Below are 72,089 nucleotides of genomic sequence, written 5' to 3' on the forward strand. Positions count from 1 at the left end.
AAAATGACTAGAAGCCAAAAGCCACCTAACCTCTGAAAAATCAAGCCAGATGGTAGGTATCAAAATCTGAAATTGGCTTCACCTAATCAGATATTTGGCATCACTGGAATATGGCAGAAATTGATCTCATTGTTTCAAGAGTAATTTTCTAGGACAGACATGTTCCTAATTCTCACTTTCAACAGCACAGATAATAACTGTTGGTAGTGGCAGAACTCATAAATTTGCTCCACTGTCTATTTCACTCTTTATTAATATTGACATTTTCTGGCAAAACTCCTTTCCAAGGATTTAAGAAATCAAATCTGGTGAGTTTATAAGTGAAGAGATCAATAAATCCATGGATAAAAACAAATCCCCTAAAGTCTTGCCAAATGTATTATGGGATTCCCTAAATGCTTACTTGAGAAAAAGAGATTCATTTATTTTTCATCACCAAGAGTCAAAACAACAGAAATAATAACACTGGAATATATATGTGTATATATATATGTAAAACCCAGATAAAAAAGAAATAGAACTATCTGTTTGGGGTTAGCATTACCAATGACAATTCCAGCATGTTAATAAAATTGATATTTAAATTGCATGAGGTCAATCATCTCAGAGCAAGATTCTTGAGAAAATATTTTGTAGACTGATAGGGAAATAGGAAATTAAAGTAACTGCATGTCCACATTCTTGGAAAAAGTTTGGATTAGTGATAAAAATGAAATAACAAATGAGTTCAATTCCTGAAGAAAAAGGAAGTCTTCAAATAGAGCATCATAATCCATTTTTGGTACATGTTTATTATGATCAAGAATATTAATTTTTTAAGAATTCAAACAAGTGGCTCTAATTTTTTGTCTCTGTAATTTATGATTAAAGAACGCATTCAGATATCTTCACTGGAAGAGTAACTTTAAACTAAAATTTACTGTCTTTTTAAAAATTTCATCTGACTACTGGCACCTTTTTTATCTATAATGTTTAAAATTTTAACTATAATTCATTAATAAGAAACAAACTGATAACACAGATCCCATCTATCAGACCCTATAAGACTTCAAATTAACCTCAGTTGAATTTGCCTAAGATTTTAATAAGATTTGAAGTCCTGTAATAGGAAACGTTGATAGTCCCATTTTGAATCCTTTTTACTTCAAAGAAGAAACAGTTTTACTGATTTACTATTAGTACACTCTTAATCATATTTGGATGAAAGGCCAGTTACATGTATTACACGTCTGCCTCAATTCAAAGACCCTTTTTATACCAAGAGTTACAAGCAGAACTCAAATTAAGAATTCTAACCTAAACATTTGTGCAAACATGGAGAAGTTAAAATTAACTCTAGGCAAGAATATACATATTAAAAGGAAAGGAAAAAGATGACTGAGTAACTTCAGAGATTTTTAATTCCTTCTTAACAGCAGTCCCCACATATTCTCACTTGAACATTGTCCTTTTACTGACACGCTTCAGAATGAGAAATTCCATGAGAAGCTCCAGCATCAGATCACACACACAGCAGACACTGATATCTGCTCACATTTGACTCTGACAGAGGTAGACTCCTTACTTCTGGTACTGAAGCTTGGCTTTTGCAGATCACTTCAGGGTATATTGAGAAGGACAGGACTTGGAGGAGCAGAACTCCTGGTTTCAGCCTACAGCAAGTCAAATTCTGCTGGGTCCCATTTTCTCTCCAAATCATAACTAATTTTTCACTGCCTGTCAATGCTCCAGTGTGAATATCAGGTCTTTTAAATCTTAATAGCATGTGTTTTACGTCTGCTGATCTGAAAGAAACACAAGACTCATCAACCTTCTATTCTTCTCCCTCCTTCTCCCATCATCCCAACTGTAATCAGTCCTGTAATTGATTCTAACAGTAATTGACCCTGACAGATTTTTTTGAGCTTTCTACCCTTTAATAAAACCTGCTCTAAATCAGGTCAATGTGATATGGCCACAACCTTTTCTGTCTCCACTGTCATCGTACATGAACACTGCAGTCAACTGACAATGCTTGAACAGGCAACAGCATCGCAGCACTAGGAGCCATACATATTTACAGCTTTATCCCACTCCCCAAATCAGTCTGATCCCAAAGGTCATCCACCTTTCACTTGCTAGATTGTTTCCATGAATAAGTATGAAATTAACATTACAGTTTTACCTGGCCAAAACCCAGCAGTTGTCAGAAAAGAAAAAGGGGGGGGTGGGAAATCACTTTTCTTTAGGTAGTCAGTGCATGAGAGCCAAGTGTGACAAACAGCAACACCAGTAAAAATTCAGCTGTAAGTTCACAAGGCACATTCAGCTTTCCTGCCACAGCATCAAAGTTAAAGTCAGCAATGAGTAGCTCAGATTCCCTGTCAAACACATGTTAATGCTTGACTTTCTCGACAGTCATAAAGATATTGGGGTTTCACTTCACAGAATTGTAGAATTATTAAGGTTGGATTAGACCTCTGAGATCAGTGAGTCCAACCATTAAACCAGCACTGTCAAGTCCACCACTAAAGTGTGTCCCCAGGTGCCACATCCACGTGTCTTTTATATACCTCCAGGGATGGTGACTCCATCAGACTGCCCAGGGCAGCCTATTTCAATGCTTGACAACCCTTTCAGTGAAGGAATTTTTCCTAATATCCAATCTAAACCTCCTCTTGTGTGACTTGAGGCCACTTCCTGTTGTTCTACCACTTGCTACTTGGGAGAAGAGATAAACTCCCACCTCGATACAACCTCCTTTCAGGTAGGTCTAGAGAAGGATAAGTGCCGCGGTCCGAAAAAGGGGGGAGGACCATGGCATTACACGAGTCCAGGACACGAGGGTGGGATGCAGGTAGAATAGTTTATTCAGGTGTGTGCAGGATTCTTATCGGTTCAGGTAGGGAAAGGACCAGAACATAGGGTGGGGTATCAGACAGACAAACGGGGGAGCAAATCAGGATAGGGGCACAGGCGAAAGAGGGAGGAACGTGGGAGGAACTGGGGAGAGGAGGGGCGAATGGAGGTTGTTTCCTCCCTGCAGCTCCTCCAGCCAATAGGCAGAGAAACAGGGGAGCAGGGAGGTGGACAGGCCGGGATATGCCCGGAAGATACAAACTGGGGGGAACATACAATGTGTGTATACGTAATAACTATAAAGTCTGCATCATAAAGTCCGTTCAATCACTGTACATCCTTTTCCACTTCTGAGATTTTCCCCATTCTGATTCCTTGTCCTTCACAGATAAGGTCCCCCCTGGGCCTCCTTTTCTCCAGATTAAACAATGCCAGTTCCCTCAGAGGCTTCTTTTAAGACCTGTGCTCCAGATCCTTCACCAATTCCATTGCCTTTCTCTGGATACGCTCCAGCTCTTCTTTCTTGTCTTTCTTGTGGGGAGGGGCCCAGAACTGGACACAGCACTTGAGCTGTGGCCTCACCAGTGCTGAGTACAGGGGTACAATCACTTCCCTGGCCCTTATGACCACTCTGTTCCTGATACAGGCCAGGATGACTTTGGTCTTCTTGGCCACCTGGGCATACTGTTTTATCAGAAGGTCTAATTTGTACCTATTACATGTTATCTGGCTATGATCAGAGACAGAAAAACAAGAAAACACTACATAAACACAGAGATATTCTTTCAAGTTTTCCCTGCAGCTTCCTGGTGGGGAGGGGCCCCGGGGAGGGAGGGGAGAGGGAAAGTTGCTATGCAAATGAACAAAAGAAAAGTGAAGTAAAGGAGGAAAAGCACTCCAGTGAGCAGCAGACACAGCTCATGGCAAGAGGTGCTGCTACAGTACAACCCACTGACCCACAAGGGAGGCTGTGAACAGCAAGAGCTTGACAAGGTCAGCTTGCTCATTGAAAATGCTTTCTTCTAAGTCAGAGTTCCTTGCATTTTTACAAGGGATAAAATAGGAAGGTCATAACACTTACTATTTAAAGTAATAACAAAAAAGAGGCTAGTTCATATATTTGCAGAAGCATATATAATGCTTAATGCTATTCAGCCCATGTATGAGATTTACAAGTCCAAATTTTCCTCCTATTTTTTTTTCTGTGGTGCAACTTTCCAGTTATCTTATGTTTAACAAAAAGTTTGGGTTATTTTCGCAAAGGTACTTAATTTAACCATGAAGGATGGAGGAAGGCAGCAGATGGTAAATACAGGAACTCTATGTGAACCTTTCATCTTGTGAAAGACACGGACAGACAACGGATTGACCTCTGTGATAGCTATATCATAGAGTCATGGAATATACAGAGTTGGAAGGGATCCCCAAGGATCAATGAAGTCCAACTCCTGGCTCTGCACAGGACAATCCCGAGAATCACACCACATGCCCAGATGCTGGACAGGGGAAAGGTGTAGAAAATAATCAAGGTAGATAAATTATAAATTTTGTCCTCTATTCCAGCACTGAGTCCTCTTTCTGTGGCTTGAACATAGTCTTTCCCCTCATTTTTCACCAAACTCTTTCAGTGACACTATTCAAATGAAACTTCTCATGTGATATGCATAAATTTAAGGCAGGAAATAAAAAGGCATCCTGGGAATCAGTGGATTATTATTCAGTGTGATTAAGACAACATGGTTATGTTAACTAACTATTTTAAGATGATGTGATTCAATTTTATTTTAATTGCTTCTTGTTGAACTTGTAACCTTTCACTCCACCCTCTCCCTCTTGGTAGTGCTCTTACTGAAGTCACTTGGATCTCTGCCATAACATATACGGGCTGCAAGCAGTGGTGTAGAAAAAGCATTACAGAAAGTTTGTGTGATGGAAGAATTTGGCATCCTTTTCAAGGAGAAATAGAATAGCCACCAACTCGGCATTTGAGTTTCTAGAAGCTGTTCCCCCCCTTTCTTCTCCAATTTTTGATCAAATACAAAAAAAGAAAAAAAAAATTTGATTTAAATAGCACTGCTTATAGAATCACAGCTTTTGCTAAAAAGAGTGTCTCACATCTGGAACAATAGACATGTCAAACTTAGGAATGAAGTTCACTGGCACACGTGAAAAATTAATGTAGTCTCTATCCATACTTGCTCTGCTGCCTCTTAGCCAGCGCTGCATTAGTAATCACTCATTTTCAAGTACTGCCAGCATTTTTACTTAAACATTACAGAAAGCAAGGGCATGAGCACTAGAAGACCTCAGAATTGTGTTATGTGTGTTCAGCTTCTATATCTAATAATAAATGTTTTTAAGGCACACCTCCCCTTTCTTACCTTCCAATAGCTTCCTTAGGATTCAATATGGAATCCAGGGAAAGGAAATTGCATCAAGTTGAATCCTTACTCACATCTCTAGATATTTGGTTTTTTTCCTCTTCCTTTGATTTCCAATAGCATCAGCTCAAGAAATATCAAAGAACTAAAATGGACAGAGATATGAGAAAAGATCTTCCCAGAGGAGGAAAAATATGTAAAATAGTGTCTCCATACAGAAAGAAAATGAGAATTTCCCAGTCTTCTCACCAGTTCACAAATACCAATCTGGTGAGAGATGGGAACATACTCCACACACAGAACTTTCTAACCACGATAGATTTAACAGGGGATAGAAAAGCAATATTGTTTCAGTGAGGTTAGATGTAAAATGGAAGTAAAAATTTCTTTCAACACCTACAGTCTCTGAGCACAGAGACAGAGGTCCACTTTACAAAACAATTTCAAATGTTGCTTTTAAGACTGACTCAGCCTTCTCTGTTTCACTAAGCCCTCACAACACCTCACTTGCTTGGCAAATATAAATGAATAATGTGATTTTTGAAAGACTGAAGAAAGCCAGAGAAAGGAACTGTGCTGCTTGATAACTTTAAACCACAGCACATTAGGTCATACTCAGAGGGAAAAGTAGTGAAGATCTTTGACTTTGGTGCAACCAGCAGCATAATTAATTTAGAGAAATCCAGTCAGCAGAAAGACATCCATATGAGAGAAAATTACAGATTGAAAACATAACTGGGGGAGAAGGGCTGTCATAGAGAATATTATAGAACAGTGTTCACTATTGAGTATTAATAATCTCACTTGACCTAGAATAATCCCAGCTCCACATGATGCCAGGTACAGGAAAGGCTTGAAGTGATAGCCAGTTGGACCACCACACAACTTCCAGGTATCTTAAACTTACTTCTGCCTCAAAATAGGCACAAAGCTGCAATTTAACAGTCGATCATTATTTTAGACTCAGATGTCCCAACAGGCTCATTTCCTTTCAACTCGTCAGCCATCCCATTTAACGACATCTTGACATATCCCTCAGCCAAGAGAGAGTATTATAATCATATGTTTTGATCTCATGGGTAAGACATGCCCATATACCAGCTCGCACAGAAACTGAACTGCATGCCCTGAATTCTTCACTGGGACAAACCTTCCAAAAGCCTAATATTCCCTCATTAATGAAAGCATCTCTGGACTATACACTGCTGTTCTGCAACATGCACTTCACAGAATTCATCTGGTACTGTTACTAACTCTCTTGGGAAACTATACAGGCAGTTTAAAAACTTGCTGATCTTTATCTCTCAGCACCCCTGAATTATCAAAATGTCTTGAAGCAGATGGAAATCGTGTGTCCCAAAGCAGCAGTCTGGTTCAACAGAAGGAGGACTACATAAAAGAAGAAGGGAAAAAAAAGAAAAAGGCAACAACCAAAGTCATTGATCTAATACATGGAGACTTGGGCTGGACTTGGTAAGTGCACTTCACCCCAACAGCCTGTGAAGTTAAAACGACAAAGCTTTCATTTAGACATCTTTCTGTTGGCACCTACAATAAAGCCACTCCTGACTTTTACTGTCATGCTATGAAATGCAGATCCATAAGACTTGAGAAGTCATTTTTCAGTTCAGTATCTAAGAATCCAAATGGCAAAAGTTAGTACTGAGAATTTGGAAAAATTTTGAGCTCTGAGACTGGAAACTGGGAAAAATAATACATCCTTACCACAGATGTTATTATTACTTAGCAATTAATGGATAGAACACAAAAATTTTGGGCACAGTTTACTTAATGCAATCCATTTTTTCTTCTGAATACCTCAGTCCAGGTCTTTCATCTACTTAGGCACAAAACATCCTTGCAAATCACATAAACAGCAAGAAAAGTATTTTCCAGACATAAAACTAATGGCACTGGTTGGGTTTTGGTGTAACAGGTAGAGCCAAGACAGAGAAAGTGCCAGTGCCTCTCAGAGAAGCTTCTGTTCCAAATTAATCCCCAAGAGTTCCCAAGTTGCTTGATATATCAAGAGAGATACAAAGGTAATTCATCCTTTCCAAGTGCTACTGACTCCAAGGCTGTAGCTGCGCTCAGCAGGATGGCATTTATTTTTCAACAAACAGGAATTGCATTTTCAGTTATAGTTTTACCTACCACTAGACTACTTAGAGCCTGATCCTGTGAGGCAGTTATTGATTTCTGCAAGGTAAGAGACTAATCCCAAGGGAAACAAGAAATATCTCTACTTGGTATATTAGGACTTGAAGTTTTAGTTGTGATATTTTACCAGGCAGATAGTCCACCTTGATGACTGAACTGCATAAACCTTCTTTGCATCACTGAGCAGGGATTCTCATTCAGCCCTAGTTCCTGCTGCCAAAGTCTCATCAGGCATTTTTTTCTAGCAACCAAAAGCTATCTATATTATTTCATAGACAGTCTGGATCAGCAAATACATATACTGCTCATTAGGAAATTTAAGAACACTGACTGGAAAATAAGACAGATTTTTTTCCTCATTCCTTAGCTTCTTGCCCACCAGAGGTGTTCTTTTCACCATATTTGTAGTTTTCCAGTCACTGATCTGTTCAGTACATTTGGAAAAGGTTCTTTTTTCTTTTTGAAACAGTCACTTTGACAGAATTTCACTATTAGAATTTCAATTGCTTGCAACATTATTTTCTTCATGCAATTATTTCTTAGCTTTCACTGCCTTCCTCAAATTTTTCGACTGCAATAACAGATTATATATTTACAAAGCCTGCAAGAGCACACATCACAAAATCTTATAGACTCTGTTTGCCTTCTGCATTTACCTTGAACAGTTGTCCCCCACCCATCTGAAGGAAAATTCTACTTTCCCTCTATGCTTACACAAACCTTTACTAATATCTCCACTCCAAATAACTCACATCTTCCCATTTCAGAGATTGTTTATACTTCTTTGCCTACAGGTGAATGACATGGTCCGTTTACAGAACTCAGTGGTTAATTCACCTTACCTCATGACAGGCTGAGGAAAGGCTTTTAATACCCATACCTTTGCACCTGTAGCTCTATAGACTGTATATATATATACATATTAAGCTCCCTAGATGGACAAAACATTACTGACCAAGGCACATATTATAAGATGCAGAAAGACTTACGAGAACAGGCTTCAACCCCAGAGATTCTGGAAGCAGATGGAGAGGACATAAGAGCAAGGAGGGCAGCCAGTTGTAAGAGGTGATGGGAGTAAACTGCAATTAGCTGCTTTGAGTGTGCCTCCAGGAGTTACCACTAAATTTAAAGGACTAGGACTAAAAACATCCTGTTGAAGGAATGCTTCTAAAAGAGAGTAATTTTATATTAATTAAATGTATGAACCAAAAAAAGGAATAAAAAGCTGTCAGAGGAGAGAAGAGTGCAGAACAATGTCTCAATGTCCTTACACATCCTAAAAAATGGTGATACCGATTCTCAGGGTTTACAGAAATGAACAGGAGACACAGCATTATATTTTGTACGTTGCTTTGGTTATGCTTGCCTTCACTATTATCTTATTTTTTTTCTATTACTTTTATTATAGTTATAGTTGCATTTAGACAATTGAATACGATTTACACTTTTGGGAAGGACACCTCTCAATAGCACTACTTCTTCCTCCTGTTTTTTATGAGAAGACTTTTTCTGTAAGTGTGTTCTGAGAATATTAGGAGTGGGAACGGGTCATGTGTAGTTGGGCAGGGACTTTCAAGTCTATTAGTATAACTCTTTAGACTTCATATCCTCAACAAATTCTGGTGTAGAGAACGTGGTGAAAACACAGACCTTTTAAATGTTTGTTTCCCTACACTGAGGTCACCACCAAGCACTATTTTTTGAATACCTTCAATTTAGACTCATGATGACATCCCTGTTGAGGATCTGGCTCAAAAATTACTCTGGGTTGTTGGAGGCGATAAGGAGGAAAGAGAGAAATATGAAGTGTGGAGACGCATTTACAACCCTTAAATGGACTTTATAATACCGGACTTGACCCATAATACCAATAATGACTCTCACTGAATATGTCTGTTGTGCCCCAGTTATTCCCCAGTTTGCTGTTATGATGTTATACAGTTCTATGTACCCCTGTTGTTGTTTTGAAATTTGTCCACCATATTGTCCCCTTCTTCTTCCCTCAGTTTTCCCGCCTTTTCCCCTGTTTTCCCGCTCCTCTGCCTGCCATTGGCTAGGTTTTGGTGCAGTGCAGAGGTAGCTCCCATTGGCCCTTTCCCATGGTCACGCCCAAACTCCTCCCTCCTTACCCAATCATCCAATCACCCTCTCTCCTGAAGTTGTCAATCCCAAGCTCCTCCCATGCTCCTCCCAGTTCTGGAATCTTCCCTAGACCAACCCTATTTAAGTCCCTGAGTTGCTTAATAAATTGGCATTGCTTCACCAGACCTTCGACCGTGTCTGAACCCTTATTCGCAGTGCTGTGACCCTATCCCTTACCCCAGCGGGTTGCGGCAAGTGGCGCCCAACGTGGGGCAGGGTTGAAGGTTCCTTGTATCAAGGGAACTCCCTTGACTCCGCTTGGGATCAGGCAGCGTCAAGAGGGACGCCTGCTCCGCCGACCCTCCCTCGTGCAGCCGACGGCTACAGACCTCCACAGTCGTGTGGGCCGCGCACCGGACAGGTGAGCCGCGAGGGACATCCCTGACACCTTCCCCTTTCTCCACACCCCGTAACTTATTTTACCGAGAGGAATAACATCGGAGAGTGTTCCCAAGTACCACCATGGGCTTAACACTCTCCACCTCTCAGAAATTCGTTTATAGACGCCTCAAGGACTTTGTCATTGAGCATGGCCACCCGCTTGATAAAAGATCGGCCAAAGCGTTAGCGAGGTGGCTGGACCGCCAAGGCTGTGCCATAAACGATAATATCTCAATGGACAAATGGCAAGCCCTAGGATACCAACTGTGGCGGGACTCTGAACGAGGCAACAAATTGGCTAAACAGGCGTTAATCGCTTGGAGGCTCGTTCTGATGGTGCTACAGCACCAAATGATGAACGCGAACACCAGCCTCACAAAGGACACACTTAAAGACACTAAAACCGATATGGACAATGAGGGCACACAAAATGGCGGGGAGACGGACACTGACACCACTCAACAAGATGGCGGGAGGGAGCGCGGAAGAAGGCTGCGTCGATCGCGAAATGGCGTCGAGGAGGGACCCCAGCGTCGCCCAGAGAGAAGAGGGGAGGGTGAAGAGCGCGAAAAGCCAGCGCGGGAAAAGAAAAGGCGGGCCCCTGTAGCTCCACCCCGTGGGCCGCCCCTCTCTCCTCCCACTCGTGGCGCGAGAAGTCCCTCCCCTGACGTGCCTTCGGACACGCCCACTTCCGTCACCCCAGTCTCCTCCCCGGACGTGTCGCCCTTACGGCACCGACAGGAAGTAGTGGGCGGGGCAAGGGCAAAGGCCAAGCCTTCCTTCCGGGAAGATGGCCGCGCCCGTAGGGCCCGTAACACCAAGGCCTACCCCGCTCACCGGGACGTAGACAATGACTATGGGTGGGCACCGCGTTCCCCGGAAAGGCAACCATCCGTGCCTGACATCTGGGAGGCCTTCCGGGAGGAAGCTGCGCGGACCCAAGATGTGGAATTTTTAAGGGCATTTCCGGTCTACTACGAGGAGGGGAAACCCCCCGAGTGGAGACCGGTGTCCTATCCTATGCTTAAGGATATTAAAAAGGCAATCGTGGAGTACGGGTTGGGGGCCCCATTTACCATTGGCCTCTTGGAATCCTTCTTTCTTGCCTATACCCTAATCCCCTATGACATTCGGGCCGTCATAGGAGGGCTTTTTACTACCGTTCAGGCCTCGGTTTTCGAGACTGAATGGAAAAAACTTATCGTTGCCTTTGTCAACGAAAAAATGGAAAGAAGGGGGATTCCAACAAGGCAGGCTGTTGATATGCTTTATGGGGAGGGGAACTACTCCAGCAGAGGGGATCAGACCAGATTAGACCCCAAATTATTAAATACAACTAAGGAATTGGCTTTGGAAGCAGTGAAAAGAGTGGCGGACGCGTATGTGCAAGCGCCCTCTTTTACACTGATTAATCAGGGAGTCAAAGAGCCTTTCGTAGATTTTATTACGAGGCTTAAAGAAGCGATAGCTCGGCAAGTCCACCAAAAAGAATCTCAAGAAATTCTATTTAACAAATTAGTGGTTGAAAAAGCAAACGAGGACTGCCAGAGAATTTTAAAAATGCTCAAAGATCCAACTCTGCTGGAGATGATAGAGGCTTGCAAGAACGTGGGTTCCAATGCCCAGAAAGCAAGAATCATGGCCGCAGCATTTTCGGGGCCCCAACACTGTTTTGAGTGTGGGGAAAAAGGTCACTATCGTAAACATTGCCCAAAATTTAGGTCGGAGCCTAACTTAAACCTGCCAAACACCCTGTGTCGCAGGTGTGGGAAGGGTCGCCATTGGACCTCCAGCTGTAGGTCCAAAACCAACATCAATGGCGAACCCCTTTCCCCAAAGCAATCCCCACGGCTCCAAAAGCGAGTTACATTTTCATCAATGCCAGACCTTAGGCAGTGCCCTTGTGAGCACTCGGGAAACGGGGAGCTGAGCGCCAGGGGGGGCGCGATGACACAAGTTGCCCCCCACTCCATCTTGCGCCAGCCACGCCCAGCGACCCCGTAGTCCGACTGCCACCAGCGGACCCTGTTCCCCTACGGGAACAGTGTAAACCCCTACCCTGGATTGTCCTACAAGCTATTCACCCATCCACATATTTGAGTTCACACGAACAACTCGCAAGGGTCGTTCCATCCAACCCTGTAGACCCTGACTTGACATATCTGATTACATCTCACCTTTCAGCAGTCGGTAGAGGGATTGTAGTTGTACCCACCCTCCTGACGGGTTTGACACCTAACAACATTGCCATCTGTCTAACTGTGCATCTTCCCCCCGTACAGCTGGAGGACCGCTTCCCCGTGGCGAAGATGGTCTCCACCGAAGACCTGCTGTGCGTTCTCTCGGCAGATGAGGAAGAGAGTCAGGCAGCGGAAAGGGAGGTCCTGTGGACCACCACCGTAAAAACATCACGCCCACTCCTAACCTGTTTTATTTATTATTCGCAGCCGAGGAAACCGCAGCGGGTCAAGGTGGAGGGCCTACTCGACACGGGGGCGGACATAACCATAATTGCCTCCAGAGACTGGCCGCACGCGTGGCCAGCCCAGACGGCCTACATTCAAGTGAGCGGTGTGGGAGGAACACAGTACCCCGTCAGGAGTCGGGAGGTTCTAACTATCTACGGGCCGGAGGGTAGACCAGCGTCCCTTCAACCGTATGTATTGAACATTCCAATTACTTTGTGGGGACGGGACGCCATGGAGCAGTGGGAGCTCAAATTGGGCACCCTGACTCCAGAACAAAATTTTTAGGGGGGGTCACTGAAGTAAAGCAGCTCCCCAGACTGAGCTGGAAAACCGACACGCCAGTCTGGGTTGATCAGTGGCCCCTACCAACAAAAAAGCTGCTAATTCTTAATGATTTGGTCAATCAGGAACTCGAAAAAGGACACTTGGAGTCTTCCACCAGTCCCTGGAACACTCCAGTGTTCGTAATCCAAAAATCCTCAGGTTCCTGGAGATTTCTCCAGGACCTGCGCAAAGTTAATGAAGTCCTTGAACCAATGGGAGCCCTCCAGCAGGGAATGCCATCACCATCCATGCTCCCTGCTGAATGGCCCCTAGTGGTGATTGATATAAAGGACTGCTTCTTTCATATATTCCTCAATCCGGCTGATTCGGCTCGATTCGCCTTCTCTGTCCCTGCAATCAACTCTTGTGAACCTCACCGCAGGTTCCAGTGGCGTGTGCTTCCCCAGGGGATGAAAAATTCCCCAACACTCTGCCAAATGTTTGTGGCAGAGGCGTTGAGGCCAATTCGGCTAAAATACCCGCAGTCAATCATCTTCCATTATATGGATGATGTATTGATCTGCGCAAAAACTCAATTGGCAGTTGATGAGACACTAAATTCTACGATCTTGGCCCTAAAAAATCAAGGATTGGAGATCTCCCCTGAGAAAGTGCAGAGGGAAGCACCGTGGAGGTATCTCGGACTCCAAATTAATGCAAAAAATATCAGACCCCAGTCTATAGAAATTGACAAGAATGTCCGAACTTTAAATGACCTCCAGAAGCTACTGGGTGCGATCAATTGGATCCGGCCTGTGTTGGGGATCACAACAGGAGATTTGCACCCCTTATTTGAGCTGCTACGAGGAGACGCTGATTTATCCTCCCCCCGGCATTTAACATCAGATGCCATCAGATCCCTTACCGCTGTTGAAAAGAAAATTTCCGAGAGACAAGCATGTAGGAGGATGGAGGGACTGCCATCCTCCTTAGTAATACTCAAAGAACAGAGACAACCACTGGCCCTTCTGGGTCAGTTTGCCGGCGACTACCGAGACTTTTGCTTGTGGGAGTGGATGTTCCTCCCTCATCAATTCGGTAAGACCATCACCACTATAACCGAAATGATTGGAAAAATAATATTTAAAGGTCGCACTAGGTGTTTAGAACTTAGTGGGGAAGAACCAAATTTCATCTACCTCCCACTAACTTCCGAACACCTAGATCAACTGCTGCAGACATCCATTGACTTTCAAATAGCCATCGGGGGTTACCCGGGAGAAATTCGACTGCATCTCCCGGCGTGCCCATTTATACAAAGATTAGTGAACATACCAATCAGGCTCAAAATTATGCAATCCGACATTCCAATTCCAAATGCAAAAACAATTTTTACCGATGGCTCGGGGAGAACCGGGAACGCTGTAATAGTGTGGAAGGAAAACAATGATTGGCACCAAGATATCCACAAAGTTCAAGGTTCTCCTCAGATCGTGGAACTCTCGGCAGTTGTACGCGCCTTCCAAATTTTTAGTGGTGAGCCAATCAATATTGTTTCTGATTCGGCGTATGTAGTGGGTGTGGTAAAGAGAATTGAAAATTCCTATTTAAAAGATGTCACCAATCAGGATTTATTTCAATTGCTAACTAAATTATTGTTTTTAATAGAAAAACGCGAATTCGGCTACTACATCGTCCACACCCGCTCGCACGCCACTCTACCCGGTCCTGTGGCGGAGGGGAACCAACTTGCTGACCATCTAGCAGGTATGGTTGTAACCCCCAATTTATATCAACAAGCGAAACTCTCGCATGAGTTTTTCCACCAGAATGCGCGATCGCTACAAAAACAATTCGGACTCAAATTATCCCAAGCAAAAGAAATCTTAAAGGCTTGCGCTGACTGCCAAACACTTACACCTGTTGTCTCAGAGGGGACAAACCCAAGAGGCTTGTCACCCCTAGAGATATGGCAGTCAGACGTGACCCATGTGGCCGAATTTGGAAGACTAAAGTATGTACATGTGTCTATTGACACATTTTCAAAAATGATTGTGGCCACCGCGCATGCTGGAGAGAGGAGTAGCCATGTCAAAAAACACTTCCTGTCTGCATTCGCAAGGATGGGTGTCCCGAAGCAGATTAAGACAGATAATGGACCCTCCTATGTGTCTGCAGACACGAAGAAGTTTTTTGAACAGTGGGGGATACAACATACCACAGGGATCCCCCACAACCCCACAGGGCAAGGTATTGTGGAACGTGCACACCAAAACATAAAGAACATGCTTAAAAAACAGAAAGGGGGGAGTATTGGCCTCTCCCCCCAAGAAAAATTAGAGAAAGTTATGTACGTTCTTAACTTTCTCAACATGATGGAGGACACAGAAACTCACACAAGCAAAAGTCCTGTGGATCGCCATTTTAGGACCACAACATCGGTCCTATCCGATCAAAAAGCGAAAGTACTGTACCGGGACCCACTAATGGAGAAATGGACGGGCCCTTTCCCCTTAATCACCTGGGGGAAGGGCTACGCTTGTATTGCAGGTCCTGACGGACCAAAGTGGGTCCCTGCCCGGCGTGTGAAGATCTTCCAGGAGCCGGCAGCGACTAACACCTAGAAGAAGACACCCACAACGCAGCAAAAAACAACGATGCCGCAGATACCGCATCTCCTATGGATCCTCCTCCTGGCTACAACCATCCATCGAGCGACTAACATCCCGCTTCAAGGATGGATGAACCAACCCGACCAAAATCTATGGGTAACGCTGGCCAAGGCTACGGGCACTGACACTCTATGCCTAGCCTTGACCAGCGCAGGCAGTCCCTTCAAGACTTGCCTAGTAGGGATCCCCATCTCACCATCTGAATGGCCCGCGTTTGTATCACAAACGCGGGTCCGGGGACCCCTACCACTAAACTCCCCCAACATGGCACAAGCCATATCAGCACTCTCCTTCGTAGACATCCCTTTCCAAGAAATAGATCTTTTAGGTTCGCTTCCCGCTACCGCCTGCATTATCTTTCATCGCTACACCCAACCCATTTTGTTTACCCCTCTTAATGTAACTGCAACTAAGTCCATTTATAAAGGGACACACTCTCCGTGGTGTAATGGCTCAGTAGCCACCACCGTACCCACTGAGCACGTCCCACGGAACATGAGGCTCCCTAAAGGATTTTTCCTACTGTGTGGGGATCGGGCATGGCCTGGGATTAGAGCCTACCCGGAGGGAGGTCCCTGCACAATAGGAAAACTCGCCTTATTCAATCCGGCTAAATTCTATTTTGAAAATCAATTAGTGCACCAAAAGGAAAGAGCCAAAAGGTCCCTTTCATTTTCCATGGGCGCTCCCCTTCGTTTCCCCAATGCTAAACCCGCGATTCCCAAGCCTGCTGTCCCCAAAACACTACCCAAGCTCGATGTGACACCCCAACCAATTCAGACTCTAGATTTTCTCCCTGCACCACATCTGAACCTTGGAAAGACCCAATATTGGCCCACTCCTCTGCCCTTCCCAGAGGATTGCGATTCCAATATTCATATCTGGTCCAGGGTAAAGAACTTCTGGGCGTCTTTCCCTATCCCTGGGATAGGGACAGCGCATGCCCTCTCTCTCCTAACGCACCTTGGATGCTGGTTGACCAAGGAGGCGAATGCTACCACCCAGGCGATAGAGGGCTTGCTCGAAGACACCCAGAAGTTAAAAGAGGTGTCTTTGCAAAATCGGGCCGCCATAGATTTCCTTCTCCTGGCACACGGTCACGGGTGCCAGGAATTTGAGGGCATGTGTTGCATGAATTTTTCGGACCACTCTGAATCTATACATCAAAGTATCAACCAGCTTAAGGGATTGGTCCGAGAAATTCATCAAGACAGAGGAGGCGGCCTCGATAGCCTCTTCGATTGGATCCAGTTGCCAAATTTTCCCCCTTGGACAAAAAAGATTATTATGCTTGGTGCTTTATTTCTTTTCGGTTCAGTCTCTGTTTGTGTCGTTTTACCATGTCTGATTGTTTGTCTACGAAGGATGCTGCTAAAGACCATCGAGGCTAACATCGCAGCCGCTGCTGAAAGAAATAAAGAAGGGGGAGATGTTGGAGGCGATAAGGAGGAAAGAGAGAAATATGAAGTGTGGAGACGCATTTACAACCCTTAAATGGACTTTATAATACCGGACTTGACCCATAATACCAATAATGACTCTCACTGAATATGTCTGTTGTGCCCCAGTTATTCCCCAGTTTGCTGTTATGATGTTATACAGTTCTATGTACCCCTGTTGTTGTTTTGAAATTTGTCCACCATATTGTCCCCTTCTTCTTCCCTCAGTTTTCCCGCCTTTTCCCCTGTTTTCCCGCTCCTCTGCCTGCCATTGGCTAGGTTTTGGTGCAGTGCAGAGGTAGCTCCCATTGGCCCTTTCCCATGGTCACGCCCAAACTCCTCCCTCCTTACCCAATCATCCAATCACCCTCTCTCCTGAAGTTGTCAATCCCAAGCTCCTCCCATGCTCCTCCCAGTTCTGGAATCTTCCCTAGACCAACCCTATTTAAGTCCCTGAGTTGCTTAATAAATTGGCATTGCTTCACCAGACCTTCGACCGTGTCTGAACCCTTATTCGCAGTGCTGTGACCCTATCCCTTACCCCAGCGGGTTGCGGCACTGGGTCCTGAGAAATTCAAAGACAAAGGAAGGGGAGTTGCTGGTGTTCAGGGAGTTTGCCGTCAATCCAGCTTAATCAAATCTACCTCTATGAATCATGTACTTTATCAAGTGTAGGTCTTCTCCAGGTCATTCATAAAAGTGTTAAACAGGACAGCACCCACGTGTAGAAAAAGCACCTGATATTCCTTCCAGTTGTTGCCATTAATGAAAAAGAAGAAGGAAGATATGGTTTGGCACACCTGACAAAATTGCTGGCGATCAGAAAAGACTGGAGATACCATAGGGTGTGCATTTACAAAGAGATTTACAGTCTGCTTGACTGACTTCAACCTACAGCAGTCCCCTGAACATCTCGCACTCCCTGGTGCTCACTGACCTCTGTTCTGCTCCCACCTACATGCCACAGGTGGTCTCCCTTGCAGACAGCTTCATTGGCAGAGCCAGCATAGAAGTCTAAGAGTGAGTGGAGATGAAGCCTGTAGAGGTGGTACAGTCAGGATGTACTTCATACTGCTTCCTGTTCCTACTGCAATAACTTCCCAGCCTGTCCATGCAGATTGACTATATCATGCATACTTTTCTGGAAGACAGAGGTTTTTCAAAGCAGACATGGGCCTCTCATTCTTGCAATTCTTTCACTTATGAGTCAAAGGACAGTGATTTGCAACCACAAGAGCACAGAAAAAAACCACTTCTGACCCATTCCCACTCAAGCATTGTTACTGACGATCCTCTGGGTACCTGGCTGAAGAATTCTAATTCAATATAAAAGGTTATTTGCTTTATGTTTTAATTTAGCTTTCTCATATATCTTCTATACAGCCACAAAAGCGTCTTTTTCTATTATAAATCAGGAAGAAAATCACCATCTTGACTCCAGTGTAGAGGGTGCAATATCAAAAATATCAGTATCCACCTAAGTAATTTTTAATGAATTGAGTCCTTTGTCCAACAACAGATGAACTTGTCGCTTTGGTGGAGTAATACAATCTAATCTGTTCTTATTTTTGGATTAATTTCAAATACTGTCTCTCTGCATTTGAAAGCTTTCACTTATCCTTCTTTGTGCTATTTTTCTTTCTTAAAATAAACCTTAAGCCCTATTTTTACCTTCAAATCTAATTTCCAGTTGGAGGGAAGATGTCTTATTCTGAAGGACTAGAGTTAAATTGAGAAATACTTGCCAATGTGTAGTTTTGTTTACATTTACCTTGCGGAAATATAAACAGTATATTTCTTATCCTGGCTTGAAGGACATAGGCCCTGAGATATTCAGTCCGTGGGTTCTACTCTGACACACATATTTTTTATTAGACCATGCCATCCTTTTACCCTCTAGACCTTCAGGGAAGTGGAAGACAGACATTAGTGTTGTTACATTCTCAAAAAAACCATCTAGTGTCCATGGTTGATTTATGCAGTTTTTTAATCTGAAAACCTTGGGCTCTCTCTTTTCATTGTATATAACAGCTCAAATAATAAAAACAAATAAATACATATTTTATGTGTTAAATTATATAAGTCATAAAAGTCTTTTTAAAAAAAGACTACATATATTTTGAGTCCATCTACTCTCATGAACCTTTCTAGTTTTCCTGTCACCTCACAGTTCATGACAAATTCTTTTGTCGCCTTTTCATGATATGCAGCTATTTCTGTTTCTGTTCACCCACTGCCAGACTCTGACCTCAGTAACATTGGTGTTGTTCCAGTGTAAATCCAGAATGGCCCCCTCCATCTGGATGAAAGTCTGATACTTGTGGATTGATCCAGATAAAACAGTAGTAATGCTTGCTGGCAGAAGGCAGCATTTTTGGGGATTTGACAAGGACTGTGACCAGACTTCAGACTGAGGGCAAACATGTATATCCATCTGTTTTCAAGACAATCTGCAGTCCCGGGGTCTGTTGGGTTTGGCTGAGAAGGGTCTGCTGTTGGTCCCCTGGGCAGGATTCACAGGCTATGTTCTCAGGATCCTGCACTCCAGCTTTCTTTCCCACTACTCTCTGCTGTCATGGGACCGGCCTCAGCCCCAGTGCACTGTGCAAGAGCTCTCTGGACCAGCTTCTTCCTCTTTGGCATCCATCCTGTCCTACCCTTAGGCAATCAACTCTTCCAGACAGTGCTCTGCAGTGGACTGAATAGGAAGGCTGTGCCCTCCTGAAAAAGAAGGAGACTTTTTCAGGATGTTGCAAGACATTGTAGCACAGATGTACAAACTCCAAGTTACTTAATTATCTTATTCACACCCATGAATACTAATGAAAGTGTAAGAACCCTTTTTTGAAAAGTGGAACCAATTATAGTATCATATACATTAAACAACACCGACATTAACTCCAAACTATATCTTTGAGCTTTCTGACTCACTGATGGCACTATCCCATCAGTATCTAGAGGCCAACAGAAACAAAAACAGTTGTGCTCTGACTAAACGTCTCGCTCTTCAAGGAAGGAGCTACTGCTGGAGAAGTACATCTTGTTGGGATTTTTTATGAGAAACTGGAACCTTTACAAAAGCCAGTTGACCATACCTGAAGCTGAGTCAACATTAACAGGCTGGGATAATGAAAATCTGCCCCGTCTTCTCAATTTCATACAACCCTTCCACTATAGAAAAATGCTACTTATTATACCTAAAAGAGCAATGATGTTTTTCCTACTTGACACATCCAAAGACATACAAATTTTTCTCATCTACTGTGGCCTTTCCTCTTCTGGTATGCTCTACTACTGTTTGTATTCCATAGGTCTTTTAAAACATCTCCCTTACTGACTTACTCACTGAGCCTCACTTCTACTCTGTTTCCATTTCAGTTTGGGTGTATACACAAGTCCTGCTTCCAGGGTCCTCACACAATTTACATTTCCACATAGATCCTGAGTTTTAACTGCAGTCTGTATCAAACTGTAATTTTTTCATCATGTTTGGAATGGACTCCTAACTAGGGAAGAAATTTGAGCTGTTTATGTTGCTAGTATGTCTATGCCAAATAAAATCAATATTAGAATAATTATATTACCATAACCCGAGAAATTCCTGAATCTGTGGGCTGGTGGAGGAAATCCAAGGCCACTACATCAAAGTAAGACACGACTGTCCTTTCTATGTTTGTGCATGCCACCCTAGTGAACAGTAATAGCTGATGGGCACTGGCTGTTCTGGCACGCTCAGATGGTGGTATTTCTTACCATGCTCAGTGAACCCATTATTCATCTGGGAATTGCACCCTTTGCATGTTGCAGCTCTTTTCCACAACACTGTTCCATGAATCAAAGGCCTGACACAAACCTATTCTGACAAGTCTGAAAGGGAAGGGCAACTTCACAGGAATATCCCAAACTCCTGCCCAGGGTCCGCATTCAATATCTCAGTCAGGGATTTGTCCACAACCCTCATCACACTGTGAACCATCTGCTCCCATGCTAAACAAAACGTGCAGGACTATAACAGCAACATATTTAAAATGTTATTAAGCTTGAAGAGAGTTGAACTATATGTGTCTTCCTGTTTGCATTGATTATTGCTTGAATATCTATCAAATTACCATAAGCAATCAAAAGATATCCAGGATCAACTGCTCATTGCATCCATTACGCACTCCTCTTTTTCACTGTCCCAGTTCAGGAATTCATCCCTATTTAGCAGAACATTAGTATGCAAACTCAAATGTCCTTAGAACTGTCAAAGTAAGGCTAGAGGTGGATATGCAGGTGCAAGGAGGTGTCATTATGAGACACAAGAGCTGGGTACAGAACTTCAATATGAAGTGAGGCACCAAAGTACTGAAAATGGTCTTTGGAGACAGCAAATAAAAAGTCCAGCTTTACTCAAAAAAAAATCCCAAAATACTTTATGACAGGTTAGCAAAAGAAGAACCAGTTGTGAAGCAGAAATTAGGATACTGATTAGAACAAATCAGGTGCCCATGTAGGCAAATAAAAGTTATTTCCTGTTCATGCAGTCCCAAAATAAACCGATGAAAAATGTCAGAGGATTAAACTCATCTCACTTCATTTTAGCTACCCAGAAGTGGAATTTCTAGTATCAACTGCACAAAGAGGCTCTCTGTAGCCAAAGAGGAGACAGACAGAAACCTCCAGCTCTGTGTCCTCCCCTGTTCTCACCTGTCCTACTGGAAAGGATTGCGTTGCCTCTTTGCTCTCTTCTTACACTATTTTCAGGGGAGAAAGGGACTGGAAAACTGCTGTATCTGGCTTTCTAAAGCTTTTATGTAAGTGTCTGCAAAGAAGTTATGCCACTGGCACATCAGATCTTACACACTATTACTTGGTGGCTCTACTTAGTGTACTCTTTTGGAGTCACACCAGTCAGGAAGCCCAGGAGCAGAACTACATTTTAATTTTCATGGTAGTTATGCTGCAGCTAATTGGAAGATACTTTGCAAACTTCAAAGAGATAACTGAAAATGCCAGGAGGCAGCACACTGCAATGACTGTTAATGTCTGAAGGGCTTGTTTTTTTCCTCCAAGACCCATTTCACTGCAGTGGCAGTAAGCAGTACTACTGCAAAGCTTTGACAGTGTGTCATTCAGTGCTTTCACCATGATTCTTGGTCTCAACATGAGGTCATGGCCTCACTGGTCCATGTGCTTCCTGCCGAAGCTGGCCAGGGAATCCCCATTGCAGGCTCACAGCTGTAAAGAGGAGTCTTTCAGCAAAACAAGTAACATGTCATCTGCATCCTTGCTCACACTCCTCTTCCCTGGGGACATAGAGGACTACAAATGAAGCAGGAAGGTACACAGGCACTCAGTGGAAAGGGAGCATAATCGGAAGGGAGTCTGAATTTCTACATCTTTGTTCTTGCTTCCAAACAAGCAGTAAACTCACTCTGGGATCCCTTGCAAAGACTGCATGGAGAAGAGAAAAACAGGAAAGTCTAAAAAAACATCTTGGCTCTGCTAATATCCATGAGTTGAAAAGCAAGACTGGGAAGAGGTTACCAGAAAGTTGTTTACCCATCAACAAAGATGTTGTCGAAGAGATTTGTCTAGTAGACTAACATCTCCCAAGATAGATGGTGGCAAGTGTTCACCTTGTCTGTGCAAAAATTAAACTCAACAGGCTTATGCTTTGTGCTGGAACTTTACATAACCTGTAAATACATACATAACTATCTTCATCGAGAGACTTTATTTGTATTCTCCCACCCATGTCTTTTGCATCAACAAGAAATCTCTTCTGTACTGAAGGAGAGGACTGTGGACTTTAGTCCCAGGTATCCTAGACATACCCTTCAGTCTGCACAGATCACTACAGTTTACACAAGGCCCTGCATGTCTCAAATCTATGGCATATACACTGATGGTGTACAAAGGACCAATAAGTCAACCCTGTCTCACTGCAGTCCTCTGTACTACTCCCACAGCCCACGAGGTATGTCAGACACACATCACCTGTAAAAATGAGACCTACCTAGGAAACCTCTCTTCTCACCACAAATCCTTATACCTGAGTCCCAATCCATCTTGTACAAAGCTGCTGTTTCTAGCCATTTTTAATAGTCTAGTTATTAAGGTCAAGAAAAGTTTGTCCCTGTTTTTCTAGTCTCTCTTTAGGTACTGGAAGGCTGCTCTAAGTTTTCTCCAGAACCTTCTCTTCTCCCGGCTGAACAACCTCAACTCTCTCAGCCTGTCTTCATAGGAGAGATATTCCAGCTCTCTGATCACCTTCATGGCCCTCCTCTGGACCCACTCCAACCAATTCATGTGTTTATTGTGCTGAGGACCCCAGAAGTGGACACAGTACTCCAGTTGGGGTATAATATGAGAGCAGAGTAGAGGGACAGAATCACCTCCCTCAACCTGCTGGACACACTTCTTTAGATGAAGCCCTGGAAATGGATGGCTCTCTACTATGTCTGGTATAGCAGCACTCAGCAGTGGTGTGACTTTGTTCAGGCTTCAATAGTCCACTGTTAGGATCCACTCTTCGTTAGATTTTTGCACTTGACCATCTGGAACTATTAAAGGACAAATGAGTTTTACTGATCAATTCTTCAGTCTCCAGTGGTCAAATCAGCTTCTCCAGTGGCCAAATCAGCTTATAATGAGAACCTAGGTGTCTCAATTGATAAGACACTCTCACCAGTGAACTCTCATGAAAGCAATCAGCCCCTGCTGTTGTTTAACACCCAGCGACCATACCACAGAGGGACCCTCTGAGAGACCAAGCAAAGTAGACAGATGTTTCGCCTTCTCCATACTCAGGGGAGCTCTATCAAAAGCCTACTGGTGCAATTCTGGGTCTCTGAAGTACCCTCTCCTGAGGCAGTCTATGCCGAGGATGTACAGAGCCTTTGGGTCAGTCACAATGAGTTGTTTTTACCACTCATTCCCAGTTAGGCTTACCTCAGTTTCCAACACAGACAGATCATGGGATCATCCCATCACTCCAGAAATACAACTGGATTCTGCCTTTTTGTAACCTGATATCATTAGGGTACACTATGTGCCAGTGTCCACTAGAGCTTTATGCTTCCGTGAGACTAATGTGCCAGGCCATTGGATCCATACAGTTCAGTAAACCAGGTTGTCCCTTTCCTCCACCTGGCTAGAGGCAGGGTCCTAGTGCTGGTCAGTCTTCATTATTTGTTTGTCATAACTGCAAAACAGAAGTCCCTTCAACAAGGTGAAAAGTACGAACAGACACTCAGAAAGACTCAACAGACACTGGAGCAGTAGTTTTCCTGAATGGATGGATGTTTTTTGACTGTCGTCTTTCCTTGCAGTTCCTGTATCCAAGCTTCTAGATTCCATGTAGGTTCTCCATCCCACTTCATCATGCCCTCCATCTGGTCACTCAGGAAGAACTACAGGGTTGCATGTGGTGTGTGCCACTGACCCTTTCTGTTGAGGAGAAAAAGGTTGACTCTTGGGAGAAAAAGGTTGACTCTTGATAGCTGAGACCTTGGTTGGAATGCTTGAGCAAGAGCTATGCTTCTCAGCTGGCTAAGATATTTTTGGGGCCAGTTGCTTCACAGCCAAGATGCAGGTCCACATGGAGGAAGCAAGGTTATCTTCGTATTTTTTCTGTTAGCTATCAATCTCTCTCCTTTAGTGTGAGGACTTGGTTGAAGTCTGGTTGTGTACTAGTGTGTTTACATTAACATGGATAGTATCAGGGTGCATCTCCTAAAAGCTCACCTAAAGCATCAGTCTCAGAAATGTCTCTAGAAGGGCATGTGTCATCTCTTTACTTTTTACTCAGACTATTCAACACTTTCACCATTCCCTGAGCTGGCTAGTATGGGGATGTACTTGCCTGATCTTCTAGGAACAAGTTAGATAGGACTGACATTATTTGGTCTTCCAGGCTAACAGTAACAGCCATTAGTGAGGGTTTTGCTACACAATGTTGGCCTGCTGACTTGAATCCATGGCAAGCTGCGTAATGAAACAGCAAATCACCTGCACTGCACCTCCAGAACTTTTGCATAAACAGAAATAGTTTCTTCCAATGCATTGATGACTTTTCTGTGAGCATGTAACCAGATCTTTATGAAATGATTGTAATAGCAGCCTGGAGTAATGGGGGGAAAACCAGTTTTTATTCTCCTGCATAAAATGTCAAAACGTGGATTGGATTGGCTGAACATCCAGAAATTCTTTCCATCGGATCACTGGATTTGCCAGCCATTCTAGGATGTCTTTTTCAAAAAATGAAGATGACTTATGAAATTGTCTCGCTTGAGTAAAGACAGATAGTTTCCAATAGGAGGAGTGAGTTTATTTTCGAGTTTTATATTATCTGTTTTTAAGGTCTTATATTTAGGGATTGCTTTTTTTCCAAAATAGTCAAAGATACTTTATGCCACAGCAAAAGGTCCCTAAAATGGTCTTGTTTGTTTGTTTAAATGACACATTATCTTATTCTTAGCATTTAATATAATCCTTTTGGAGTTCATTAGATCTTGTCCAAGTTGTTGATTGTGTAAAAATCCAAAGTATTTAAACAGAGACCAGCAACAGCACAAAGCTTAATAAACAAAGTATGAATGGTCAGCTTTATGTGCAAAGAGAAGTGCTCATTTTGGGGGGAAGGTTGATTATCCTTACAAAAAAGGGCAACTGGAGAAATTGTAGCTTTCATGATAAATGGCTCTTTAGTAATGAAACTAAGGAGAAAAATAAGTGATGTACAGTCTTCAAAGACTTACCTAAACCTTTCTCTGTAGGATTTGTATGTGCATGTGGCAATCAGAACAAAAACTGACAGGTATGAATTACTTACTAAATTTGATGTTGCATTTAGCAGCTAGAGATGGTGGTGACAAAATTCTGTCAGATTTCTCTGTTCTGTATGCACACTCAGCAAAACTTCAGGAAAAAGCAAAAGAACATTTGGAGAGTCTGTGCTGTGCATGCTTACAAAATTTGAAGCTTGAACAATTATAGAAGTGGTCAATGAGAATAAAAGCTGCTGCATATATGCATATACAAATATGCAGCATATACATGCACTTGCTGCACATACATGCTGCAATGAATGAGCAAGAAATATTTGCCATCTGGGTAAGTCATAGATGGAAACTGTCTGCTGGAACAGCCATAAACCAGTAAATCTGACAATATTTTTCCTACCTTTGTCACTAGAGCTTCTCGATGTGTCCTTCTTTGGCAATGAATTGAGGTGTCAAGACACCCAACCTCCAAAGCCCTCAACTTCTTGAAGTTACTGACTCACAGATGAGGACAGAGCACATCTGGGAGCATCTGCTCTGCTGAATGCAACCAAATATCTCAGCCTGAACCCAAAGGAAAACTGTACTCCTATCTAAACCATCACTAAACCCTCAGACTAGTTCTTCTGGTTAAACCAAGGCTGTCCTTCCACTTCACTGTGCCTATTGCCTTTTAATGACTACTAGGATCACATCAATGCTTAAGACCATGCAGTATGTCTTATACAGCAGCACTTCTGCACTACATCCTTCACTGCTTAGCTCAGGACATGACACGTGGTTCAACTCAGCCTGGCTGCCACTGTTTTGGCAGTTCCCATGGTGGTAGTGCACATACTCCTGTTTCACCCTTGTGAGAGGCTGGATCTTGCCATCAAACAGGTTAGGAACTGAAGTGCTTTTGGTCTGAGACTCCTTCTTCTAAGGGCAATACACTGTGTCATGGTGGGCTGCACCAACCAACCTCTGAAACCCGCCAGACTTCAAAGCTGTGGAGAACCAAGGCTTTGCTGAGCAGCCTGGTGAGTGGGAAGAAACACCATTTCTTTGCCAGTCTAGCCAGAGGATTCCAGCCTCAACAGAAGGCAAGGGTGAGCTACTTTTATGGGACAAGAGGATCTGGAGAAGTAGAAATCCCATGATGGAAGCACAGGAGAGGCCAAATCTCAAGAATCTCATGCTTTTATATTCACTAGAGGAGGAAGATGCCAGGTTACTCTTTGTAGGTAGTAAAAAACCTTTTCCATAAGAGGAAAGTTAGTGCATATGGTGTGTGTAGTATATAGTGTATCATATAGGCCATGATTTTCCCTTGTTCCCTGCTTCCCCCAATACAGTTTTCGGACAGAAGATAAAAAATCAACTACGTGAACATGGCAGTAGCTGCTTTTATTCAGTCATTCCCAAGAAAACCAGGTGGATGCTTCAACAAGGCTGTTTTTGTCAGAAGACAGATTTACAAAGAAAAGGTTTACCTCAAATGACCTTAGACTAAAGATGTAACCAACTCCCCTCTGTCCTTCAATTTTGTAACAGTGGATTTCTATATGGGTAAACAAGCCAAGACCCAGCTGTTGACACCTCTGGAGAATGATTACAGAATGATACAGGACACTGCTTTATGTGTGGAGACCTGACTACTTGAAATAAACTTACGTTTCTAAGTTTTAGTATTAGCAACTGTTCCATAAGAAAGGTGATATTTCAATTGGCAATTTTCAATCGCAAATAAAATACTACAGCTGGAAAAAATACATACTGGAATTCACAAAATTCCCATGAAAATGAGAGAGGAAGTCTTCTCCTAGTTTGAAGTTGTATGTGGAAAAGACATTAGATATTGTCATAATCTGAATTGAAGCCCGATATCTTTTATCCTGTCATTAATGTGGAAAAATCAGTGACTTAACGGGTAAAAATAATGTCTATATGAGCAGTTTTCAGTTTTTTATTTCAGCTTCTCAGAATGTGGAACTTCAGGTACTGCAGTGGAGCACATTACTGGAAAATTCAGCCTAGAAGTGCAACTGTTTGAACACACTATTCTAGGGAAGCATATAAAATCTGCCTGCTTTTTTTTCTTCCTTTTTTCATAGCAGGATTTTAAGTTCATTGAGATCACAAGAAAAGACAAATAATGTAGAGTCTTTTGGTTAATATTCAGATATTTAGATGAACAACAGATAAAGGTACAGATTTTGAGATGGCAAACTAAATCCAAACCTTCTCATATCCACCCATAAGATAGGTGATGGTGAGTATCTTACGCAATAAATCACCAGAAGAAAGTCCACAGATTCACATACTGCTTTGATTTAATTTCCCTACGGTCTCAGAAGAAATGCCAGATGTTCTCATCTAACAGAAAGGAGTATGCACTCTATATTGCATGAACATTATGAGTAAGAGCAGGAGTGCAACCAGCAATACTACTTGGAATACCCAACAGTCAAAACCAATAGAGTTCAGTAGGTTTTTGGGTCAAATATCTGAGTCACATCGATTCTTCCAACTCCTGGTTAGCAAGAGTGGAGAAATTAAATGCATACTGGTCGGTGGGCTCAAGGAACAAAAAACTATTGTGGCAACTAAACAGAAACGATTGTGTAGCAAACACACTGAGATCTGGAATACAGGGCTGCTTGAGGACTTCTCAAAAGAAACTGTGGGTATCTTTGAGGAGCTGAAATTACTTGGAGTCTGCAAGTAACCATGCCCTGGAATGCTGGACACCCATGACTGGCAGCAAGGAAGCAGAGGAAGCTGAGGGCACTGTGCTGTTACCAAAATTGGTTTTAATTGTTTCAGTTACAGAACAAAAAACAACTCCAGATCTCATTGAAGCCAATGCAAAATCATTGGGTCTGGGCATACAGATCTATTTTTCTCACTCTTAAGTTCTCCTTGCTTTTCAGAAAGTTCAGATTGCTTTTAGTGATATTTTAATTTCTCATCAACATGCTACTGTTACTTATTATTTCTAAGCAATTCAAAAACCATTCAATTTATAGAATTAAATATTGTCCTTGGTGCAACTTTCCGTTTTGTGCTTATTATCTTTCAAATTTCTCACTGCTTATACTTGCAGATCGTAGTGATGGTCAGTATTTCCCATTTTCCTACGTCGTGCCACCTGCTACAATTATCATTTTACCAGTAAGACTTCAGGATTATATCATACTCTCCAGCACACTCATCTGTCTAAAGGAAATTTTCAGTTCAGTTTTCACTATGAAGAAAAGAATTTGCTGGATAGTATATGAAGTTCCAGATGTGACAAAGTCTGGCACTCAGGCTCCCTGATGCAAAGTACAGCAAAGTGTTAATAGATTTTACTGAGTAATCAGCTTGAAAAGGAATAGGGGATTTAAGCCATCCTTTATTGGTAGAAAGTGGGCAACTCTCAAAGGTTTTTTGTGAGGGTTTTTGGTGTCTCATGACCTATTGAATTTTGCATTTGTATTACCCTGAGAAAACTTCTGTGGTTCTCATTACAATTTATGTATAACCTGCACTGTTTGCAGCCAAGGCCTAAAGATGAGAACAAATCTCTGAGGACTTAAAAGTGGCAAAATGGTAATCTGACCCCAGAGGCAAACAGAAGGAGAGTGACTGGGAACACAGCTGGTTCAGGTAAAATCTGAACTGTCACCAATTAACCATGACAAAGAACTGGGGACACTGGAAACAGTCTCCATCAAGCCTGTTAGAAAAGGGACAAGACTACAGATGCCATGCCATCGGAATAGGTTCTCAAAATTACACTTGTATTAATAAAAACTCAGCTATCATTTCATCCTGTTTTCTACTCCCCCTGCTAAAGCCAGCGTCATCTGTTGAGAGCACCCAGATCTGGAAAAGTGATTTTGTGTGAGTGAGATGCCCTTCTGATGGTTTCCATCCTTTAGTCCTGTTGTGTGAGGTCATGGGCCTCCAAAGATCTGTTATTTTTTAATAGGTAGTTGGTTCTTAGGTTCTTGGGTCAAAGGTTGTGAGTGGAATGACAGATCAAATGTTCATTGTGTATATAAAAAATGAACTCATTCTGCTCCAAGAAATAGTTTCAAAGTCTGCTCAAGCATCTAAGGAGAAGGCAAACAAAATCCATTGTGTGACCAGGGCTCCTGGTGTAGCTGGAAGTTAAAATGCAATGTGAAATGTATGCCATGGATGAGCCTCTGTAGCACCTCATAAACTGCACCCATTCCTCAGTGTAGTAACCTGACTTTGTTGTTCACAGGTTACTAATAATTAATCTTTCTTCACAGTCTTTTTCAGCAACAGAGACCCTCAACCACAAAATAATACTGCAGAAATGGGGAGAAAAAAACCCTTCAAATTCTGCTTGGGGCAACTGTTGCCCCCAAAATAAATGGGAGAGGAACACTTGGCAGCCAGGTACAGCAAAACCATCAGGACACCCTATGCAGGACATAGCAAAAGAACTGGAGGAGAAAGGTTTGTTACTGAGCTGTGCTGGGCAGCATGGGAAAAATGAGAAAAGAATAAAAAATTATTTCAAGTCAGAAAAACAGCAAAAATTGCAAAGAGTGGGGAAGAAAGGGAGGGATGGGCATTTATTACACCATTTTGGGGGAGCTAGTGATCAGGACTAGACTTGGCACGTATCTAAGGATCTTCTCTTTTAAGAAAGGGTCCACAGTACAAGCCATGGAGAGGACATTGCAAAACAATTTCAAAAGCAGGATAGGATGCAGCAAGCAAATCCTCTGTTATCTATCTCCAGTAACTATATGCATGGAGCAATTCTGCAGGATTGAGCTCTAATATGCCAATTCTCACACCGACATAGTTCAAAAACCCAGACAAGGAGTGAGTCACCTTGATGTTATCAGTCCAAGTCTCATCCCTGCCATCTTCCCCTGAACTAGTGTCCCTTGCTCAATCCTCTGCTTCTAGATCTTACATCATCTCTGTGTCTTCTCCTGGGCAAGAATGAGCTTGAGGTGGTAGGTGCTGCAACACTGCACAGGTGCACAGTCTCATCCCTGGCAGCCAGACACTAACTGCTGCAGCCATGCCAAGCAGACAGCTACACACTGAGAGTCACAAGACAGAGGCATTAGGAAATGAAAACTCAGCAATAACATTTGATGTCACGTCTCCCATTGCTTTTTCTCAGTTCCTTAAGCAAAAGACCTGTACCTTAAACCAGCTTCATCCAGTTTCAGTGCTGAGAAAACTCAAAGGCTCAGAAGTGCTGAAATTCCATGGGGCAAACAGACCTGCTGGCTTGAAGTCCTTACTCTGCTGATCCTTTCTCTCTGTGTCTCCTGCACAGTTTTTAAACAGAAGTCTTTTCACTCTTCACGTCCTGCCAGGTCCTGATGATTCCTTGCCTGTACCCATCCTCCACACACATTTTAGTTTGAGGTATGAAATGGTAATTATCTGTCAGCTTTGAAATATGATCGATCTCTCATGGTTTAACCCTGGTCAGCAACTCAGCCCCATGTAGCCACTTGCTCATTTCCCTTAGCTGGACTGGGGAGAAAATTGGAAGGGTTAAAGTGACAAAACTCATGACTTGAGATAAAGACAGTTTAATAGGGAAAGCAAAAACCATGCACACAAGAAAAGCAAATCCATGAATTTATTCACCACTTCCTGTTGGAAGGCTGGTGTTCAGCCATCCCAAGGAAAGCAGGGGTTCATCATGCGTAACAGTGTCTTGGGGAGACTAAAGCTGTCATTCGCTCCAAACATTCACCCTCTTCCCTCCTCTTGCTCCAGCTTTATATGGTGAGCATGATGTCATAGGGTATGGGATGTTCCTTTGGTCAGTTAAGGTCAGCTGTCCTGGTTGTGTTACCTCTCAAACTTCTTGTGCACCCGCAGCTTCCTCACTGGTGTTGTGGGGTGAGAAGCAGAAAAGGCCTTGATGCTATGCAAGCCCTGCTCATCAATAATAAAAACATCCCTGAATTATCAATACTGTTTTCAGCACAAATCCAAAACATACTGGCTACTCTGAAGAAAATTAACTCTATCCCAGCCAAACCCAGCACCACACACCACCAGCACACTGCTGGCAAGGCAGTGTGGGACATTTGCCTGTAGCTGCCTGACCAGCCAGAGAGAGCAAAGGACTCTCACAGCAGAGGAGCTAACCTGAAACAATTTTATCCCACCCAACTTGAAGGGTTTGCTATAAGAAAATATTTTAGATATTTGTTTGCTCTGGCTGTGATTGCTCAATAAGGAAGAGTTTAAGGGCAACTGATCCTGCTTTGGGGCAAGGAGACATTGCAAAAACACTCTTGCTGTCTCTTCCCACTCTGTGGAAATCTCATGCAGTTTAACAATACCATGTGCAAGGTCCTGCACCTAGGTTGGGTAACCCCCAGTATCAATACAGGCCAGGTGGTGAACAGATCAAGAGCAGACCTGCCAAGAAGGATTTGGGGATGCTGGTAGATGAGAGGCTGGATGTAAGCCAGCAGTGTGTGTTTGCAGTCCAGAAAGTCAATTGTATTCTGGGTTGCATCAAAAGAAGTGTGGCCAGCAGCTCCAGGGAGGTGATTCTGCTCTCATCAAACCTCACTTGGAGTACTGCATCCGTCTCTGGGGTCCCCAGCACAGGAAAGACACCTGTTGGAGGAGCTCCAAACGAGGGCCACCAAGATGATTAGAGGGCTGGAGCACCTCTCCCATGAGGAAAGGCTGAGAGAATTGGGATTGTTCATCTTGGAGAAGTGAAGGCTTCTGGGTGACATAATTGCAGCCTTCCAATTCCTGAAGGGAGCTGGAAGATGGAGAGAGATGTTTAACTAGGGCATGCAGTGATAGGAAAAGGGAGAATGGCTTGAAAATAAAATAGAGTAGATTTAGATTAGATTTTGGGAAGAAATCAGCCTGAGTAGCCAACCAGGGTTAAACCATGAGAGATCAATCATATTCCAAAGCCGACATATAATTAGCATTTCATCTCTCAAACTAACAGTTTGAGTACACAGTGTGTGCAGAGGATGGGTACAGGCAAGGGATCAGTACATCTCATCTTTACTGTGAGGGTGGTGAGGCACTGGAACATGCTGCCCAGAGAAGCTGTGGATGCCCTGTCTCTAGAAGTGGTCAAAACTGTGTTCAATGGAGCTTTGAACAATCTGGTCTAGTGGAAGGTGTCCCTGTTCATGGCAGGGTGGTTGGAAGTAGATGGTCTTTCAGATCCCTACCAAACCAGGCCATTCTATGATTCTGTGATTCTATGGTTTTCTCTGATAAGGGAATTACATGGACTGACAGTTTTAGAGTTCCCCACCAGTAGCACCAATCACCCCCCAAGGTGTAGAAACAGCCTATATAAAGGCCCTTCACTGCTTTATATCCCCCCCCGCCCCAACTCACTGCTCTGCAGCAGATTCAGATATTCCCAACAACTGGCTGGGACCCCTGGAAGGAGGAACTGAGCAATCCAACAGTTGTGCCAGGTACTCGTGGCACTTGATGTGGTTTCTGCGCGCTCCTCAAACCACTGGGCTCTTCAGTGGAAAAAAAAGCTGATGGGCAGCAGGTCTGCAGCATCATGAGGGAGGGGGCCAAAGTCGTGGGCACTTCCTTGGAAACACTTCCACAGACACAGTGATTGCTTGCTAGGAAGTAAAATTTCCACGTGGTTTTTGTGACAGCAGACATCCTTTTGTGGATTATTGCCAAAACTCAGAAGCCTGTAAAACAAGCTGGGAAGTGCCCGCCGGGGAAAGAAATCCCTCCGCCTTTCATGAGAAGATAATAAATGTTAGAGAAGAAGTCTGAAGACATAATAATGGCTGTAAGTATTAACTTTCTCTTACAGCAGCAGTGCAAGATTATTTATTGGAGATATATTTTTCCTATTTGAGGTTTGTTTGAGAGTTTTTTTCCTCAGAAATAGGTAACCAAAGATTTATGAATGAAAGGCATACTGGAAAAAAAAATCAACCTAATACACAAAATTAAATTTCAGTGTTAAAAAGCTTGGATTTAGCACAGAAGGAGGAAGGGTATTTCTTGCAGGCATCCTGCTGCAAAAAGAAAGGCCACTGGAAATTAATGAGGAAATAAATAGGATTAATATATAAGGACTAAATAGGGAGGAGGTTTGGGCCATAAGACATTAATGAAGAACATACAGCTACTCTTGCTTTGCCACCACAGCTACAAACTGAATTGTATTTTATGACTTTCAAGGTGAATTGAAAGTGATTGAACAGCAAAGAAACATTCTGAAGAGTTTTCACTCATAGTTCCTCCTAGGACTCTTTCCCTCAGAGGTGGGAAAGGCTACTTATACTAACTCTGCAGACAATGTGCTAACTCTGCAGTCTTCAATGATAAACAGAGGAAGTCCCTATAGAAAGCTTTGTTGGCATGTGCTTTCTTCCTTTGAGCACAAGACAACCAGTGAAAAGGACTTGGTTTTGCCTAGAAGTCACTGAACTGCTGCTGAATAGGCCTTGCCTTTTAAATCATACAATTAAAAGCAGCAATGAAAAACTTAAAAGACCTTAACCAGTCTTTATATTCTCACTGCCACATGTGTGCACACACACTTGCTGTCAGAAAAATTTGCTATTTCAAAACAAATTTACCACACAACTTCAGATAAATATCTAGACTATGAAATGTCAAAAAACTTAATATAAATTTTAATCTATAAATTGCATTTTTTTATTTCTACATTGACTTCATTTTTTTAAAAGAGCTGAAGCATATTTTAAAATAATTTGTTCTCTTTCAGATGGAATAAATATCTCAAATGAAGTTAAGACAAAATGAATTGGGTAATTATCATTAATCCCCTATTTCAGTACCAATTTTCCCCCTCCTCTACTCCTTCACTTCATTTTCAAGTGTGCTAACCTAAGCCATTTCCCAACCCCATCTGCCTTCTGATGTTTTGTCCCAGGACCAAAAAGTGCTTTCCTGACCCAGCTCTCAATTACTCACCATCTCCACTCCTGACATGGGTCAGCCATGACCAGGGGTGCCCCCCACGAGTATCTGAGACCCTCTGAGCTCTCTAGCATGGCAGCCCACCACCATTTCCTTTGGTCTCTTTCCCTGCATACTAGGGAATGTTCCGGTTTATTTCAAGTCCCTTGCTGGGTGCAAAGATGAGAGATGTGTTTGAATTCTCTGATCACTATATCCAAAATCAGGGCTGCCATGGGGGCAGCTACTGGAGTGCAGTGTGGGCCAGACATAAGAGTGGCATTTTTTGCATGTCCAGTATAGGAAAAGAGCTTTCAGGCAGCTTCAGGCCTGCCTGAAAACCCTGGCCACCTTGGGTCCCATCACAAGCAGTGTATGAAATCCTATATCCCAGATTCCCACCAAGTAACACCTGGTTTCTTCCGACAGCTCCACCAAAATCCAGCTCTTCTTTGTTAGAGGAAACTTGGCATAATTCAGCTCTATTGAAAAAAATTTCGTAAGTCACTTTTCCCCTGGTGCACATCTAGTTAATTAAAGGTACACCACAGCTACTGCACAGGTCAAGGCCACCTGCATGGTGACTCTTCGCCTGACCACACCCATTCCAGGCTCTTCTTGCCAGTATTCTGCAAGGGCTGTAGACACTGAGAATGAATGCTGCCCACAAAGCTTTGGGGTGACCAGAAATAAATAACAAAATAGCAAGCTGTACTTTCTATTGCAAGGATAGGGCAGGAGGCCTCCCCCAGTACACGTGCTTTTTACTCTCATCTGTCCAAAGAGAGTAGAAATGAAATCAACTTCAAACTACATAGGGAGTCTGAGCCATGAGCTATCACTGCTCTTCAGGAAAGTCAGCTTGGACCAATATGAGAAGGACATTCTCAGTAGTAGACTACTATACCTCTGATTAGTGAAGCAGTTGCTTCTGAAGAAATCAGGGGGGTTTTATTTAAATTTGCCAGTTTTTGCTTTCACTATGTCTATGAAAAATTGAATCTAAAATTATTGGTGTAAAATAAATAGGTCTTGGCCCAACCATTCCAAACAAGCATGTTTCTGTCTATTGCACAACCAAAATGAGCAATATTTGAAATACTTTTTTAAAAAAAAAAGTTCTCCTTCTGGTCTTCCTTGGCATGCTATTTAAACTATACCTAACAAATGGATTCATTTAGAAATGTGTATGCCTTTCAGAAAGTAAATACAGTTCTCATTTGAATAAGTTTCTATATTTGATGCCAAGCTCACAGGGAAAATGTCCACTAATGTTTATCACAACATCAGAGACATGAGCCAAACTTTTGTCAATGTACTACATTATACTTTGAGGTGGAGGGGGTGGAATTATATATTTAGAAATAGCTTATATTAGTCTGAAATTTTACTGTGAAGAGCTGCATGGAGGAGATCACCCAGAGGCTATCATCCCTCCCAATGGACAGCACAACACTGTGCAATGGACTGGCAGGGAGCACGACAGGGAGTTCCAGCCCTAATTCTGAATATCTTGCCTTTTGTGGGTTTAAGCCATATGTGAACTCACCAAATTTTTGATGGGTGTTTTACACTTGAAATGTAAACCCTGAAAACAAGGAATGATGAGGAAAACATAGACTACACCATGACCACAGTCCACAGCTCTCATGGGAACTGGCACAGTCACAGGCTTATACCTGAGTTTCAAATCTTCTATTGAATTACAGAAAGGGCTGCTATTAGGTTTCTCTCCCCTCAAGCTCATTATATACAGTGGTTTGCCATCATTAAAACATCTTTCTAACAATTTTTGTCTATAAACTGCTTAGCGTATCAAGATTTTTCTAAACAATTAGAATTTTTCTAAGCAATTTGACATATTCAGGAGTTAATACACATTCAGTGAGACTATGTGTCCCAGGATAATGATTTCCTGCTATTAGTTTAGGGCTTGGATGTTGTAGATTTGTGACAGCGAGTACTATGGGGATAATACTGGTGGATTCACTGGTCAGCTGGCGGAGGCAGCCCTGCAGAGTGCTCAGGGTTTGCTTGTTAAGAAAATTCCTGAACCTCATACATTTGTCTGGTAGCCAGCCCAAATTAAAAAGGGGAAAAAAAAAAGTGGTATCACCTTCATAGAAATAAAAATCAATAAATGCAATCAGGACACCCACTCATTTAGGGGAAGTTCAATTACAAGAGATGAAATTTATGGGCTGTTTCTTCCACAGGTTTGCTGTGTGTGGCTCTGCAGTCATTTAATGTTGCTGCACATTACTCCACAGTTGTTTCTTTTCACCTACTGAGGTGATTGCAATTCAAGATGGAGGGAAGAGAAGTGCACCTGTGTCTGCAGTGACTACAGAACTGATTTCAGGTCTCTGACAAAAGTGTATTGCATCAAGTACACAGATTTTTAAGAGAGCAACTAAGTTCAGTTATTCATGAGGGCAAGCTAAAATTATGACATGACAGGCTTAGCAGGTGAGCAAATTTACAGAATTCTATAATATTTCAGGAAAATTGCCTCTTTGGGAATACTTTCTGCAGTATATATCCCATTTCTTAGAAAAGCAAGAGCTTGCCTTAAGCAAATGAGTCGACTTACTGTGAGACAGCTAAAGGAAAAGAATAAGCTCATTGAAATCTCCACAGCGAGAAGCTCTAAGGGAAGGGACTTATACAAGACTGTTTGCACAGTGCCTGGTACAATGGGTCCTAACCTGGTCATGCCCTTTGATTGCTACTGCAGAGCAAACATTCAACAACAAAGACCTAGCAAGTAATGCTAAGGTCAAGCTCAGCTACCAAACCTGCATGAATGTTCCCTGAATGTCTTCTCAAGTACTGAGGCAGCTGCTACAGCTGCATCCAAAGTCTGGCTAAAGCCAGAGGAAAAATCTATTTTCCCCACCAGCTTCTGCTCAGGTGTCTGGTGCATTGGCCAGAATTTCATCAGATGCTTCCTGTCCCCCATGGATGTCCCAACTACTGTGAGAAGGCATTTTTGTGATGATGAAAAATCATTATTCCATGGGAAAGACTCCAGTGTAAATGCATTCAGACACCAATGATGGAACTTTTGGCAGTGGACAGCATCTAGTAGGCACCTTTCTGCTATGGAGAATACCCTCTGAGCAGTCAAAGAGCGCAGTTTAAAGAGCACTTCCATGTTCATTGGTCAATAATGTTTACCAATAAGAACTAAAATGCAAGTAATGCACCAGATGATCTGTGGCAACTGTGTCTGCCCACAAAACAAATATATCATGTTCAATGTTGAGGCAATACTGTGTGCATTTCATGGAAAGATTGACAGTAGTTCTTCACCAGCACCTGAAGCCCTTTTTTCTCTATTCTTAGTAGATTACCTTTGGGATGGCCACCAATCCAGCCTTGTAGAGGCTCCGCTGCCTAGTGCATCGTCTTCATAAAAGTCATGGCAATAGCCTGATACAAGACAGAAGCTGTAATCATCATTTGCATATGAAATACAAATATTCTTCCTGGGGGCAGAGAATGATGGGTGGCAAGGTGTGTCTGTAAGACCCTGGTGACAAATAGGCAGCTGTCTGGGTTTGGGTTTTGGTGAAAACTGGTTAGTTTCAAGTTTTTGGAACTTCTGTGACTTTTTACTAACTTTATGAAATATGGCATATGTGAAGAGCTATGGTAGCTATGGTGGCTATGGTGGCTGCAACAAGGCAGATGCTGCTCCCAAAGCATCTAGCACACAGCACAGATGCCTCTGCATGATCCCACAGGGGTCCATGACCAGCAAAAACAAGCAAGAATGGGTTTGGCAGACTAGGAAACCCCTCCTTTAATATTTGACATTAATAGTGACAGAGGGTTGGGAAGAATTGAAAACATGTTGGAAAAGACATGTTGGAAAGCTCAATCTGCAGAAAATGTGCTATTCAATTTTACAGTTCCATAAAAAATGCAACAGAGCTGTTTCACAGCTGGGGAGAAGGAAGCCCAGCGTCTTGATTTCGCTTCCTCCACTGGCTGACATTTATAGGATTTTACTTGTAAACAGCACTTACATAAATCAGTCAAGTCACAGTTCACACCACTATCTCAAAGCAGACAACGATCATGTATTTGTTGCTTCCCAAATGACAAAGCCTGAGGTGAGGAACAAGAGACATATATGCTTCCTCAGTGGGTAGTTTAGCCTAAAGCCCAGTGCCTGCTTTGCAAAGAGTATGAACAGGCTGCTGGAATCCAAAAAAAAAAGCCTTCAAGATGAGGAAGAGCTTCACTTACTAGTTTGCACACAGACATTTTTAATAAGTACCTTGCAGTGCATTTTATCCCTGATTGAATCATAATTGTCATTTTGCTAAATTTTGAATTAATTCTTATTCTGCACTTGAGATGTCCAAGTAATTTTTTGTATAAGCCTGCATGAGTAATTCCCTCTGTCATGAAGAACTGCTAGTGGACAACTTGGATTGAAGTATTTCTGAAGAGCATTTCACGGGACACCCAGGACCCCTGGTTACACAGAGATGTACCTCAGATAATGACCCATCTAGCACCAACTGTACATCAATGGTTCTCAAACATCAGTGACTAGCAGGATTGCTGACAGCCTGAAGAGCATGTGCTGGTCTCTCCACATCTGCTGCAAGAATCAGGATGAGAAGGCAGCAGAGAAGCAAGCACAGAACAGCAATGCAGAAGTGAAAGTGAGAAAAAGTACTCAAGAACAAAAGAATAAAACCAAAAAGACTGTAGCTTTATCTTTTCTTCAAAGCACGAGTTAAATTAAGATTGGTTGCAATTACAGGAAGTTTTCCATGCAATTACTTTTCCACATTAGAATGTAGTGCAGGAACTCCATGGATATCTAGGATTGAGGGAATAAGCCAAGGAAGGGAGTCACAGCAAAAATGAAAGCCATGCAATCATTGCAGACACGCGAATACTCTTTTAGCACACATTCACTAAGAAACACGTTCCCTTGGAGAAAATTATCACAGAGCCATGTACACCTTCCTCAGGAATGCCTGCCAGGAAGGCACCTCTCATCACCTTTGTTCAAACTGCAGAGAGGTAACCAGATACGCACACTGAAAAGGATGAGCCAAAGCATATTCATTGTCTACTGTCTTTAGCTGTGACTTTAGAAGTGACTCCATTCTACACCTTTCAAGGGAGGAACTTAAAGAAGAAACCCTGCATGGGTTGGGTACAGAGAGTTTCACTTTTTAAAGGTGCTGGCTGTTCTGGATTTCTCCTTTTTCAGGAAGAAAAACTTAGGACAGTTGTCCACCCCGAACAGTTGTCCACCCCCAAGTCAAATAGGAGGTAAAGTACATTTAAGAATACTATTCTCTTGAAAAGTAGCAATTTATGCCCTCAAAGCCATCATGGGAATCTAAGGGATGTTTTTATCAAGAAGAATACTCAGGTTTTGCACACAATATTTAGATGTGTACACAGGACATCGTTTTTTGCCCAAACAATGCAAAAGGAAAACTTTCTGACATGTACTGGCATTGCACATCCTAGGGCTACAGCCACATGAAATGGTGGAATTGTGCATACACAAACCAAACACTCTGGATAGCCTAAGGCTATGTAAGTGTTTTGGAGATGAGTCTGTTCATCACATATTATCAGGTCTTTGAAAGGTGAGTATTTCTAAGTATTTTGAAGTGAAGATATTGGTTTTGTGCTCTTGATCCTCACATGCAGACTAGAGCCACACTGCAGCGCTGCTTCAGACGCGCGTCTATAGAGATTTAGGTAATTGTTGCAATACGACACAGATCCAGTGCAAGTATTTAAAAGACATGTAGATGTGGCACTTAGAGACATAGTTTAGTGGTGGACTTGTCACTGCTGGGTAAAAGGTTGAGCTTGATGATCTGAAAGGCCTTTCCAACCTAAGTGATTCTACGACTGCTGATGACACCGCCCTTGTCGCCCACACAGAAGCAGCTCTGCAGTGTTTAACATCCTGCTTTGCAGACGCTGCTGAGCACTTTGGGCTGGAAGTCAGCTTAAAGAAGACAGAAGTTCTCTATCAACCAGCACCTCAGGAAGTCTTCCATCATCCCCATATCACCATTGGCCAATCAGAGCTCAAACCACTCCAGTAGTTTAATTACCTAGGTAGCCTCATCTCCTCGCATGGTAAGATTGACGGAGAGATAGACAACAGGTTAGCAAAGGCATATAGTGCCTTCAGAAAGCTTCATAAAAGAGTTTGGTGAAATAAACACCTGAAGAAAAGTACAAAGATCAGTGTTTAAGAGCCATAGTGCTGTCTACTCTCTTATACGGATCTGAATCATGGGTCATCTACCGCCACCACCTGTGTCTCCTAGAATGCTTCCATCAGCGCTGCCTCCGCACAATCCTAAACATCCACTGGTCAGATTTTGTGACCAATACATCTGTTCTAGAACAAGCAGCAGTCACAAGCATTGAGGCCATGTTGCTGAGAACACAGCTGCGTTGGGCAGGGCACGTCTCCAGGATGAAGGACCACTGCCTCCCTAAGATCTTGTTTTATGGTGAACCCCAAAGAGAAGACACAAGGACTCCCTGAAACAACATCTCAGCCTTGGCCATATTGACCACCGTAACTGGTCTACTCTGGCCTCCAATCAGGAGGTCTGGAGACACACTATCTATAATGTTGCTGATGCTTTTGAGAAAGCACGCAGGATCACCCTCGAGGAGAAAAGACAATGCAGAAAGAATCGTGTCTTGTAGAATATACCACTTAAGGAGTCTTTCTGTTGTGCCTTTTGCAACTGGTCATGCCTATCTTGTATTGGTCTTTTTAGTCACCAACGCTCTTGCAACAAATATGGGTAGTGCCCTTCCCAAATCTTTGTTCGCGAAGCCTAACCATGATTCTACGATTCTATGAAAACTAGAAAATCAGCCTCAGTCCTGCACAGAGGGGTTCCCGGGGAATTTTTTTAAGGCAATAAAATAAAAATGTGCTGCTGCAGCCAAGAAAAACTGCAGAATGTTACTTATCTCAACAAGAGACAGCTTCCCTGATCAGGCTCATTTTAGCAGGATGAGCAGAAGTTAAAAACTTGAGCCATTTCTCCTCCACTTCTATAACCTATCAGCGTGTCCTCTAGCTTTCCACCGTGTTGTTTTTCAGGTGATTCCCATTCTTACACATTGCTTCTGTCCTCCCTCTTCTTCAGTCCTGAACACTTCCTTCCCCCTAGAAAAAAACAACATTCTAAAGTAAGCCATCAGTTAGCTGCGTCCTCATCATACTCCTCATCATAATCCTCGGGAAAGAGGACTCAATGCTCCAGATACTCAAGGGGCTATCAAAAAAAATCCCTCCAAATTTAAGCAGAGAAATGGGAATTAACTCATTCCAAAGCATAGGAGCATCCATCTGGGCTTAGATCTTGAGAGACAAGCAAAGGCATTTGGATTTAGATGGTTTCTAATCCCCCAGTTTCCATATGTGTCTTTGGGCAGTTGCCTTTGTCAAACTGCCTAAAACATTTTCTAACTCAGCAAGTTAACAGGAGGAAAGGTTAGGCCATGTGCGCCTCCATTTCCTGGCATTAACCTGGGAGAAAGGTGATGCCGTATGGGCAGGGATGCCAAGTGCATCCCCCTCTCCTGGCCAGGCTGGCCGATGGTCCCATCCCATGGCCAGCAGGTTTCGAAGGAGGCACTGGGCAGAAGGGACCCAGCATTTGGCAAGGGGGCTGCTCTTGTGCCTGGAAAAACAAGCAGTCCCAGTAGCTTGTTTGTCTGGGTTTTTTTACAGAGGAATACAGGTTCACTCATCATGACAATAAGCATATTCACACTCACACTGAGCTGGTTTGAGACTTCCAAGACCAGCACTGTGTATGAATGAGCCTAGTAAGAGCTACATACTGCAGAGTCTTAGTCAATGTTTTTCAAGTTTGGGTCAGTCTGAGGCACCGTAGCTGAAAAAGTATTGCAATGAGCATTGTAAATTAATATTTTATATTCCCTTGAAGTGTTTTTTGAGGAAATTAGCCTTCATTACTGAGGCATCTCTCCTGTAAACACAGAAAACAGAAAATACCTCTGCTGACAAGGACAGCATTGTAGGGCAGGGAAGGAGAGTAAACATTGAATCTGATGGGAAGAACTGGGTTGATTCAGCAGCTGAATCAATCAGGCATATGCATCCCTGCTCCCCAGCAGCTCCCCAAGCTGCAAGACTTGCAGCACCCATCCACTACAGATGGTCCCAACTTAACAGCCAGGGAGAACCACCCCATTGCCCACCCAGACCTACTGAAATGGTAAGGTGAAGACTTCAGCCCCTATTGAATACATCTCAAGGGCACCAGAAGCCCCACATTACTGTCAGCATGGTGGTTTGTGGTGCACAGGTTGCAGGCATCACAAGATCCTGGTCCCTAAACTGTGAGGGCAGCAAGGGTGTGGAGCTGCCACAATGCTGTTTTGCTTTTCGTGTTTTGGACCATTTGCACAGCCCAACCAGTGCTGGAGTGTGTATTTTTGGCACTGGCTGGGGAGGTTCCTCTGCAGCTGAGTGCAGCCAGCCAAACTCGGCTGGCACAAGGCAGGGCTTTTCAAAATGTTCTGCGCTCCAATCGGAAAGCAGCCGAACGCTACTCTTCTCAGAAAAGTGCTGCCCTTGTCCTTTTTTAATGAAAGCGAACTTGGTATTCAGTAGGAGCAGGCCAGAGCTATTTCAAACACGGAAGACAGCAGACACAAATCAATAGAAAAAAATAACTTCTTTTTATTTACAAAAAAATCCAAATATTGGATGCTGTAAACAAAATTCACAATCTGTTCCCTCTAAAGTCTGTTTTCCATCAGCTCTTTTTCTGTCTGTGACAATGCCTATAGTCAAAATGTTCCAAAAGAGCAATCCAAGGAGCAGTTTGCTGCAACAGGATGCCTTGCAGAAGGCAACAGTTGTAAGGAAATTTGAGGGAAAGCAAATCTGCACAGACTCCTACAGACTGCAGGAGCCTGCAGTGCCTTTAGCCAAGCTGTCTTGAAATTTGCAGGCTTTTTTTTTTTTTTTACTATTTATTTTGTTAGCAAACCACTATTACAACAGCAAAACAGTACACTGATTTTCTTTCTTGGAAGGGAAACTCTCTGCATAAAGAAACCATACAAAAGAATATATGCAAATAGGAATATGCAAATACAGTTTTTCTCTTCTGTGCAGTTTTATCTAACACACTTTATTTTCTCAATTTAAAAAAGCGACTTTTTTGAACCGGTAGGAGCTTCTGTGATGTGATGCAAACCAAGCATTTAATAAGAGCTGTTTAGAGGATCTGTGTGAAGGCCTTTGTGCAAGATAAAAAATATTTTAAGTGCAATAAGAGTAACTAGAAAAATATCATCTTTTTGGTCTTCTAATTGCCCTTCTATTTTTAGAAGAAATGTTCTTACATTTGAGAGGACAGCTATATCTAAGGAAAAAAAGAAAAAAAATCCCATTTCAAAGCTCTTGGTTGTTTCACGATTGCTACATTTAACCAAGTTTAGTGCCCCACTGGTTAGCAGGAAATTCAGCTGTGGTACAAACAGTTTTACTGTAATCAGGTCAATGTCTTTAATCAGTTCAGCTCTTTAAAAGGGGCACTGTCTCCTGCAGCACAAGCTCTAACCTTACAGCTGATTGGATAGGATAGATGAAGTCCACAAAGCAAGAAGGCGGTTGTTAACTTTAAAAGTACCAGTGTGCCGAAGAGGAGGGGAAAAAACAGTTAAAAAGAAGTCAGACTTTATGGAGGGGAAGGTGTGCAAACCACAGAAACAAGCCAGCTTTGAAAAAGGGTTCTTATTTTACTCTTGGCCTAAACCCATGCCTTCTTCCCACCTCTAACACCAGGTACCTTTTAAGCTACCAGTCACAAATATAAAAAAGCTCCACCAGTTCCACCACTTGATCATCAACATATGCAAAACAGATCTGGAATACCTATATAATATATATAAAAACATATTATATACGTATCAAAATGCAAATACCAAAAGGTGCAGTTTAGCTCAGAGCCCTGCTGTATGCACTATAAGGTAACTAGCTGCTGTCAATCAAAAAAAAAAAAAAAAAACAAAAATCCAAAAAAACAACACAATAAAATTTGAGCTGAGAGGAAATAATTCAAAACTTTCTTTCAAGCAATGGCAAAAAAAAAGGGTCCTTCAAAGGAAAAATTTGTGTCATGTATTATCAGCATTCTGTGGTTGTGGCACAGCTATAGATTCTCCAACCCTTTTAAAGAGTGGATGACTCATTTATTTGCTGCAAATAGTTGTGGGAGAAAAGACATACCACATTACCAGCTGATCCTATTTCCCCAGCCCTCCCCTTGCTTCCGCTAGCAAACCGGGAGCAGGAGGCAAGGGGAGCCAGTGGGCCAGGAGCACCCAGCCCAGACCCTCCAAGGGGCTGGAGGGAACCTCGCTGGGACAAGAAGCCAGTGGGAGGTTGCAGCCAGCACCAGAGGAAGGGAAGGTGGGGACAAGATCTGCACGTCAATGCTGGGAATGGCAATGAACCAGCTTTTACGTTTCCTGAAGGACTCACGGGGAAGGTGCTTCAGTAAACAAATCGGGTTCCTATTAAAGTGCCTGCAGAGTGAAAAGTACAAAGCGCGACAAAAATAGATGTGCCTTACTCTCTCCATAGGGAAAACACACTGCCAGAACTCGAGCCCTTTCCCTCTCCCTGCCTCTGACTCCAACACCAGACCCTGCCTGTGACCAGAGAGGGCACAGCCGGTTTTCCTTCAAAAGCCTGAATTCCCTTTTTTTTTCCCCCCTCAGCAAGAAAAAGCAAAATATCAGAGTCAAGTGTCACTTAGTCATTAGGTTTTTGAAGCTCAACAAAGAATTTAACACCTTCAGAGATGGCACTGAAGTGAAAACAACAGCAAAGGTTGGGTTTTTTACCCCCTGCTGATCTTAGGGAGAGGAAATGAAAGTGAATAGTTATTGTTCCAATGTAAAGTGATTCCATTTAAATAAAGTACAGTACTGAAATTGTAAATGCAGTGTGACAACCAGATCAAAGATGTTTAATATTTGCATAAAAATATATATATAATATATATATAAAATATAATTTTAAGCAATCGTGCAACACTCTTAAAAAGGGTTCATTTCACATTTGCTAAATTCTAGTGGTCCTGGAATGCATAATGCATTCTATTAAAAATACTCCTTTAAATATTAACAATTAGTGTTCAAATAACCAACTAATACAATATTCTTTAGCTGTCAGGGGGTTTAAATAAACCTATCTTTGATCCACGTTCCACTGAATTACACATCATGGAGGTATGCAGTCACAACATTAGTGGGTTAAATGTCAAAATGGCATTACAGTACAAAACAGTTAAAAAAATCAGCTAGTCATATGTTTCTCCATCTGTGGAATTATTATGGCTCACAAGCAACCCACTGAATTACTGTAATCCTTGTTCTTGCAACCAAAGACATTATCTGAATCCCACCTTAATCCTGACTGGTTCATTTACTCCAAATTTCTCAGGTGTGGGTTAAAAATTCACTGCAAGGTGCCCACTGTCCTATGACATCCTGTTGCAAACTGGAAAACAAGTAGTACTTTATTTAAACATTCCTTAATTGCTACATTTTCATAGACCACATTAATATATATTGTGTGTGTATATATATAGATATACACCTATAACATGTACATATATACACACACAAACATATATACACACATACACACACGTACCTAGGATAATAGCACACTGACATAACATTAACTCTATACAGGTATTTGCCAAGAAAAAAAATAGGGCATTTCCTCCACCACTTATTCACAAGCTTATGGGGTTTTTTCGTTTTTAATCCTTGTGTCCCTGATAAAACAAAATGCATGGTTAAACCATAAAACTATATTTTTTTTTCCTCACTTCAAATTTTATGAAGGTATCAGGCACTTTTGATTACTATTGGTGTGTACAAATATAGGAACATCTTTCTTTTCTTTTACATATATATATATATATATATAATCTACTGTATCTTCTTTGCTCGGATAACTTATTTGAGAAATCTTTGGTCCTTGAGTATACTCTTTTTGCCACAGCTGGTTTTCCAGCATTCTCACATATTTAAAATGTGAGGCATGCACACAGCTGGAAATAATGGACTTTGTCATCGTACGTGTTTCTGTTTTTATAACTGTACCAATCCACTACTGTTCATTTGGAGCAAGCTGTTTCTGGTAAAGCATTCTAGTCAAGCAAGCTATACATTCTACACAGTCAATCCATAGACGGCACTTGCTGCAAGCCCCAAATGCAGTAATTCCAATATACAATTTTATTCAGCTTATCTCTGCTTTATGCCTCTAACTTTTAATTCCTGAATATACATAGAATTGTTTTTTGTGAATTTTTTCTTTTTGTTTTTTTTTGTGTGTTTTGTTTTCTTTCATATTCTCCCTTTTGCAGATCCCATTCTAGAGTAAAAATAAAAATAAAAGAAAATAAGGCTTTCCCACCTTCTCTATGCCAAAGCTATGGGAGCAGATATTGCCAACCCATATTGTCATCAAGCATTCCTCCCTCACTTATTTCAGGGGAAGCTGGTTGCTTTTAATGACAGGCCTCTTGTGCTCTGGGGTAGGATCCAATTATTTCGGGGTTCTTTCTCGATCATGCTCCCATTATTATTAGAAGAACCACAAGCTTTTCCCAAGCTTGAAAACTAGAGCAGATCATCATTGCACAAAACACCCCATTTAAAAGGGACCCGTTGCCCCTTCCTACGTATTAGAAAACATTCTCCCCACTGGGTCTACTAATTTTGGTCCTTAATTACAGGGCAGCCAAGTAGAGTATGTGTGCTGCTGACAAGGGAACACCGTCTGAACCTGGGCAATATAGTAATTGCTGAAGTTGGCATCTGCTACGTATGGGGCTGGCTGGTAATAGCAGGTGACATTGGCCACATTGGGGATGATATTTTGCTCAGCTAGGACCCGGATGGCCAGCATGGTGATCAGATTCAGAGTCTGTCTCCTCTCATGTCCCATCAGGCACACTGTGCTCTCGTTCACCACACCGTGAAGGGTCATGAGATAGTCATACTTGCGGTCCTCTAATCCCACAAAGTGGTTCTGCAAGTAGGACTCCAGCTTTCTCTGCTGTTCTCCAATGTCTGAGAAGTCAATGAAAAACCTCGAACACATGTATCTCTGCAGGGACTTAATCTCAGATTCAGAGGCAGCCCTAAAGCCCCTTACCAAAAGGTTGCAGTACTTCAGAAGACCACCTCCTCTGATTTCTTCTGGGTTTCTGGTGGCAATTATCTTGTTGCAGAGGTGATCAAAGGCTTCCTGGAAATCCCCATAGACGCTCTCACCAATGATAGTTGGATGAAAAGTTTCAGTCATCGGATTCTCTGAGCACTCATAAAATAGCAGTAGAGAGTCCAGCTTGATTTGAAAGGAATCGACACTGAATTCAAACTGCCGCCTCAGAGAGTCCACAAATTTCAGCTCCACATTTTTGCCACTGTTGTTGGACAGGGAGATGAGACTCCATCGGTCTGAATCATTGCATACTTTTACCATTTTCTGCACATAAGCCTCCTATAATTGGAAAGACAAAATGAGCAAATCAAGAAACAGATGCAAGAAATCCCCTTCAGTGCATTTGCTTGTACCCCTAAAGCCCCCCCAATCCTTGCATTTCATAAAAGATTTCATGGAGCCTGCAGATACAAACCAGAGAAGAAATGCTTAATGTGAGAGCTCAAAATGCTACCACTGCAGGAGGATGACAGAGAAGGGTGTTCTGCTGGGACTGTGGCATGCAAGGAAAGCATATAGCAACACTGCTTCTTTCAGTCACTTTTAAATACATCTACACACTAAGCCCATGACACACATGCCAAATATGCCTGCACCCACACACAAAAGGGCGCTACTACAACCAGATAAGAAATCTTATTTATCTGTTTCCACTTCTCTCTCTCCTCCCCACAAAAACAACTTAGCAAGTGTTCACTCCCCTCAATCCTTCCAGTGCAGGTTCCACAAATCTGCCCCATATCAAAAAAAAAATCCGTCTAAAAATCTGAAAGACATCTGGCATTCGTTCTAATCAACTCAAGCAAACTGTCTTCGAGGGGAGGGAATATGCCTCCCCCCTAGGCACTTAGCGCACCTGAACGCATGCCTTACAGGCGGGGTTTCGTTCTTGCAGATATAAAATCCATCTATGCTCCCCTTGCACCCAGGAACCGGTCCGGCACACCGAGCTGCCGCCAAGACAGGCTGGGAGAGAGGTGTGCAGCCCCCCTGGCACACACACGGCCCAGGTAAAACAACGCTCCCAGCAAATCAACCGAGAGGGAGGAAAGGTTAATTAATCCTGAAGAGCCCCGGCCAGGGCGCTTCATTGCAAACTCCTTCTCGATTTTAAGCGTGAGGTGAAAAAACCGTTCAGGGTCCCCCTGGGTCGCGGGATGTGGGGGAGAGCTGCGTCTCTGAGTCCACCCCTCCGTTCCCAGTGGGAAGGTGCCCACTCCCCGCAGGCAGGCGCTCACACTCGCCCGCTCCGGGTGTCTGAGCACAGGGCAGGTTTACCTTGAGGGTGAGTGGCGTGATCTTCTCCTTATTCACCCCCTCGGGTAAGAAATCCAAGAGGCAGTCCAAGACCACGTCCTTCACAGTCTGAAATTCGGCTTCCCCTTTGAGGTCGGCGCAGAAGATGAGGTCCAAGTCCTTGTAGCCCAAGCCGCTGTCCTGGTGTAGGACGTGGCTGGCGGCCGAGCCGTTCAGCCGCACGTCGCGCAGGCCGATGCCCTTCTCCTCCAGCCGACTCCGCACCACCTTGACGATCTGGCGGGGCTGCATGGCCAGCGTGGGGAAGTTGCCGCGGCCGTGGATGGGGATGGTCTCGCTGAGGATGCGGTCCAGCCGCTGCACTTGCTCCCAGCTCAGCACGTTGCAGTGCGCGCTCTCGCCGCCGCCCGCGGAACTCCCGCCGGGGCTGCCGCCGGCCTTCTCATCGTCTGCCATGGTGTGCGGCCGCCGCCTCCTCGGGCTTGATCCAGGCACCGCTCCGGCTCCTCGCCGGCCCCCCGGGCCCCCTCTCCCTCCGCGCCTGGCAAAACAGGAGGAAAAGCCAGCGGTCAGCAGCTGCGCGCACCTGGCTCCCGAGCTCCGCTCCCCAGCGGCCGGCCCTTCCAGCGGGGAAGCGGGTGACACACCTACTGATTAGACTAAAAAAAAAAAAAAAAAAAGAAGGAGAAGAGGGGGAGAAAAAGCCCCCCGAAGCCGGGTGGTGCTGCAGGATAGAGGAAGGCGCCCGACCTGCAGAGCCGCTGCTTGCGCCGCTCTCCGCGCCCTCGCCGGGGCAGAGGCTGCCCCGCGCCGACGGAGAGGCCGCCCCGCACCGCCCAAAAGGCCGCCCCACTCTCTGCCGCCGCAGGCTGCCGCCGTCTCCGGAGCTTTCGTAGTCCTGCCCGGGAAAGGTCCCCAGTAGTTTTTATACGGGGTTTCTCCGCTCTTCCGGGGCTCCGAGTCACGGCGCCCTCGTCCCGCCCCCTCCATCTGCATGGCCGGCCCGGCGGTGCCCCCGGCACGCCCACACCCCGCGCAACAGCGGTCCGCCCGCCCCTCCGCGCCGGCGGAGCGCCCAGCGCCGCCGTCCCGCACCGCCCCGCGCTGGGAAACCCGCGCAGCGCAGCGCAGCTTCCCCCGGCACGGATCCGGGGAGACAACAAGTGCAAAACCCCTCCCTGCCTGCGCAGGGGGCGCGGCCCGTCCCGCTCCCGCCGTGCCCAGATGCGCGCCCAGGGGCACCCAGCTCCTCGCTAATGTCCATTCCCGATTTCCCCCCACCCCGCCTTTTTACCTCTTGCCCCCCTCCCCCTTCCCCTGCGACATTCCCGGTCATCCCAGGCGCAGCCAAACTTCATACCAGAGCGACGGAATTTGGCAAGGGCCCCTCTCCAAACAGATGCCGAGGATCCCGGGCCGTGTGGTTTGCGCTGCTCAGCTCCCGATCGAGATTTCCAGAGCTGCCTGCAGCAGCTCAGAGGCACCACGCCGTGCCTGCCCGGCCCCGGCCCGGCCCCCTCCCCCGCGCCCGCCCGCCCTCCTCGCCGGCGCGGAGGGGAAAAAGAAATCCCGAAGAGCACGAAGGAGCTCGTGCCTTCTAGGCGAACATCCTGCATAGAGCATACTTGGGTAACTGCGGAGCGGGAAAAATAACGTTTAAGACATGCATATTATATAAACACACACATATGTTTTGTTTCAGTTACGTTTCTTTTGAGTAACAATGGATGTACCTGCTTCTTTTTCATCCCTTTAATACAAATACATATAGATACTATTTAAAATACGTATGGATACTATGTACATATCGTTATTATTTAACGTACAGACAGATACTATTTAAAACATAGAGATACTATTTTAAACAGGCTACGCGCGGACACACACATACTGAACCCCGCACGCAGCAGCACCCGGGGACCCCGGGGTCCGCCACCGCGGTGTAGATAGCGGGTTGCGTGGAGAGATGCAGGGATGGGGGGAGGGATGGGGTGGGCAGGACACCGTTGCATCATTGCTCGCAGCTTTGTGACGCGCGGCTGGAAGGCAAATGGGGGTGAGCAGAGACGTGACGCGCGGCTTCCTCAACCAGGCACCTCGCCAAAGTGGGTGGGGGGCCAACAGACCCCGACGGGGTTTACTGCCTCCTCTCCCCAGTTTTAGTGCCCCCCCCCCTCCATAATCTCCTGTCTTGGGATTGGGTTTGGGGGGGGTATGGGGGTGTGTCCCGCTCCTCACAGGGAAACACCTCAGCCGGGCGAGCTGGCGTGGTGTATCCTCCCCCCTCCAAGAGCAGAGGCGGGGGTCTCGCCGAGCTCGGCGTCTCTCCCGTCGGGGGAGAACCCCCGGCCCGGCCCGGCCCAGCCGCGGGGCAAGAGCGCCCCCTGCCGGGCTCCCGGCGCTCCCGAGGGGGCCGGAGCGGCGGGGGGGGGGGGGTGTCTGTTCTGGGGGCGGCCTCGGCTTTGATTCACTGCCCAGATTCCCTCTTACTTCAGCAGCACGTCTGCTCCTGACTCTGGAGCAGGCAGGGAGCAGGGGCGACTCCACGCTGTGCCCCCGTCACGCAGCACCGCCGGCCCCTCCCCGTGTCACTCACGGGACGAAAAAATTGGCGGTAGTGCTCTATGACAATGCATTATATGAAAAAAAAAAAAAAAAAAGAAAAGAAAGAAAAGGGACCAAAAAAATAGGGCAAAAAATCCGGATGTGCACAAGTGACTGCAGCTTGACAGCAGAAGTAGAGTGTTGTGCGTCCCCCAGCACACTGAATGGGGTTTGCTAACTAATTCCTTTATTTTAAATAAACATTCAGACTAAGGGACCTGCTGGCAAGGGAACCTGGGCCACTGGCTATTGCTGCTGGGCACAGGGAGCCTCCACTCTCTGCTTGAGTGCAACTGACAGTGCATTCCAAGAGGAGGGTGCCAAGCAATGCCCATTGCCCTGCAGGGCAAAGAAATGCCCGAGTCTCCCCTGACCCAGTCGGGTCATAGCTGAAGCCAGGGGCTTACGGGGTTCCCACGGGGGAGTGGGAGGGGGGAGCTGCCTGCCTGCCGCACTGAGGCATCTATGCACTGCCCTCAGTGCATAGTTAGGAAGCTCAGAGAGGTTAAAGCACAACCCCATTTGCAGACTGGCATCACTCAGGTGAACCACAGTTCACTAGGGCACACGATTTAAACTTTCAGAAGGAATAACTACGGCCTTATTTATAAGCAAATTATCACTATCAGTAATCAATCAGATTACGGATTTCTAGAGTAAGGGCAAAGATCAGACCTGGAGGCATATCCCATATTAAGCCAGGACGTATCCAGGAAAATGAGACTGCTTCCTGGTTGGGAGTAGTGAATGGTTCATTTCGTTTGTGTTTGTCAGCATGTTGCAATGAAATTTTAGCAATATTTCAAATACTGCAGAATGTATCAGTGAGTTTACACTGGTCAATAGGATTTAATGTTATTTTATACAGACCTTGTTTCATTTCCCCATGAAGTGTGGGTTTTAACCTCTCTCAAGTTGCTAATTCTTGCCCACTTAAAAAGAAAAATGGGCAGCAGTTCATCCTGGGGAATACAGATTTGCTAAAGACAAGGCAAATATATTTCAGAAGGAAGACCTTTGCACTGCTGCGCTTTGCCAAAGGAGCAAGGCCAGCCAAACCCTGCCCTCACCTCACCTTCCCTTTTTCAGTGTAAGCACCTGCAAATCACCTCCTACTCACTTGAAAGAAGAGAGGAAATCGTTTCCAGTCAGAATCACTGCATTTACACTTTTTCAGTTCAGAAAGGTATGTGGGATATTAATCATTGTACTCTTTATATAGATTAACAACTATTTGCATTGTTGTGCAATTTTTTTCCACTTCTCTTCCCCTAATTAACGGACACTAGGTAAAGGGTGTGTTGTGTTGTGTTTTTTAATAGCTGTCTAAATATAAGGGAAATATATACTCAAATATGAAAGCCCAGGTCACTTAAAATCAGTAGAAATCATTAAGAATTTTGCAAGAAATTGAATTAGGGTGTATTAGCTTACAAGAAATTCAGAAATATTTGCATGATTTACATCAATTACAATTATTCTGAGTGGTAATACTACTGCTAATAAAAAAATACATTCAGCTCATGAACATGCTCTGTCCCTTTAATGACAAACTTACTTTTGGAAGGAAAAGGTGCCGGGGTCAAAATTGTCAATGTGAGCAGTAATTCTTTAGCAGAATTTTGATTCTGTTACTCACACAAGTTGTTTGTACTGCCCAAGCAATTAGTAGAAACCCAAGATATGTGATGTGAATCATGTCTTTCTGTATGTCTGCACAATATTTTTCACTTAGTCCCTTCGTTTAACCCATACTCTCAGTTCTGCTCTAGAACAAATGAAATTTAATAGCAATACATGTGTTTCTTGTATATGCATTTGTGTATATTTGCTAATAAAGTCCTCAGTGTGAGATGTTAATTCAGCTTGGCCATGTAGCAGAGATCGCATTCTCCAGGTGAGTTCTGCTGAATTTAAGAATTTAAGTATTTTATTGACTGACTTATGACTGACATGTACTGTGACTGTAACATCATTCTGTCTCCCTTCTGCCCAAGACATGGTGCCTAAAACAGGAACATGTTCTCTTTGGACAAAAAAAGAATGAGAAACTGTGACTCTTTGTCCCTTTTCTAGGAATTGGTGCCCATTTGCTGTGCAGCAGGAGCAAAACTTCCAGTTTAGTTTTTTCCAAGAGGAATTAAGTTCACGTGACACAGCTGCTCTGCCGACACCGCCAACATGCGTTACCTACAGACAGTCAGGGGATTCACTTCTGAGCAGCAACACTATTTCAGTCCAAAAACTAGTGTTGACTCACCCAGAGGTGTTTGGTTTTGTTAAAAACATAACAAACATAAATATTGCTATCGTCACTAGGTATTAAAAGCAGCAGCCTTCTGTCTTGTATTGACTTGGCAGAAACAAGGAAGTCTAGGAAGTCCAAAATACACTGGTCAGAAGTTTGGAAAAAAAAATTATCATAATTGTGTCATGAAAAGTTTAGTAATATAATTCCTCCTTTCTTTTATTTATTTCTAATCCTTCTATTAAGGACAGTGATTAACAGTGTAGACAAATGGCGAGTCATGATGGTTTTCCCTATCTCTTGACAATGTTAAAAATGCATATAGATGTTCAATATAATAAAAAAGCAATAGTCTGTAGCAAGATGGACATCGAGGGCCACAATTTTTAGGTGGCTGGATACGCAGTGTATCAAGTGTGGATGAACAGGCTGTGCACGGGGAGCTCTGGGGCCCCTCGGCAGCCCTGGCTGCAGTGGGAGCACTGGCAGTTGCATAGGGATACGGCAGCCCTGCAGCTTCCCACCCAGGCCTGGCACAGCTGCTCTCTCTGTCTCTGCTCAACAGTGCCTTAGCGTGGCTGGCGTGGTCTATCTCATACAGAGGCCAACAGCAACTAAAACATTAAAAATGAGATCTTGACCTAATTTTTTGTTCTCTGCTTGCTAGAGATGGAAAGACATTGCTGGGCAGCAATCGCCGGAAAACTTCTTTATGTTATTCACTGTGTTGCTACACAATTATCTCGCTGGAAACAGCAGCTATATGAGGGAAGAATATTCATAGCTGTTCTCCACCCAGACAGTATGAAAATGTATCAACTCAGCTCCAGATACAACTTCGTGGAGAGTACCGGCTGTTGTACCCTTTCCCTCCCTCCTCATCACCTCATGTGCAGCTGCTGGCAGGTGCTCTGGGCAGCTGCCAGCTCCATCCCGCTCCCCACACAGTACAGTTGGATGCCTCTTCTCTGCTGGTTGCTACCCCAGACCAGAGAGTGGGGAGATTTCAAATAGACATCAGTCAACAGGACAAAAGTGCAGAGAACTTGACTTGGATGCGAAATGCTGGGAATTACCTCAAAGTTATCAGATCCAAACAGAGCCCAGCCCAGGGTGAACCTTGCACCACACATACACATTCCAAAAATTAGCTTAATGAAAACAGCCCACAGTAAATGAAAGTTTGCTAGAAATGACTTTGAGTATCAAAATTTACTGTTGTTGACAATGGCACAGAACAAAGTACCTTCAAAATTAACTGTAAGACCTTGTCTATACCATGACACACTTGTAATACTTCCCAAATTTTTTTTTTATTCATATATTTCCTCAGAACTAGTCCAGTTTTGTTTATTGGTTTTGTTTTGGGTTTCTTTATTTTTTTTTTCTCACTACAGTACTCAAGTCTGATTTTTTTTTTTTTCCAAGGGCCTTGTCTTTCTTTTGCATACATGCAAAGATGTCTTCTGATACCTTGATATTCTATAGTTTACACTGGTTTATTTCCAAAATTTATTTCCATGTTTGACATTTTGTGATGGAATAATCAATACTTGGAATTATTACTGGAATTAACATTGGCTGCTGAAGTAGTCAACACTAAGGTTCTTTGAATAAAATAAAAATCAGAGTTACTAGAAAATGGTATTTCAAAGATAAATAAAATAAATCTTTGTGCTTTCAAAGTACTAATGTTTTCTTAGTTTTATTTTTCTTCTGCCAGATTTTACTGAAAGGATGTTTTACTCATCCTGGGGAAAATGTCAATGTTTGGTCTAAATACTGTAATGTTTTGAAAAGGTGAAGTTTGAAGAAGGCCAAATTATCAGAATTTTCTGATGAGCCTGCCAGTAGCTTTTCTGCAATTCTGCTGAGAACGTGTGTGTTAAATGAAATAGTAGTATTCAGCATGTGCATTGCTGCAACAACCATGCCTAAGTCAAGAGATCAGGGCACCAAAAGGTTCATCAAAGGAACTGTTCCCGCCTCATCTAGGTAGTTCATAGCCTAAATACACCAGTACATAACAGTATTTTACATTAGACAAAATCATCAACATCTGCTCCTGAGTAGGATTTTTAGAGCTGGAGCTGTAGTCAGACACAGGACATGGCAAGCTTCTCACCTTCTCCATGCCAGGCCAGCAGCCATTCCACCTACGCTGCAAAACGTAAGATGGTGTGCTCCTGGCAAACCCTTTTTCTCTAGTTTACTTGCATAAAAATAGTCATGCTCTTAGTTTCAGTTATGTTTTACACTCAGATACTGTTGTGATTTTGCCCATATTGATCTTTGGGATCTAAGTGTGATAAAAATGAACTATACTATGTATTCCTAGTCATATGGCAGCCAAGCATAAGATTTTATTTTTCTTTCTATTTTTTTTTTGTTAAAATGTTTTTTCATTGTTATGTAGGAGAGTTTAAAGCTTCTGTCTTCCTACCCCCATAAGAAAGACACCCCACCAATATTTCATGTCTCATGCATTCATGCAATCCTAGTTTCTTGTGACTGATAGGATTTTATGCTGATTTTACTTCTCATGTTTTGTTTACCTTACAATGCATTAAGCTCACATGGTAATACTCCAGTGGATTTCAGCATTCTGCCTTTCATTCAGAAGAGATGGAGAAACTCATAATTTCAGATTTAAACAAGCTGTCTTGCTTTTGGAACAGCAAACTGCAGAGTGAAAATACAATGTGAACTAGCAGAAATCAGGTTACTGTTCATTCAAACAGAATTGGTTTCACAGAGTCAAAGCCATAATTTAGTTTTATCAGGTACTTTCACTATCAAGACTGTGACTCCTGATGGAGTCAGGGCATCTTTCAGTCTTGATTAAAGCCTATAAATGCTTGAAATTAAGTGGTTTACTATTGAAAATGTGTTTCATTATCCAATTAATCTCACTGTTAAAAATGTGCATTATGTTCCTAGTCAAAGGGCATATTTACACAGAACAGGAGTGTTTGTGTTGAATTTGCTGAAATCACATGTATATTCCCAAAGTGCAATTTTTAGCAACTAAAAAAAAAATGAGATATACAGATTTGGTGCTCCTCCTGTTTAAAACTACCTGTTGAAGTAATACTGACAAACATTTGCATAGAGGCACAATAAGAATTCCTTAGCTGGCATCTCACACAACTTTGCATCTCACTCAAGACTACTGAAGATGGCAGGCTGCTGTTAAAGAAGGTTATCTATCTCTAATTGTTCCCAGGGAGGCAAAATATGTTTGTTTAGAGCAAATACATAACCATCACCCATACTACAGCAGATTTTTGTTCCCTAGAGTTGTATGGATGGGTCTTTCACTTAAAGGCAAAGAATCAAAACTGTTACCCAAAAAATGCAATGTTGTCCCTTCATTTTTAAAAAAAACAACACTTAATCCCTTCTTCTTTCCCCATCACAGATGATTTCCAGCTCTCTACATGCCAACGACGGCAGCTGGAGGAAGAACTCGGTTTGGAATCATGCTGCTGTCACAAACAAGAATACAGTGGTGTGCTTTGCCAAAGCACCCACCTACAACACTCCTTTTTTTCTTTCATAGATCTACTTTTCATTCATGGGAAACCCTGCTCCTCCACATCATACATCGCTTTGGTATGCTAGGTTCAAAGAGCAAAATAGTGTTAGAGAAGAGTGTTTAGTCAGAGTATGAAAAAAAGTGAACTAGGCAATTTATCAAGTACATTCCACAGCAAAAGCAGGGTATTTGGGGGAAAAAAAAAAAAAGAAAAGAAAACAAAAACAAACAAACAAACAAACAAAGAACCCAAAGAATACTTTTTTTTTTCCAAATTAGAAAGGGGAATATGTCATAGAGGAAAGAAAAAAAATAAAAAGGTGTTTTTTCCCATGCAAGCTTTTTCCTCCAGAAATGTGAAAATTATACAGATTATGCAGGTTGTTATGTGGCCTGCCTCCACATCACCAGGGGGTTAGAGAGCCACCTCTGATGAGGAGAAGACTCCAATCTGTGCTGCCAGTTCTCTTGCTGAGATCCTGCAGGATCTCAAATGGAATGAGCTGCCTCTCACAGCTGCAAGTTACCACCAGTCTTTGTGCCACGCAAGCCAGGAACCCTGGGGCTCCAGCCCTTCCTGAGCATCACCGGAGCATCGCCAGCACTATTTACTGCTGGGAGGGATGGGCAGCTGCACGGCAGCAGCTGCAACCCCGTTTTAGCTCAGAGCGGGATACAAACTCCTGCTGTGCAGGCAGCAGAGTTGTTGCTTTCCTGAGGAGCAGCTGTCAGAGCACAGCAATCTTCACTGCCCTATGCCACTGAGGCATGGGTTTTGAAGATCTCAGAAATCGGTAAGACCTAGGAGCTGGGAGCCTTTTCCTGACTGGGAAAGGACCAGACCAGCTTCAGCTCTCAGCTCCTGCTGAGTTTGTAGCTCAGCTGTTGCCCCACTGCTCAAGAAGCAGAAGCAGGCTCTTCTTCAGAGCAGCGGCTTCAGCTCCTCAGTCCTGCTGAGCTCAGCAGTAGCCCAGCTGAGCTCTGAACCGTAAGCTGGCTTTGTGGATAGATAAAAATAGTAAGGCATGAATAACATTAACACCGAAATAAGGGCAACTGTCACATTTCTGTTCCTTTTTTACTGTGAAGCCCTCACAAGGCTAAAAGGGCAGAGTCTAGAAGTCCAAGTGCAAAAACTCTCTTAGCCACAGCACTCCATGGTCCATTTAGGTCTGACTTGTTTCTGGACAGGCTCCTTGGACATGCAAACTTTCAAGTGGGCTCTGCTAAGGAATAAGGAGGAGGCATCACAGCATGTAACCTCAACCCACAATTGGGATTGCAGAAAAGAGGTGAGCTGGGAATGGAACCTTTCTTTCCATCTCTGATGTTTAAATGTTCCTTGTCATCTTCTAAAACAGCTTATCTGAGCCAAAATGCAGAGAAAAGTTTGTGAAATTTTGTCCTTTTGAAACAGAGCCCTGAGCTTTCCTCCTACTCATATCCAAACCTAATCTTATCCCAAGCAACAGTCTCAGCTACTTCGCAGCCCAGACTCCTTCTCAAGTCTTTCCCTGACATTAAGGGATTTCTTGTTGTTGTATCACTGTGCATCCGAAACAGCTGTGGTGTGTTACAGTCCTGTGAGGTGACCTGGTAAATGAAAACGTAGTGAATGGCATGTTAATATTATTAATCTATTTCTTGTTCCTTCACTGAGGAAATTTGCATAATTAACCCCCAGAGGTTCTTATTTATCAGCATAACATTTGTTTTGTTTGCCATTGCGTTCCAAATATTGCTTTGCCCTGGAGACCTGTTGTGCTAGAGCACAGCTTCAGAGAAAGATTTCTATTCCACATGCCAAATGTTGCTATTATCCCTACCAGAATAATAGGGGAAGGATTTTGGCTCTAGATACATGGAATTTTATGAAGAGGCAATCTGTGCTTTTACACAAGCAACCCTGGATTATTTCTTGAGGTGGTGCTCAGAAGAGGGTTGATTCCAATGCAAGAGGGGTGATCCCCCATCAATCTCTTCCCAACAATCCCAGTACACTGTTTTGGTAGGAGCCTTGTGTCTCTGGGCAGCCCACTGATGAGGCAACTTCTTATGAAAAAGAAGTTCCTGCCCTAAGTATTGCTTTCATAACTCATTGCCCTCCTCACCTAAATTGCACGTTGCTCTGGATGTGCACAGAGCTCTGGATGTGCACAGAGACCCAACAAGCCCTGTGTAATGCTGTACCAGCCCTGTGAAGAGGCAGGGGCATAGGCATCCCACATTGCATCGCTATTGACCTCATGGCAAGTCAAACAGGAAGCCCAAAGCAAGGCAGCCGGGCAGATGAGCAGACAGACAGAGGAAAAAGCCCTGAGGCTCAGAAGAGTGGGTTGATCAAAGAGGTGGTCACCAGGAACAGAGGAAACCCAGACCTAACTGAAGAAAATCCCAAGGCCATTTCTGCTTTGATGGGAGCTGCAACTGCTCCACCAGCTTTCATCTCTGTCTGCCTCCTCCTATGTTTTCTCTTCCATGGGCGATGTGCTGGGGACCGGGAAGGAAGTACCAGGACAACTTAGTGATAGTTGGCTCCGATTGTTTATGTGCTCATGTACTAAATGAGCAGAATTATCACATGCCCTTTAAAAAAACACACCTGCTAAATGCACAAAACTAGAGATGAACAAAATTGCTGTCTGCTAATGACAGTACGGAAGTAGTGGGTCAAAAAACAGCCAGAAAATGATTTCCCCATTTTCCCTCTAATAAACCGTAATCCTGAGCTGATTTGTTTTTAAGGAGTTCTGGCATTACTCCAAAGGGCTGCATTTTCCAGAGATGAGCTATCCATTTCCTCTGGTCTTTTTAACATGGCTGCAGCTGAACTTTTAAGCCAGATCATCCCAATTTACCCGGCATGAGATTATTGCTGGTGTGCAAAATGAGGAAGAGAATTAAAAATAACCATGCCAGTAGCGGTGCAGTCTGTTGGTTTAAGGCTTAGAGGTTTATGTGTCATTTGGAAGTACTTGAGTTCCAGAATAGGCTGTTCAGTAAGTCTCTGTTGCAGGGAGACACACAGTACAGATCTGACTCCTTTGCTTTTCACAGATCAGCTTAGGATACAGAAGCATGAAAAAACACCCAGACACTCGTTTTAGAACTGAATAGGTCAGTGCTTTAACTGCACGTGATGAAAGCCAGTAGTGTACTTGGGTATACTTAGCTCAGCTTAGCTCAAATTAATTGTATTATGCACATGTTAGGCTGTATCATATAATGCAGCATAGCACACACATGGTCCTCAAAGGCAGAAATAAGTGACTCCAGTCACACAGAAAAGATGCTGATGAAATTTCAAAAATCAGATTTCCTGATGGTTTATTTATTTTTGCAAAAATGCATTTTTTGAATGTAAGCATTTTTAGATCCTTCCTTTTTATTGCTGAGCAAATGCCCTACATTTAAGTGCAGTTCATAAACCTCCTGTACCCACTAATGAGGAAAACGTTTGCAATTCTTAGACACAGGCCAGACAAAGAACAGTCATCCAGTAGCCAAAGCTGTTCATATATCCCAAGACTCTCTTATTCCTCACCTCTTTTTCTGGTATATGTGTTTTAATTGCTACATAAAGAAATGGAACTTTCTGTAGTCTTTCAATGTAAATTTAGTGCAGGAGATTTACTTCACATATCTCTTGTGCTATTGAAAAGATTTGGACACTTTAAAATACATTAACAATTTATCACAAAACATGTAATTTAATGTGTCATTTTGCATCCAGATATCAATAGCTTTTCTTAACATTAAAAGAGTTGCTACGTTATTGTCAGCCTTCTGTCAACCCAGGTAAAGAGCTATTAATTACCTTTTGTTTTTAATTATACCTACCTAAGGCCTGGGCCTGATGCTTTTGAGCCCATGGTAACTCTGTGATCCTTTAGAGGGGAAATGAGGAATGTTTAGTTGTTAAAAACAGTTTTTAGTGGAGCTGATGTCCTCAATTGGTCCTTTTTACTTAATAATTGCCACTTCTTTTCCTCTTGCTAGCTAAGTAGTCTTCTTTTGTCTTCTGAGATGTCCAGAGTGTTAAAACTAAACTTCCTCCTCACCTTGAATAATACATATGCAACAGTCACCACTAAACATCTGGCAATTACACCTGAAATATCCACCAAGGATTTGCCATTATGATTCTAAGAAGAGGGAAAAACCATAAGTGGTTGGGTTTGTTGTTAGCATCCAACAGACAAAAGTACATCAGTGCTCTTAGGAGAGGACACAGGATTTCATAATCTTTCTGTGTAGATGATTTGACTTCTAATTGTTTAGTTTTTATGGGCCTCCCCCAGCCCTGTTCCTCCTCACCCTGAGCAGAGTGAACACATATCTTTACAACCCCTGCCTGTTCCAGCCAGCATCCTGGAAGTGACATCTGCCCAACTTTTTTCAAAGCCAGGTACTGTAGCTGAGGTGTCTAGACACTGCTGGTGTCAGGGCACTGGCAGCTCTAGCCAGAAAAGCACGCTGGATGGGTGACATAGCATCCACATGTGTGGGTTATTTCAAGCAGCTCAGGCAAAAATACATCCATTGTTCAACAGTCCCTAGAACAGCTAATCTTGTTCCTCTATGCCGACAGCTGTCCTATTAATTGTGTATTTTTCATAGACGTAGTTCCGCCAATTCCATGTGATACATAAAGATCAATAAAAATAAGGTCATTTATAAACACTCCTTTTTTCTCAGCGTCTCTGCCCTGCTCCCAGGATATGCCTGTTGGCAAGGTGAACCGCCTGTCACAGACTGTCCACTTCATCCAGACCAAACGATAAAGCACTGAAAGGCATAATGATGGTGAGCAGTTAAAGGCAAAATAAAAGGGAAAAATAATAAAAGAAGAGCACCTATAAACCTATTAGTGCATGTATAGCTCACCCAACATGAACTAGAACCACCAAATTCATTTCTGCTACCTAGTTTATACTTATTGAATGCCCTCATGTATTTTCCACAAGGGCTTACCTTCCATTTCATTTAACGTAACCCATTGATTTCAAAACTTGACATAGGAAAGGTCTCTCTGGGGCCTCACAATTACAGCAAGTTGTGCAACCTGAGTATCAGCCATTTTGATAGAGACTTCCTGCCACACAGTGGGTTTCAGTTCTGCAGGTCTCTGCTGTGCTGAAGTAAATAAAGGACCATGTACACAAATACACCATTGGCTTTGTCTGCCTCTCCCATCTGCAGTCACACCAACTGGGGACTTGGGTTTCTGACAAGACACCTGATCTCTGGCATACCAAAACACAATGCCTTGCAGGACAGGAAGATTTGGGGGAAATATAATTTCAAAACCATTGGGGTACTGTAATACCTCTGATCATTCATGTCATGGGGAAACACTGAAGAACAAGATGGCATTTGCATGCTGACCTCTTTTTTTGCTCTTCTACCTTTCTGCTCATGTACTGTATGTCAAAGTTGCAAAGGGTTGTCATTCATAAGAGTAATCTGGTGCCAATCCTGTAAAAACTTCCTTTTAACAGAGATAAGATAATTCAGTCTAACAGTTCTTTAACTAAATAGGATTAATTAGCAGGAAGCTGGCTGCTTAATTCACCACTGACCTGTAAAACCTGATAAGAATGAGGTCACTGGACATAACAGAGCTATACAGGAGTTTAGCTCAAACTCTTATAACAGAAAACTTCATTTAAAGATCAGTCTGATATAATAAAACTCCGGAGTAACAAAATATTACTTATTAAAGAGAGATCTAATCTTTAAAATAGTGTGCTCTGTATACACAAAAGCATATTCCTTCCAAAACAAGCAATTGCAACATCTAAGCACAGTCAGTGGACACCAGACTTTGACATTCAAACCAAACCCATCCAGTTTCACATCCTTTCCCCAAAAATTTGTTATATAAAGCTCATTTTTTGTGACCTTAAAACTCACGGGAGCTTCACATTATGAGAATCTTTTTTTCATGTTTCACTCCTTTGAACATATCCTGAGTAATCATCTTGATTAAACGAAGCTTGTTTAAGGATCAGAAAAAATAAATAGTGTGCATGTACCTCCATAGCTCCCCAGTTTCCCTTCAGCTTCTACCTAGCTTTCAATATTTTTTTTTCTGACAGTAATTTTTTGCAAATGCCAGTTTCTATTACTAATACACATGTACATCTGCATCAGTTCTACCAAAACAATGCTCCTGTTTTCCCTCAGGAATCTCCTATTTCTTCCTCAAAATTATGTCCTGTCTCTTTTCCACATTAAGTAAGAAATATCATGCAGGGTTTCAGTTGATTTACCTACTACAGTGGGCACCATTTTTGAAAGAACTTGGTCCAGAACCTTTTACAGATCAGAAATACCACCTGAAGGCACTCTCAGAAACTAACTGGACCTGTTTTAAAACCTTGCAGTCCTGTAAAAACCAGACACAACATCTGAGGTAAGGAACTGTCAAAAGAAAAATTATTGATTTTGATGTATTAGGCCAAGTTGTAGTCTGATTCCAAAGCAGAGGGAAGAATGGTTACACCTAGCTACCCATCTGGTAACAAAAAGATTTTCCTCTTTAATTTTTTCCCTCCTTTTATTATTCCCTTCCATCTTCAAAGCCTTCATGTAGTAACTGGCTAGTGTCCCACCTTTGCTTGCCAAGGAAGTTTGAACATATTCCTTCAGATAGCTAAAAAGGTTGTTATGGTTTGAAAGAAACATTTCTTCTACCCAGGAGCTCAGCACACCATGTCCCCATTTCTCCAGCCTGCTGCCAATACTGAAAAATGAGATTACTTTTCAAGCCCACAGTTCAATAATGAACAGTTTTGTGTGTCTACTACAAAAGATCAGGAATCCAGACCCACTTTTGTATTTAATATACAGAGCCAGATTCTCAGCTGGTATAAGCTGAAGCCGCTCTACTGGTGCAAAGAAAAATATACTGATTAACACCTGCCAAATTTCTGCTCTGAATATTATGTTTGCAGAGTAAATGGCATAAATCATGGAAACTGTACTTAGTTTTTCCACTTAGAGATATTCTTTTTCCAGTTCACTCTGGGAAAACATTGTCCCCCTTAATAAAGTGCTAAAGATTCAATTAAAAAAAGGTAGGGCCAAACTGCCTCCAGAAAACTCAAAATATTTTCTGGCACCATTCATCACAACTACCTCCACAGCCACAGAGACAATGGGATGAATAGTTCCTTGTCTAGAATTTTTCCCTCTTGTCTAGAACTGGATTTATGTGTGGAAGGAGGGATGTATGCACACACACGATACGCTCCTTTACTTTACCTGGTGCTGTCTTTCTCTCCGGCATACAGGGCTCAGGCTACTGGAATTCCCATTAGTTCAATCTATCCAAATGGTCAGATGATCCATCAGTAGAAAAGGAAAACATTTAAACTTTGTCTGCCTGCTACATTATTTGTAAAAAGTGTTGTACATAGAAAAAACTCTTCCAGATGTTGCTAAGTTTTATTGAATTAATCAGTCTTCCAGAATAAGGGTGTAGAAACTACATTTAAACAGGTAATATCAAGGGTTATTAGAGATGAAAACTAACATTGCTTGTTAGTTTTGTATTGAAGTTCATATATTGAAGTTCACATCTTCAGCAATCTGCTTCTCGTGCAACATTTTGGGATATGGATGCAGCTTTACAAAAGGGAATGCTACTTGGTGGTATATTCTTAATGCTTAGATTCATTTTTTTTTTTTTTAAGTAGACATACAAACCACTGCAACATGCACAGTGAGTAAACAAGCACTCCCACGCTGCCAGAGAAGATAGGGATATGTGCAAAGTGATAGCACAGCTAGTTTACTTTTATCCTCAGATTAAATAAGCATTTTTACCTTTTAATAGATACCTGAGCTGGCAAAATGAGAGGGAAGAAGGCAAGGTACGGGAAATTTTGAGAAAGACTGTGAATAGTCCTTCCAATCACTCCTGCCTGCTTGGGATAGGGGAAGAAGGAAGCAAAGACAGAAAAGGATTATTCTTGTGCTGTTACAGTCTGTCCATGAGCTGAGAAAACCCTTCCAAAAAGCAGTGTGTTGAAATGGATACACTTCCAGGATTTCTAGTTCCTACACTCATACCTCTGTCATCCTAATAAAAAACCCAAACCCAAACAAACTGTCAACTACATGAAGTCTCATTGCTTGAGATTAATCCTCCCCTCAACACTCCAGTTGCTCAGGCTATAGCTGGAAAAGGTTTAGTAGCCTTAGAGAAAATCCAGGCTACGCCAGATGCAAAACCAATCCTAACTGAGGGCCAGGAATTTAGAAGCAACTGAAGTCTGCTGACATCCCTAGTCCACACAGCGTCTCATGTTCAAACTGATTACTGGCATGGCAAGACTCAGACAGTTTGGTGATTTTGCCATGTGCCAACAAGTTCATCCATGATGATCTTGGCCTTGCATGCTGAATTTCTGTTGTCCAGGGCAGGATCATGCCCCAGGCCACAGTCAAGACTGGTAAACTGGATCACCTAATGGGTGACCTTCTGCTGGTGTTACCCAGACTCCTCAGACACTTCTATTTGCATTCAAACTGTTGTTCAGGCTCCCCAAAAGCACAGGTTGCCATTCTCCCCCAGCATGGCCCATGCCTCAGAGATGCCCTCTCAATGCCCTTAGAAGCGATATCCACCCCAAGCTCCTCGTAGGCAGCGTTAGGGTACATAAGCGGTAACTAAATACCCAGTGTCCAAAACCTGGTGGGAAGTTTGGACTTCCACAGTGGTTTAGTTTCAGAGACACACACAGCTCTTTGAAGGTCACTGCTCCAGCTCTTTCACATCCATCTCCATTTTTTTTACTTCCCTCCTGCCCAGGACATATTACGTTTGTCAGCTCTGTCAACACCAAGTTTTTATTTTCCCATTTTGTTCTTACCCCTTTTTACCCAGTTCATCTGTTTTCCTCCTGCCTCTTCTCTACCCTCATGAAATCAGAAGCCTGGAACTAACACTTATTTCAAAAGTGGTGGTGGAGCCATCAGCTGAAAGCAGATTTTTTTTCCAAGCCTTGAACATCTGTCAGCAAACATTGTGGGGTAGTGCTTGTTAACATAACAGGTTGTGTGGAAAAACACAGCAGTGCCTCTCTCCTCTCCCCACAATCTTCCTCAATTTTGATTCACTGGGACTGTCCTTCATCTAAGGCCTACAAAAGGGGTAAACAGGCATGTTTATCAAATTAAAATGAGAGGGAACATTCTAGGGAGTAGGCTGTACAAGGGACTGCAGGCAAAAACCCCACAATGCTCTGGCTAGCTTAAAGGGTAGAAATCATTGCAGCATGCTGCTGCTATCAAATCTATAAGACATAACCTCATTTATTACTCATCATGTTGCCACTTATGAGAAAATGAATGAAAATAGTAAAAAATTTAAGTTTCAAAAGAGAAGTCCTGAAAACAGGTGTGTAATGTACCCTTCTGGACATGTGTGGGTGGCTTGTAGGATTGGTTCTGGCCCGACTCGTATGTGAGAAACCCCAGTGGTGAAAGATCATCAGAATATACAAACCCTTTAACACATCTGTTGACATGTGCCAGTTTTACATGAACCTTTTATTTACTGGCCTTTTTTTAATTAGAGATACAAGGTACAAAGAAATAAGCTGCACAAGACATTACACCCAGGAGAATACCAATCTCATGTGCAGGAGCAGCTCCGGGTTTTAACTGTAAGGTATTTGATTAAGTATAGTTTATTTAACCTCGATGACCTTTCATGAAGGTGCTCTCTGTTCTGCTGCAGCAAAGGAAAAGTAAACATTGTTATTTTATTAAAACCATTTATCTTAGGGTATAAATGACCAATATCCTACAGGCATCACCTCTCGCACATACACTCTGAGTGTGCACTTGCACAGCAAGTATTTTGATTTAGAAGAGATATTTTCCCAAAATCCAAGATCACTACACTGTGGTAGGTCTACAGAGTACTTCACAGAGTATGCTGCTCCTCCCCACTTACAGATATGTTGCAAAGCACATTGAAACCAATGTATGACTTTCCACCCACTCGACTGGGCTTCAGACCAGGGTAACTACACCTTTGTCTCTTTGACTGCCCAGTGAAATTGGCATTAGCCCTACCCAAACGTGGAAATTGCCTGATACAAGCAGACTGGAATTTGCATGATCTTGGCTTAGAGCAGTTGCTTTTGCCATGCCAATATTCAGCTTGTTCTATATGCTTAGTTTAGTGGGGGAGTTTGCTGTTGTTAATGTTTTTATTGATAAATGTTTGCTGTCATAATTCAAGAACTGTTTTCCTGAGCTATGAAATATCTGCACAGAAGAGCTCTAGTAGGAATTACCGCTCCTCAGGGGTGCAGCCAGACTTGGGACTGTGTGCAGACAGCAATGGGGAAGGAAGGCAGCAGAGAAGGAAGGAGGGATGACAGGGAGGGACAGAATATTCCTGACCATATTAATTCCTATTTTCACTTACTGCTTTCTGGACAGTGTTTCTGTAGCTGAAGTTCTGTCATACCAGCGAGGTCCACCCACTTGCACTGCTCTCTGTGTCCCAGTGCTAGAGAAGTGCCAGCATTAGTAGATGACGTATTTGTTTTGCATTGTGTGTGCCATAAATAGCATCAAGACATGTTACCATGTTCTGGGACTGATTTTGTCCATTTGCTGTTGCTGTTATATGAGGGAAAAAATTTAAATAACCATGAAAATGCAGAGGAAGCATATGACTATTTCACACAGGCTCTGCCTATGTGCCACCTGCTCCCTTTTTCCTCAGCCAAAAAGAAGCAAGCTTTGATTGGATTTTTGGTTTTGGTGCCAGATTAGACCTGTAGCACTATTGCAAGTGTCCAGGCTGTGCCACTCCAACCCAGATGGAAGTTTAAGCACGTCAGCAACCAGACTCTGGGGCAGCATGAGCACCTTTGTGCTCTCATCTCTAAAATGCACAGTGTCGGTAACTTTTATGTCTTTTTCATTGACTTTTCTTAGCCTCCACATGTGATGGAGCAGAGTCAAATGCAGATCTTATTTCCCAGCCAGGTCATTAATCCGTTCCTTCCTTGTCCCTGTGAGATGCATATATATATAAAATTCTGTTACAGTACCTGTGTTTCCAAAACTACTTTGCTTTTTGTCTCTGTGGTGAGCTCTCTAGCCAAGATAACACTTGGTTCCAGGTAAACAGTCCATCAGCCTCCAGGTAGAGTTGTTCTTGTTGGAAGTGTTCCTAATGAGAGTGAGCAAAGCCCTCTTTTTACACCTGTGTTTCCTCAGTGGGCAGAAGAGAAAATGCAGCTTTGATTTCCACCCCCCCCCCCGAAGTCTTAATGCCAAATTAAATTCTAGAAAAAGTTAAATTTTAAAGACTCTGGAGGGTTAACAAAGCTGCTGTCTCCCATCTTCTCTTTGCCTCCAGAAAGGTGGGACCCGAATTTTTTCATTGGATGCCAGAATCAATTTTTTTCAGCAGAAATCCTTTGACTGAGTGAAATACGCAACATCAGACAGTTTTCTGCCTGAGAAAAAGTGAATCATTGCTGCCTTTATTGCTCGTTCTGTTTATTAAAACTGCTGGGCCAAGATTTATTTTTAATGAATTCTGATTAGTCACAGCCAGTGATTTCACAATTCATGTTAGTAATGTAGGCATTTGTTGCACTGAAAACAGCTCATTTGCTTATTTTCTGGAAGACCTTTTTTTTCATCTGACTTGAAATTGGTCACACAGACCTCTCTGGGATTTTTCAGGCTGAGTATATTTGTTCCCATGGATAGAGGCCATATGTCAAAACCTTTTATTGTCACCAAAGGAAAAAAACCCTCACTTTTATTCTGCTAAGTCGTTTCCTTTTTTTTTTTATGTTTACTCTGCCTTGCCATCCTGCCTCACTAAACCATATCTCATCCTTGTGTTTTCTCCAGTATGAATGTGTGTGTAAGGCAAACCACATACTTTACAGATGGGAAAAGATAACATATAAATCAAACTGTATGCCAAAACAGAGACAGTTATAATGTAGGTTGTAGAATAATGTGTCTGCATTATATCTTCTTTTAAAAAAATTAAAAAATAAAAATGGAGCGATGCAGTAGAAATCAATGTGCTCAGTTTTAACCAAAAAAGAGCTAAAATTCTGTAGCAGTTTTTTAGTGAAACTGGAGCTTTTGGACTGGCTGTTAGAATGGTAAGCTATTGCAAATCAGTGCAGAAGGGCCACACAGCAGGGCTGGGCTGACACAAGTCCAGCGCCTGGCCAGTGGCACTGCAGCCAGTTCCTTCTCTTCCTGCCTGTGTTCCCCAAAATCCATGAGAATGAACCCACTCATTCCAAAGGGGTGTTTACTTTCATTTTCTGAAACAGTTTTAAAGCAGCTCCTGGAAGATGATTAAACAAAATATTACAGAAATGGCTTCAGATGAGGCAAGGATCACACTGTGTGGCGCTGGCACCAGATGCCCATCTGGGTCATAGTTGCAGGTACTGATGAAGCAGCAGTGATGGTCCCCAGCTCAAGATAGGTGTCCAGCTGCAGGGCTTTACTCACAGTTCAGGTAGCCCAATCTCAGTACACTCCTCCTCTCCCAGACAGCTATCAAAGAGACATCACTCTTTAAAGAAACAAATTATACAACTCTGCACAAAGCACTGCTTTAAGAGGAGATTCTTGCCAACCCCTCACTATTTCCTTCCCTTTGCCTCCTCCTGGTATAGTGCAGTCTCGTCTTACATGGGAAACCATGGCAATTGGATCATTCAATGCAACAATGCTGTATTAGTCATTCTCCACACCTTTTTCCCTTGTTTACTGTCTCACAGTCTGTGCTTAGGTTGCCTGCACTGCCAACAGCAGTGGTATCTAATGGTATAACAGAGGGAGACAGGATTGACACGCAGATAATTCATCTCTTTGTCTACTCAGAGGATGGATTGTAGCCAAGATACAAATCTGGAGGATGTTGGAAGTTTAAATTCCTCTACTTCCACCGTTCAGTCAAATACCTCTTTGCATCCCTGTACCCTTCAGCATTAGTAATGTTGACCAGTTAGTAACATTGGTATCCACTAGTAATTTGAGTAAACTCTAAGAGAATTCAGTGCCAGTCTCCCTGTGAGGAGCCTGGCTTAGTCTAGGCCTCAAGCAGTGAATTGTCCCCTCTCAGAAGATGGGTAGGAGCAATATTCAGAGCAGAATGGAATTTCCAGCTTGCCTCTGAACTATGGTTGAGGTTCTTAGTGGGCTGGGTTGCTCTCTGCCTTTAACATTTGACCAGCATCACCCTGAGATGCGCAGAAACATGGGTTCCCATGGTGAAATCCAAGTGTCTGTTATTTCTAGCTTGTGACTTGGGCTTTGTGCTAGTTTACATTTATCTAGTACTACCAGAAGAGTTGGTTCATGCAACATTATGGTGAAAAAAAAAAAATTTATGAAAATATTAAAATATTAAAATCCCATTTAACACAAATATTTGCATACCAGAAACTTGTGAAATAGATAGATCCATCTATCTAAAACACTAATATTTGCTTTTACATAGTAGTACTCTAGCCCTTCAGATTTTCAAAAGGCATGTTGGCAGCAAAATGCATGGCCATGCTTGTACTACAGAGAATAATTGCTCTATTTTCAGACACAAAATCATAGACACTCCTCTGTTTTGCTTTTTAACATCAATGCATAAGGAGTTCACTTGATATGGGAATACCTAGACCCAGCTAAGTTCTGATTCATTCTTGCTTTGCTTTCACGAAACATAATTAACAGATACAGCCTTTCTTTTCTAAGACATTTCATGTTGACTCTCAAGGAAAACTCCACATTTCCATTTTTAGAGTTCTTTCATAGAAAGGTTTACTTTTAAAAATATTAAAATATAAAGTATAAGTTTTAGCCCAAGAAGTTGCTGTGGGTGCCAGATCTACAGCTGTAGCCACAGTGTAAACAGATGTCCAGGGACAAAAAACAGGACAACTGTTTCTGCTTAGTGGGATTCCAGGACTGACACTACACCGGCACCCTGACAAAGCAATATATGATCATTGCCATTTAGGTACTCCATTTCTCTGAGAATAGCCTGTTAAAGTCTAACAGTGTAGAGTGGCTGAGAAGGAGCAATGCAAACTGAATTGTTTCTGATGCACATGCAGATCGTCACTGACGAGTAAAGAGTAAAGGATAGCCCTCCTAAACCTCTTCTCACGTGGATAAGTCCCTCCTCACTCGGGTAATCCCATTAACTTCCTCAAAGATCTAAATTCCCAGGCAAAGAACCCAGAATGTTTATACCTATGGTTATTTTTCAAGTGGAGAAATGGAGAAATAATATATGATTTTTTAGGGAATACAGGTCATCAGGTAGAGAACAGCCTCTGTATTGGAAATTTGGACTTTGACAGTTCTCTCAAAGCTAATGGTGGCTTTGTTTGACCTGAACTAAGCCCTGTTTGGCAAATACTGTGTCTGACTCAGTGAGAGAAAGGTCAGAAATGAGGAAAACCTTTGCTGTGAGAGACTCATCAGTTTTTTATGGCATAGTTCGTAGTTCTCTATTGTCTGCGATAGATGTAACTTTTAGCCAAGTCAGAAACCCCAGTTCTCACTCAGATGCTCAGCATTATTTACAGAACAGAAGATCTCATAAACTTTTCAACAAAACCCAGCTGAATTTTAAATATGTAACAAAGCAGCTAAGTTT

At 43.0% G+C, this 72,089-nt stretch overlaps 1 protein-coding gene and 1 long non-coding RNA gene across 3 annotated transcripts; one reads left to right on the top strand and one right to left on the bottom strand.

The window, feature by feature from the left end:
* Positions 1 to 43,165: 43,165 nt before the first annotated feature.
* Positions 43,166 to 50,527, bottom strand: TENT5A (terminal nucleotidyltransferase 5A). Of its 2 annotated transcripts, none has more exons than XM_051777640.1 (3): positions 50,383 to 50,527; positions 49,044 to 49,563; positions 43,166 to 48,044 (listed from the first exon to the last, which is right to left on the bottom strand). In XM_051777640.1, the coding sequence occupies exons 2-3, from the start codon at positions 49,476 to 49,478 to the stop codon at positions 47,265 to 47,267; spliced, it is 1,215 nt and encodes a 404-aa protein (XP_051633600.1). In that variant the 5' UTR covers positions 49,479 to 49,563; positions 50,383 to 50,527; the 3' UTR covers positions 43,166 to 47,264. The 2 variants fall into 2 exon arrangements, with proteins under 2 accessions (XP_051633600.1, XP_051633602.1); XM_051777642.1 differs by lacking the exon at positions 50,383 to 50,527 and adding an exon at positions 49,773 to 50,012.
* A 2,182-nt stretch (positions 50,528 to 52,709) lies between these two features.
* On the top strand, positions 52,710 to 59,495 carry LOC127466721 (uncharacterized). Its single transcript, XR_007902833.1, has 3 exons — positions 52,710 to 52,812; positions 57,296 to 57,489; positions 58,604 to 59,495. It is a non-coding gene; the product is annotated as an uncharacterized LOC127466721 (long non-coding RNA).
* Positions 59,496 to 72,089: the final 12,594 nt, after the last annotated feature.

The sequence above is a fragment of the Manacus candei genome, unplaced genomic scaffold (assembly GCF_025592945.1).
Source record: "Manacus candei isolate 608988 ecotype Guabito, Panama unplaced genomic scaffold, ASM2559294v1 h1tg000011l, whole genome shotgun sequence".
Lineage (NCBI taxonomy): Eukaryota > Metazoa > Chordata > Aves > Passeriformes > Pipridae > Manacus > Manacus candei.

What these genes read in the sequence shown, in the direction of transcription:
- TENT5A (XM_051777640.1), bottom strand. Translation starts at nt 49,478, where the DNA reads ATGGCAGACGATGAGAAGGCCGGCGGCAGCCCCGGCGGGAGTTCCGCG. An exon ending in TCACGCCACTCACCCTCAAG is followed by an intron (nt 48,045 to 49,043) that starts GTAAACCTGCCC and finishes TTCCAATTATAG; the next exon opens with GAGGCTTATGTGCAGAAAAT.